A 71,200-nucleotide genomic window follows, 5' to 3' on the forward strand; every position below is an offset into this window, starting at 1 on the left:
CCATTGTATTCATAAATCACGAATATCTTTCCCTGGCCTGATCTAAATGTGCCTTAAAAGCGCCAATCAAAAGGCAATGTAGGGAGGTGGGGTACAGGCATGTGGAAACTGGCAACGCTGATCACTTAATCGAGCCGCGATCAAGGCGACCACAATACAATTAACCCCAGGGGGCCTTACTGCCACAACAGACCTGCCATAGTTAGCACAACCCACGCATTTCCCTCGAAGTCGTTGCAAGTTGCACTTTACCTCTGTGGCAAGCAGCCAGGTTGCTTAACGTATAATTGGATTGTCAAAATAGGAAAGAAATCACGACTTTTTTATTGGGGATACAGTAGCTACTCTTTAGAGCTAAACTACGTAATACTTTAAAGTGGGTCAGTTTGAGTGGACCCAAGTAATATGGCAAGTAATATGGCAGTATACGGTTCGTATGATGAACTACCATTTTCAAGAATTTTAGTTCTCATATGGTAATGAGTTAGATGATATGACACTTGCATAAATTACGACTAACTTATTGGTTTTTACTTAAGAATTAAAAGAATCATTAAATAAAGCCGTCGTAAGTTGTGAAAATGTCATTTGACCAATTGTCATAAGGACACTGACTTAATTTTCGCTAACTGATTGGATTTGTTTTAAGTAGTCATAGGAACGTAAACATATGTACTATATATATTCACAAAATGTTAGGGTATAGACCTCTTTTTCTTAAGATTACCAAGACTTTATGAAATACATCTAGTTACTCAGCTAAAAATCAAGCTAGTGTTATAAATCTTTAACCATGTTTCACTTTTTTAATGTAAGGAAATCCGAATATGGTATAATGGTGTATAAAAAGAAAAAGGAACAAACTAAATCTTTTTATGACAATAATAGGTATACATAATCTTAAAGAATTTGTAACACCTCCTACATATAACTAGTGAGGACCTCCTACCACCAGACCCCTTAACCTCAGCTATGTTTAGTTAACATTAACCTCAATCTCAGTTGCATTGTGAGGAGTCCTGTCCCCAGTTGCCCTGCATTGTAAATGTCTTCGTTTAGCATTTAATTTTCTGCGGTTATTCGGTGTGGGTGGAGTGGGATAAATTACTCGTACTTCGAATGGAAGGAAGGAGTTTTTCCCACAGAGGCAGGACCCAGTGACAGATTGCCTGGAATCCAGTGGGAGGGCTTTGGAACTGGGGGTCAGCTGCTCCTCCCCAGCCTCCTGCTTCGGCTCCTCCTCCGGCCGGTCACAACTCATAATTCATCCGGATAACAACAGTGGAGGTCCTGTTTTCTGTTTGCAGTTTTACTGCTGAAGGGCTGAACCGCCGTTGGTGACGTTTTGACACCATTTTCGGTGCGGCGATGATATGGCATTCATCTTGACAGCCATAACTGCCTCTGATGCCTGCGTGCGAGTGTGTCCTGTGTGGACGAGGATGTGGATGTGAATGTCCTTTGGTGCCCCCAATGATGGCGATGATGATGATGATGACGATGATTTACTCCGTCCGTCCGAATGTCCGCCCACTGTGCGTGAGTGTGGGTGTTGTGTCCGTGATGCATTTACGTCACTTACTTGAATGTTGCAACGCATTTTCGGTCACCCAAAGCACCAGCACACACGCACAGGACACAGGATGCATGACAAACATACGTACATACACCACCCACTGGGGTGGACCAGGACATGCAGACGCGGGACAGAAGAAGAAGCAGCCAGGAACTGAAACATGTTGCGTCGTTGGCAGCAAAACCAAAAAATGTCCTTGACACTTAATTCACGCTGCATTAATGCGAACTGAAACTGAATGAAGTTGTTCGTTGGCTCCAAACGGGCACAGTGGGACAAAATCAGCTGAACTCCGGGATATAACAATCTATGTTTTTAAGGAAATCCTTATTCTGAACTACTTGCATTTCTTTTTGATATATTTTGTGTTACACTCCTTAAAAATAACCAGAAAACATTTAAAAACCTATTTTTAAAAACATATGCTTTTTTATTTTAAACTTAAAACGTTCACCACATAAGATTTGTAAAGGTATTCTGAAAAATTATTTAAACAGCATTACAAAAGCCTTTTGTTTTATGTGCTTTAACTAACATTTACTCCAATAGTATTGGTTCATTCACGGGCTTGATCAATTTCACCATTCGAGATATGCTAACGCCTTGCTTTCCATTTTTTGGCAATTTTCCTTTCACAACTGTAGTTCGAACTATAATTACTTTGGCAGAACCCATATTAACAAAATGCAGTGAGAAACACCGATTCAAAATTTATGTTAGTTCCCAATTTGAAGGAATGAATTATTTGACTTCTACTAAAATGAGTTCTAAATCAATGAACAATAATTTATTTGAAAAAAAGATTCTTAAACATATTTCCTATAAAAAGGAAATCCATCCTATATTACGCACTGTAGGCCATCTCCTTCACAGACAACCCCGGAAATGGTGTCCTGAAAAGTTTAACCTCGAAAACACTTTCCCGGCCATGATCTCTCCACCTCCCACACACTCCTCCCCCTAGTGGTTCCCGGACCTAACCCATGTTTTTACAACACTATCCCGACTTCCCCCCCACAACTCTTCATAATATCCCCCTCGTCATCATCAGACCAAAGTGAAATGCAGGCAACACATTGCATTCCCATTCCTGGGGACATGCCGAAAAAAGCTCGTAAATTACTGGACAATGTGGAGTGGCGATGGTGATTGGAGGTGAAGGAAGTTGGGGACTGGGCTGTGGAAACGGGGAACCCATCCTGGCTGGCAAATATAAACATCAACAACAACGAAGCGGCAACAACTAGAACAACAACACTCATCGCTCATGTTGGTGATGATGCATTTTGCGGTCTGTCACACCAAATGCAATTTGACGGAGCTGTGCAAAAACTGTTTTTCGAGCTATCAACCAATTTGGCCACGGCTGCACGCCAGGCCACACAGTGTCCACAGGTCTACGAGTCCGGGACCGGGTTCGGGTCCTCGGGTCCCCGATTGTCCCTTGCAACCATCCATCCTGGATGACCACCTTCCCCTTCACCTACAGTCCACAGTAAACCCCGTCTGAAGCAGGCTCTGAATACAGTATCATGACTGTCGCCCATTCTCTATGCTCAGACAAAAAATATATTTTTTCAAATATTATTTAATACTGCCTTAAATAAATGTTAATAACTCAAGTAGTAGAATTTACAATTTAACATTTTTTTGTATTTTGATTTATATTTATAAATAAAAACATCAATCCTAACTACTATAGCACACAAAAAGATAAAACGAAAACTTTTAACAATGATAAATACATTGTAAAAATACTTTTTTTTTTTATTTTTGAAATAACAATTAATATATGTATAAATTTTTTTAAATTTATTTATATTTATTAATAAAAAAACATTAATCTTAAATAAAAAATCACACAAAATGAAAAAACTAAATTTTTTTTATATCAAAATTTTTTTTTTAGTTTTCCAAAATTTTTATAAAAATGTTGTTAAGAATATTTTAATTTTTTTCTGTGCTTTCTGAATACTGCGTGCCACTGGCTGTTACTGTTACTATTGCCACTGCATTGATGCCACTGCAGTTCCTACACGCACTTCCTACATGTTCATCTGTTGGGACGATTTTTGATAATATTTTGCATGTGAATTTTAGTATAGTCAAGTATTTTACAATGAATAAATAATAATAATAATAATAAATAATAATAATATAATCTGGCTATAAACTTTTGCTTCACCTCTTAGGTGTATTATTTTGACTCTTTTTCCTAACAAATAATAATGTTTATTTATTTTTATCTAAAATTAATAACTAATTTAATAAAAATGCTTATAAAAATGTTAAAATAATTTTTAAAAGTAAAATACAATTTAAAAAAACAAATACAAAGTAGTATCTTACAAAATCTTAGCCAAGGGTGTGTACTTTCCGCCTAGTTAGCAGATCTGCAGAATTTTTTTTTCAGCAAGAGGCCTGCCCCCACTTGGTTAGTTGTCCTTTTTGGTGTTTATGTATTTCAGTTTTTTTCCTTCGTATATGAGTCTCCTCTAATATTTTTTGTGTGTGTGCCCTAGTGCGTCCGTGTGGCCGGGATGATGTCCTGGTTTTGTCTTGGGCTGAGTGTGTTTATGTTGGCGGATTCATGTCGTCACTGCGTGAAATGTGTGTGGCAGATGAGGGGCTGGAGTCCCCATGCCACATCAAAAGCTCGGTGCTGGCTAGTTTTGAAATTTATGTAGCGCTGGTGAGTTGGTTTTATTTTCCTCGCCTTTTTTGTGGCCGTTGTTGTTTGTTATCTGTGTAGCTGGAGCAGCATCACGACCATTAACTGCCATTGTCCAGTGTATAGTGTCCAGTGTCCAGTGTCCAGCTCCACATGTCACAGACAAGTCGAGCACTCCACCGTCGGATGGTCGTAAATGTCAGAAGCGCGTGTAAATGTCTTCAGCTGCAATTATTTGGCCTCCTTTTAGGGCTTCCGACCACTTTTCGGGCTGATTTGCTAGCCGGGAAATTTGTTGTGCATCCCAGGCTCATAAATCATTAATTGCAATTAAAGGTGGACTTTGGGTTCTTTCACCAGTATTGTACAAATTACAATAAAGGGGATTTATTTTTCAAGGTACGCATATATCTACCCATGCACATCAGTCAAAGATTTTGCTTTTAGCTGACTCAGTCCACTTTGTAACAGCGATTCTGCTTCGTGTCCGGCATCAATTTATTGCCGATCATCATGCGACGCGAAAAGTGGATAAATACGGTAGATATAGTATAAGAAGGATATGGGGAAGCTGGATAGGGATACGTATGGCGATGTATCAAACAAATCTTGTCGTGTCAAAATATTGACGTTCACCTGATACACTAGGAAAAGCTCTGGGAAACTAAGAAACAAACTTTAATGATGGAAATAGCAAAAGATATTTTTATATTTCACAAAAAGTTCCTAAAGATGCAGAAGAGGCTAAATAGTCTTTATTTCATTCATTGTAACTTGATTAGGGTGAGGATTCCCAAAAATATGTGTTGAAAAGTTTTATAAACGATCGATTCAGTTAACCGGAAAATGGCAGGTGAACATTTAATTTCTTTCAATACAGCCAACCATCAAAAAAGCGAAAATTGAATCTGATTTGTTTGGCCATTTAGCATTGTAGCATCTTGGTACTCTTTATTAAGCTGGCTGTCCGCAACAGACCTTGGTGGGCTATCATTTGGCAAGGATTACCCAAAATACTTCGGCCTCTGAACAGATGGATAGACATATACAGATAGAGAGAGAGAGAGAGACCCTGGGATGCGGCTTTTGGGCTCGTAATACCAAACGGAAACGTTACTTTTTTCTGGGGGAAATTATCCAATTTTGTTCACTTGATTGACTGCACTTTTGATGCCGCTGCCAAGGCCACAAAACCTCAATGCAGATGCAGCACTCCCACAGCCAATCCACACCACTCCCCATTCCGTCCGTTGCCCATTTGGTCTTCGGTACATGTGGCCAGCACCTCGTCCAGTTTCCTCGTCCAGAGTCCCTTAATGGACTTTCGCAATCAGCTGTCAATGCCTCGCCCAGCATCGCCTCGGTTATTTATTTTTGCCTCAGTGCGAAGTGTCACCGACTTTGCAGCGATTCCATCAATCAATCGCTTCGAATTATAAATAACCAAAACCTCCTCGGGGCCGCCGTCCGATTGCCAGATTGTGCGAGTGCACTGAGAGAAATATTACACTGACTCCAAAACTCGATAAAAGTTTTTATTGAGATATCCTTGAATTTTCAATTTTGGCGTTGCTTATAGTCGAAAACATACCATTGATTTCTTAAAATGATTTTTAACATCATTAAAAATGTATTAATGGATATTTTTAACGACAAAAATGTGCTTCTATATTTTGGATCTTGGGTTTTTACAATGTTCTAATCCTTGTCAGAAGGTCGTAATTTTTTTGTAAGCTAATGTAATCATGTTTAAAAATTTCTATTAAAATGGAAAGATAGATAGAAATATATTATTATTTATTGTTGATAAAATGGGCTTATCAATAAGTACTAAGCCTTAATAAATTAAGATACATTTAAAAAAAATTTTCACTTATAACTGAACCTTTACAATAAGCTGTAGCACATAGGGATACGTAAATTCAACGATCACTACATTAAAGTTAGCTTTCATTCTAGCCTGATTTTAAAATAACCAGATTTTGTACATTTTTACTTATTTATTTTTTGAAAAAAAAAACACCATTTTTTTCTCAGTGTAGAAGAGTGATTGGCTGAACCGGGGCGTGCTTGTCCGGCAGCAGCGAGATGGTGACGATTTTGAAAAATTGCCAATCAAAGGAAAACCGCAAGAGTTCCAAGTCACGTTGCAGTTGACATCGCAGCACTTCGGGCCGTGTGCCAAAAACAAAAGAAATTCCTTTCTGATTTGGCCATTTTTGATTTCTCTGGCTGGCTGTCCTTCATCGTTTCTGATTCTGACGAATTACTCACAGACACTCAAATGTCGCCGACAATATGGCAAATTGATTTCGGGGTGTCCTATTAATTGCTTCAATTGTTGACGGACAATTCGAATCCATTGTGCACATCATTTGCCATTAAATGTGCAAATCTTTTCCACGTTCGAAACTATTTGCTTAGGCCAATATTTATCTTTGTTAGACATGGTTTGTTTTTCATGTGGAATTTTCCAGATGGAATTTGTGTGAAGAGTTGCAAATATGAGGGGTTGTGCGTTGCTATTAGTAATAAAATGGAAAGGTAAGTAAATATTGAAAATTCCAGCACTAAAAATCAATTGGGTTGGCTGGAGTTAAAATCCATTTCAACATACTTTCTCTTGTCCCCTCAAGTGCATCGCATCCATCAATATCCAGCCCGACTTTACCAACAAGCCTGATGAATGTGCCTCATCGAGGGCCTCTTCACCAAATGTATCGCATGTCTAATGATGAGAAAACAATAACAATATAACCCAAGTGTCTTGAAGATATCATTGCGCATTGGCACTTGCTCATTTATCGCTTACATGAAACTTGTACTGTGTGCAGACAAATTTTTAAGTGTCTCGATAATGTCAATATCATCGTTCGACTTGGGAAGAGGGACTGACTGGATATTGATTCCGATTCCAATACCAATTCCATCGAACTGTGCCGGATTTCACCGGATTGACAGCCATCAGGCAGCTTGGAAAAAATCGAAATCAGAAATCCGCGCAAACAACAATCGAATGCATTCGCACTCGAGATTGAATTCGAGATTTTGATCGAGTTCAAGATGTAAAGCTGTACCTACACGGGAAAAAAATACATTTTTATATGGTTTCTTATTTTAAATTTCCCAGTTTATTATATTATTTAAAAGATAAATGTAAGATTTCGGGTACCTTTCAAAAGTTTACATAAGAGTAGGCAAACATTAAACACGATCTAGTTTTTCTTTCTCTGCAGCCCCATAGTCACTCAGCCCAACTCGATGCCATCAATGTCATTATCAATATCAACAACATGATTGGACACAAAACTGAACACTGAAAACTGAAAACGAGTCGAAAACGCAGGCTCCTTGGGGCAATGAATATGAGTCGAATCGATCTCTCGATCATCGTCGTCTACAATGTGTAAACACAGACGCACTAACTGCACTCAATCAAAAATTTGATTATTTTGATATGCACGGTGCTTGAGACCCCGAACCCGCAGCCTCCCCCATTAATAATTTCAGTTGGATCGGCAGAGGCAGTATAAACATACGCACTGCCCCAAGTACCCAGTACCAAGTACCAAGGGCCTAAACGTATACCTATACCTATACCTATAATAACAAACGGGCCTAGAAGCGCAGCAAAACAGTCTCGGCCAAGATTGCAGCTGCCTCGGAATCGACTTCCAACTCAACCTCAACTCGGCATCGCATCGGCATCTGCATCTCAATCTGCTTGTCAGCGTATCCATATCCATGATATTCGTGGAAATTCCACTTGAGCGCCTCAATTGTAAGAGAATACGAATTTAATTGCAGAAAACAAACATAGAGAAGAGCGCTGGACCGCAGGATCCGAGGAATGGGATGCGTAAATAAAGGGGTAACGATAATATTGGAAGATAATGCTGTAAGGTGTGAAAGATCATCGTCTTGCAGTTAGGAAAACCATTAGAGAAATGTTATATTAGAAAAGTTCCAATAACCAGGATGAGATATTAAGGGATATATCAGTCATAACATATAATATTTAGGGTAAGTTAAGTTACTGATTTAACAAATAATTAATGAATAAAATTAGAACTATAGAGACTTTCATCAACGACCTAAATTTCTTTTGTCACAACTCTTTTACCATCAACGCATGGAACAAAAGTCAGAGAACTAAAAAGCTCATTAACCTCTATTTGTGTACTTAACTATTCGTGCACTCGAGTCACATTTTGATCCAAGAAAGTCATGAATATAATAAAATATAGGTAAAGAAACAAACGAAACCAAACCTCTCGAGAGGTTTACGCCGATGGGATCGAAATGTATACAGTATCGATCAGAATGCCGATGATCTGTCATATATGTGCGCCATTGTGCGAGTTGAACTCGATTCCACAGCCACTCAAGACTCGATTCGAGTCGAGTTCGGGTTTGACATGTTTGATTTGTGGCTGTGATTGATTGATTGCTGCGACTGCGACTGACTTTTACTTGGGCATGTTTCTGAAGTAATGATTGTCGATTTTGCGCAGACCGCGAGACACAAGAATTCTCTGGATTGGTTCCCACAAATAATGACATGGCGACTTTGGCGAAACGCACAAGATTGAAGGGGCCTCGTCGGCGGATCGGTAACTCTGATTGACAACTTTACTGATCTCAGCTGGGATCTGGTATATGGTGTTTGGTATCTGGTCCCTCGGATAGGGAATGAGGTATGAGGAGCCCGCTGTGGAATTGGAGTGCGTGCGTGACTCTGTTGCAACTTGCAACCAGGTGAAATGCAACCCAAATATTCCTGCACCAGCATCGCTGGGACTAATCAACAATGCATCGATACGGAAAATGGAAGCTTTCAGCTACGGTTTCAGTTTCGATCCATTCAGCACTGCGAAAAATAATGTCATCTTTGCAAAAATATAAATTTCAAGTTTTCTATATTAATTTACACTTTATTTGTGAACTGTAAGTGTCTAAATCAACGAACTCATAGAATATATTTAATGGAGTACATTTTCCTTAAAAACAAATATCAGTTTCGTTCAGTGGACATTACTGTGTTGCTGTTCCTGTGAACTGCCGTCACCATCGCTCGCCAATATCTGTTTTAAAATAATCCACGCAAAGTCGTCTTCGTCCTCGTCTGGCGCTATATCTTTAGCATCTGGGGCCATAAATTAGCCGGGGACAGTAGAATGTTTCGATACAAGGGCCTCGTCTCGGATCCTTTTGGCCATCTTGACATACGAGTAAGTGAAGTAGGCAACCCAGGCTAAAACCGAAGCCAAGTCCCTTCTTCTTTTGTTTTTTTTTTTTTAGTTTGGGTCACGTGCACCAATCTGCATTCAAAGTTGGAGATATTGCACAGCAGCAACCCATCGATAGCAGATTATTGGGGCAATTCTTAGGATTTCAAGAGGAATATAAACTTACTTTAAAATATACTTTTTACTTTTTGTTGTTGTTTTTTAATTATGTAGTAAAAATATTAGTGAGACTAGAACAGTATATATATATAATTATATGAATTAAAAATATTTTAGAAATATAGAAAATAAGGAACTTAATTATTTTAAAACATGTTTAAACTTTTAATTGATGCTACCCATGTTTTTTTTTATTTCGGGAAAGTAACTGCCAATTTCTTTAATCAAGGTGATGATAAAGGTGATTGCAATTAAGGTAACCACCTCTAAAAATGTTTTCCATTTGGCCTAATGCAAATAACAAAGCCAATTAGACGGCTTGCCAACCGAATCGAGATACTTCAGAGCTTTTCTCCTCACTCAATCCCCGGCAAATCTCACCAGATGCCAAGCTGAAATCGTGAACTGTCAGCATCAAGCTCCCCAAAAGTGAGAAGAAAAAGAAATCCAGGGGGGGGATGGGCAAAAAACAGCCTTGCGTGTATGTCGCGCACTCTCATATCAGTCAAGACGAATCTCTTCTGGCCAACGCCGAACAAGCTGGACAAAATGCAGGCAAAAAGTGAGAAGCGGAAAGATTTTAATTACATCTACCAAACCACAGCCACAACACTATAGGACACTATATATATATTCGACTGGGCCTCGTCCGACTGGCTGGCAATTATTTACATTAACACGATCACAACTCAGAGACACTGCACATGCATCATCGTGTTGCGATGTCGATCGAGATCTCCAGTCTCCAGACTCCCAGCTCCGAACTCCGCTAAAAAAAACCAGACAACAGTCGATGTCTGTGTGCCTGCCATGTATGCATATTAATTTATTGGAATCATGTTAGTGAGTCGATATTGATACAAATCCATTTTCGATCGCGTTGCCCCGATCCCGATACTTAGGGGCCCAGACCCAGGGTCCGAGAGGAGGGTTCGGGATCGAAAGACCCATGCTGGGACCCCGAAGTTGGCAGCAGACATTACACAACTACCAAAACGCTCTCGGCCCAATGTCAGTGGGCAGAAGCTGGCGGCCTGTTCGCCTCTGGCAGCTTCTGTCTGTCCGCCCCCCTCCATCCCAATCCCGATCCCGATCCCAAGGCCCTCCTTATATCGCGTACCCACTCCCATTCCCCCTTATATCGCATGCTCAGCGACCGTATTGAACGTTAATCGTTCGACTATCATGCGATTATGGAGTCGCAGAAGTGCTCAGAATGGAAGCATCTCCGCCATGACAGCTTCGATGTTTGTGCGCCTTTTTTCTAATTAAATTCAACTGATTAAACATTTGATTTACGGCATCAAGTAACGTCTCTGCGGTGCCTCAAACATGAAAGCATAGAGATCTATCTTGATTAGGCTGAAAAAGGGGCTCACTCTTCAGTTATTTACACGGTTTTGGAAGAAACGCTTGCTAAATTTGTTTTGTTGCTACCAATAAAATGACAAGCACACAACATAATTGAAGAGTACTTAAATGTTTAATATTATAGTTTAGTTTTCTGTATAAATTCCCGATGATAATAATATTGATATTGATCAACATTATTTAATACCTATCCATTTTTACAGGCGTAACCCAACTTGAACTTCTGCAGTACAAGAAACTTTGAAGATATACTTACTAAGCTAATCAAAACACCAATTTACAAGAGAGTTATGATAGATATTTAATTAATTCTGGTAAGTAAAAGAAATAGTTGCCAATTATTTTTTAAAAATTCATATCCGGGAGACTAGTTGTTCGAAGAAATACTGTACATTTTCTTCACAGATTGACGGTGTCGACTTTGAGTGTTTTCTTGAAAAACGTGATGATGTCCGTGGCCTCACTGATGCGCATTTTGGTGGGCTTTCCCGCTCCATGACCTGCCTTGGTATAAACCCTCAATAGAATGGGATTGAGTTGGTATTCCGAGTATCGCACGGCTTCCTGGAGAGCGGCAGCAAATTTCAGGGAGTGCAAAGGACTCACTCGGTCATCGTGATCGGCCGTCAGGATCAAAGTCGAAGGATATTCCTGATTTGGGTTCAGGGGAATATGTACATTGTGTAGGGGCGAGTACTTGAAGAGGTTGGCAAAGTGCTCCCTCTCATCGGGATTTCCGTAGTCCGAGCACCAGGCATGGCCGATGGTAAACTTATGGAATCGCAACATATCCATAACTCCCACTTGTGCAACGGCTGCTCCGAAAAGTTCCGGGCGCTGATTAATGCAGGCACCCACCAAAAGTCCACCATTCGAGGCGCCCTGTATTGCCAATCGATCCTTAGTGGTATAGTTATTCCGGGTTAAAAACTCTGCGGCCGCCTGAAAGTCATTGAACCCATTTTGTTTGTTCAACAACCTACCTCCGTTGTGCCACTCTATGCCATATTCCCCGCCTCCTCTTATATTCGGAAAAGCCAAAACTCCATCAAATGTGTCTATAAACATGAGGCCAGTTATGCCAAAAGATGGCATTAGGCTGTGGTTGAATCCGCCATATCCATAGAGCAAACAAGGTCGGGGCTCCACACTATCCCTCTTTCTTTGGATGATAAACATGGGTATATTCGTGTCATCGGCGCTTTTGTAGAACACCTGTTCCACACTGTAATCGTCACGGTTGAAGCCCTCCAAATTCAGATTGATTTCTCGCAGAACCTTTGGCTTTTCAACGGGCTTGGCAAAGTCGTAGTGGTAAATTATACCAGGCGTTAGAAAAGATGAGAAACCGTAGAAGATCTCCGAATACTTTCGTTTTCCCGAAATTCCATTTATGGAGCCAATATCCAGACCAAATTGACGGATGAGATTCCCTGTATGCAACTCCCGGGCCTGAAGAATATGTTTTACATCACGGTTATAGCAAACCAAAAGCTTGTCCTCATTCACGCACTTGGCCCACTCTAGAACATCTTTCTCGTGTTCTGGTATTAGGGTGGTCCAGTTTTCCTCAGCTGGATTGTTAAAATCAATCACAGCTATCCGGTATTTGGGAGCATCTTTGTTTGTGTGGAAGTACATTTTGGATCCCTCGTTGGTTAAGTAGTCGTAGTCAGCCTCAAATTTATCCACTATGGGCTTAAAATCCAGCTTAGAAGTTATTGGTTCATCAGGTTTCAAATCAGCATAGTACAGCATATTATCTCGAACCGTGTGACTTATGGATAGGATCAGATATTTTCCACAGTCGGTAACATCGGTTTGGAACCGCCAAGAGGGGTGTTCGGGAAATTCCGCAATCAAAGTGTCCTGATCTTGTCTTTCTCCCACTCGATGGTAATATAATTTTTGGTTTTCATTCTGCTTTGTTTCCGAACCATCAGTTTTGCCATCTTGATCGGAATACCGACCATAGAAGAAGCCCTTGTTGTCCTTCGTCCAGGAGACATTTGAAAACTTTACCTTCTCCAGAGTTTCGGGAAAATCGGTGCGCTCTTTGGCCCTTCGTATACGGATTTTATTCCAATCTGAACCACTTTCACTCAGTCCATAGGCCATGTAGGCCCCATCTTCGGAGAATGTTTTCTGACTCAGTGCGGTGGTTCCATCGGCGGACAAAGTATTGGCGTCTAGGAATACCACCTCTGGGCTCTCCAAATTCTCCTGCTGCATCATAACACTCTGATTCTGCAGCCCAGTGTTCTTGAAATAGTAATAGTAATTACCATGACGCATGGGGCATCCGTACTTCGGGAAATTCCAGATCTTTGTCAGTTTGGCATTGAAACTCTCCCATTCCTCACATCTTTCGAGAAACGGTTGGCTAATATTATTTTGAGCGTTCACGAACCTTTGAGTTTCAATCGAATCTGGATCCTCCAGCCAACGATAGACATCCCTTATTCTATACTCATGCAGCATTTCCTCGAATTTACCATCTTTCCGGGCTTCGGGATACACAATCCTAGCATTAGCCTCCTCGACTAAGGGACGACTCAGGTCCGTGGGACGATTGACCGTAGCTTTGGATCGGGACATTGCTGGGTGATTAAAAGTAGGGTATAGTAGGGTCCTCTCTAGTTTTTGAAGGCTCTGCTTGTTGGCAACTAGTTGGAAAATTAATTTTAGCATTTGTTATCGAAAAATAAAAGAGGTAAATTTATAGGAATTTTAAATTTTAATGCCAGGTCAAGATTGACATTTTTGGAAAGCCAACTGTTTAAATCAGATATATTTTCAGTTCAAAGGGTCATTTGTTCTGGTCTCCTTGTGTTTAAAATGTTGTAGAGTTTCCGGGATGGTCGGGCATTCATCATCTCACATGCAGTTAGGACCAACTTTCATTTCGGGGGTCGCTTTTCTTTTCTCGACTTTGCCGACTTTAATCAGCGCCATGTCGCACTAATTGCAGCAATTAATTGTCCGAAAAAAATGCTCGTGGCATGGCACGTGATGAGCGAAACTTTCGGCTGTGAATTGATGAAAGCCTGTGGGATGATGGGGGGTAGACCCGGTAAATCTAGTGGACTGGAGGTCTACATTAAATTATTGAAATTCCAAAGCCATGTGTCGTGGTCGCGTCTTTTCTGGCCAAAAGGGAGGCCCCTTCCACGACGCATTGACAACTCTGGGACGCTCTTCTGATTCTGACTGTTGCAGTTGCTCTTATTGGTGGACCTCGACTTGGACTTGCACTTGGAGTTGGACTGGCTGTAAGCCTAAGCATGCTGAGCATGTCAACAAGCAGGGGCTACACACAACCGGGGAGCCAGGGGACCAGGGAACCAGAGAATAAGATGGCCAGAAGGGCCGACGGGCAAAGGGGCAACCAGTCAAGCGCGCTGACAGCCAACATGAGCGCAACAGCAGCGGAGAACAGCAGTAACAAGGGGTACACTGAGAAAAATGTTTGAACATCACACAATTTAATTAGGCCCACTTAAAAAGCGACTGTCAAAAATAAAATACATACGAATTTTCGCATTGCGGCTATGTTAATACAATATATTAAAAAAAGAAAGTACACTCAGAAAAAAAATGAAGTATTTCGTGCTTGAACCTAGTATTTTCGGTGTCAAAACTTCGCCAAGCATGGAAAATACAGAACGCGAGAACAAAATACTACTTTCGAGCACGCATTTTCAAGACCGAAAATACTAGATTTAAGAACCTTTCGGTCTTGAATCTAGTATGAATAATTCTTAAATCAAGTTATGTTTGGACTAAAAACAAGAACGATATAATAATAAAGTAAAAAGTTGCAGGCATGATTTAAGGACGAATAATTCTTAAATCAGTATATAAATATTATGAAATTAAAATGAGTTTTTATTTTATGCTAGTAAGAGAAATATGTATTGGAAACTGAAACGAAATAATCGGGATATATATAAATAATAATAATATTTTAAGTTTACTTACGACTTGCCGCTCACGGGCAATAAAACTGTCTAATTTATGCGCCTTATATACCGAGTACTTTCAGAATAAACAGTTGGGAATTATTAGATGTGGCAGACATTAAAAATCCAAAATGTGCTCAATATGAGAATTTTTTGAGCACGAACGTTCTTAAATGTTAAGCATGCAATTTTTCTTAAATCAAGGCTGTTTGTACTTGTTTTTAGCACGGTGTTTTTCCCTGAGTGTAGGTTTAATTTGCCTACTTTCACGGTAGGTATATTAAAATTAAATGTTCCCTAAACCTCTATAAAAAAAAATCTTAGTAATAATTTTTCTAAAATACTGAGCGAGTTCTCTAGGTTTGTTTTTCTCTTTTGTCGGTAAGACAACAGAAATGGGAAAAGGTTTTCTTCCTATATTACGTTCCTAAATATTACGTAAAAGGTAAAAAAGTTTTAAAATTTATTCAAATTAAATCATTTCTATTGAAGCTTCTATTTATTATCTTGCGGATTAATAATATTAAACTGTTAGATAAGTAGTAAGTGATCCAAGAAAAGTTCGGTTAACCAAAAAGGCTGTGGGAAATTATATATTTTAATTTTCCATATCGGATGAAATTACTCCGTATAATACTTTTGCAACATGTAAAATATGTCTTTTAGTTTATTTATTTAATATTTTTTGCTAAGTGTACACTGGTAGCCAACGTTCCACGCTGTTGCATCGATTGGACGCTGGGCTCGATGGTCGTCATTGGGGATTTGTGGCTCGATCGAGATCGAGATTCTCAACTTTGGCTCATCTTCATCTCTGCAGTGATCACACGCACGCACAGCACACACACCATAACCATATCATACCATACCGTACCATACCACTCTGTTTTGGAGACCCGATTCGGAATCTGTATCTGCATCTGTAGCCGAGTTTATGGAGATGAAACCGCGTGTGTTTTTGTCGCAAATCGCCAAGATTGCGATCTCATTAAAGCGAATTATTTGTGTTGCTGACTATGTTCTGGCCCGTTGCATCTCTCACTGGGTTCTCCGATTCTCTGCCTCTCTCCGATTCCCTGGAGAATCTGAATCGCAATAGGGATCGATGGGGCTGCTCCTGCATTCATGATGGTTATCGCTGAAACAAAGTTGTTGTTCTCCTGTGACTCTGCCGTCGCCGTTGCTCCCAGTCAGCGATTTGCCAAACGTTTAAGCTACCCGAGTTGCAGTTTAATTCCTGCGAGTTAAATGTGCGATTAACGCTCGGCCGAGGCCATAATTTATGCCCCGGACTTGTCAATAATTTTTAGACTTCTGTCACACGGTCGCCGGCCAAACTCGAATTTATGTTCTGTATCTGGGAAGTTAGGGACCACAATCGGAGTTTTCAAATAAGTCTATAGTCTAATAAGTCTATACTTTTGGATATACTTAAACTCTTAAAATTTGCAATATCTTTACACTTTTTTAACTTATTATCTCAAAAATCAATGCAATTTAAATATTTATTTGATCTTACATTTTTTAAAACTCTAAAATAAAAGTCAATATACTTCGTATTTAAATTCTGAAATAATCTATCCTTGAACTTTTGTTACTTAATTATGTTATATCCTGTGAAATATTCTTTTCCCAAATATTAATGGAATCTAACGTTTTCTTAATGTTTTCAAATACTTTCAAAAGAGTTTTATTCATGTAGGGTAGACTAAACTTAGCAAAAAAAATTCAAATAATTGAAATGACAGTCTGGACTTTTCAAAACTCTTTTGAGAGCCTGTCAACTGTGTTTTATTTATATGCTGATTTAATTTTGATGGATTGAATATGTTAATTAACATCTAAATACGGGGAGAATATGCGTCGCCAGACTGCTTCGTATATAAAGAGATTTGCCTCCATTTATATTCCTCTATTTCCAGTTAACTGAAATCACTGCGGACATGTGCCCAGCCATATATTTATCACTTTCGCTTCTCAGGTTGTGCTATTTAGAGGAAGCCGCAGAGCTCATCAATCTGGACCCGACGACTCCTTCCCCTCCCCAAAAAACACTAGTATCACCATCTCCAGTCAGCCACAACAGATGGGAATGAGAATGTTTTGTGGGATGTGCGGATGTCCCACGAGTCTAATCAGGCTGTAATTTGAAGAACAAGGCGGCGGGCAGCCATCAAACTGCTTGAGTTTCGCCCCTGACTTATTGCAGGTGACTCTTTTTTACGACTTTCCCACTCCAGGTGGGTCACCCCTTTCCGGGAACCGGAGTTTTTGATCCATTTGGGGTCTCTGTTCTCTGGCCGGACATTTGGCAAATGAATGGCCAGTGATTTGGTAGCTGGGCAAATGAATGAATTAGTTCCTTGGAGACGACCTCGTGGGCTTCGGACTCCTCCGTTGATTGATGTGCTCGGGCAAAGGCCAGTGCTAAAAATATTCTTTATTGATAATAAATTGAATTTCGTTAAAAGTAGCCCCTTAAATATTTATTTTAATTCGTGGCTGAAATATCGCATTGCTGGGGGCGATGAAAGATTTATGCGTTTGCCTCAAACTGTGAGATAAATGGTGGAAAACCCAATCGAGAACGCATTGCAAAGTGTTTACACTGAACAGGAGGCATAAATATTGATAGATAGAGTTACGTAGGTCGGTCTGGATCTGGATTTGGATCTGGAAGCGAACTCTTAATGAGGCTGAGAGATTTGGCAATTTGGTATTCCGATTTCAAATCCCATTCCGAGTGACCAAAACGGACCTCGAACACACGTGTTTGAATGCCAGCTCATGCGTGGGGATCGATGAACGGTTGGCTGGATCGGCTGGCTTTTGGCTAGTTTTCTATTAATTACACTGATTTATGTGCTCATTGTCCATTGTATTGTGTTGGCTAAACCCTCCTTGCCTCCCTGACTTTATGATGGTTAACTCTTTTAATGGCACTCGCGAGAGGGAGTGTAAGTCGCCAGCTGAATCGAGGGGAAAGCACTTTTCCATTGTTATAGTTTCGGCAAAAGAAAGTTGATTACGATTCTCGATTTTGCCGGCCGTAGATGCCAGCAGATAAATATGGAAGTTGGCCGGAATCTATTGTTAGCCAATTTGAGAACGCATTAGCCATTGCAGTTGCAATTCTCTTGATAAACATTCTTTTCCTCGGCAAAACTCACTTCACCATTCCATCTAAAGTCAAGAAACTAAAAGAAAACGATGTGGCTGCGGATACAGATGCACAAACCCCATCTTTAACTTTGCTGTCCGTCTCTGTCAAAATAAATTTGAGGCATAAAACGATCGAGAAGCCAGAGCCGTGGAATAAATCAGTTTGTAAACATAAATAAAACAACAGAATTTATTTTTTTCGCACATTTCGTGCATGGAAAGTCTCAGCCAAGCTGCCGTCGTCATCGCCTCTGACAATAGGCCAAGAAAATATCCTAACTCATATGGAAATGGTGATGAGGGGGTGAGCGATGCCAATTAATGCATACAGATACCACAGTTTCTCGCATTATAAATAATAATTTTTACGATGCACAATTTATTGGCCAAAACCAGGAGGTCAAATCTAACGAATCAGGAGAGTTGCACATTTTTGCAAGATGGAAGACATCAACAGATTGCAGTACAAAAAAATATGTAGTATCATTGCTGTTAAAAAATGTATAATTGTAGTTTAGTTTAGCCTAGATATATTTAAAATGTTTAACCAAGTACCGTAAATATGTCTTGATATATTTCAGAATAAAATGTTCTTGAACATCATAAAATACTTATTTTTCATTTTTTCTATAGACAGTTTTTACCATATTAGTTGTGTGTAAATACACATTTATACAATGTTTGATTGGCATAGGTCATTTGTAAAAATTTACCAATAAATATGAATAAAAATGTATGGAATATGATTATTATTACACGGATAAAAATTGCTTTACTACTTTTTTTTAGAAAACTAAGAAAAACATTTTAAAATAAGAGGTTTTACATAGACTTTTTGTATAAAATATTGGATCATTATTTCACCTGAGGCGACATCACCGTGGAGCCCAACTCTCCCTATCAGTCCACCAATTTCACACTTAAAACAAACAAATAAACATCGGATGCGATCCCATCTGATGCCCTGCACCCCACGGAAATCCCAGAACTCTCTGCACTTTTGTGTATCTTTGGGATGCGAACGAGCCGCGATTTGTGGTGTTTTGATTCCGCTGCAGCGAGTGTTTGTCGATATTTGAATTATTTCCATCGCCACTTGCCCGCCGGGGGGTGTATTGGGAGGGGGGTGGACGAGGATGATGGGGCTGTGATTCTGTTGTGGGCCACTTTTTGGCCACAATTGTGTGGCCAGTGCTCCGTTCTCAGCTCTACGGGCCCATCCCGAAGCCCCAGCCCTTCCGAACCGATGGTCGCCCGTTGTTGTAAATCAATTGGACGCTGAGTGCCCTAATGTGCTGTCGATGGGTTTACAATCCGTCAAAACAGTTACCATGGACACAGGGAACTGCATCATCGCCACCAGCGACCTATTAGCGAGTGCTCCAAATAAACAATCAATCTGGAGAGTTTTTAAGTGCCTTCTGCGGAAGCAATAAAAAGTATAGTGGCTGGGTATTAGGTATTTAAGCCTGTAATGACGTTGTTAATATGAATTTCTGTTACAAAATTGCCACGTTACAACTTAATGTGTTGTAAGCATTTAGACAACAAGATTCAGTAAGTTTTTATAAGAACAAAAGTCAACCTTAAATTTTAATGTGCTATTTTATAAAATACAAACATAAATTAAGTTAAGAGCAAGAAAATCATACGTATTTGCATGGAAACAAGATGATGACAATATTTTTGTAGGATATATAAAATGGAACTTAGACTAACTTAATCGTTAGAAACAGTAATATATTTATCCGTTTAGCAATAAGACATTTTATTTTCTACAGAACTTATAAACTAATTACTAGAATAATACGATTATAATATATTTAAGATCTTCTAGCAAGTCAAGTACTTCTTAAACATAGTATATCAATCCTTCTTATTGACAACTAAAATACATTTACCAACTATCGAGGTACTCATTTTACCTTATATAAGTACGTACTTATATAATTCTCCCAGCGGTCCCTTAAAATAGTCGATCCATAACATCGATCACCTTATCGCTTTTTGCAGCCAATGGGCTCAGATCAGAAGCCTTCCACTCCAGCTGGCAAACCTGTTGGGTTGCTTTTGTGAAGCCAAAAAAAAAACTACTAAAATTGTAACAATGGCAGCAGAAGCAGAGCGATCAAAAGTTACAGCCCGGCAATGTATCAATGTCAGAGCTGGGGTCTAGAGATCGGGGAATGGGATCCACCTCCTCCTCAAGGCGAATGGAGCAGTTCACCCATTGGCGGAGGATTCCGATACCATTGTCTCGTTTGCTTTTGGGGCCAGCCCCAAATGTCAACTTTTTGAGATGTTCCCAGTGGAACTGGCTCGTCTTATTGGTGGATCCACCGGGCCAGGCTGGCCATTGTTTATTCGACATTCTCCGAGGCCCGCAATCTCTATATGGACTTGCCTTGTTGTCGCTGTCGTCGCCGTGTCAAAAGGAACGGGAAAAATCCGCGAGGAAGAAACGTAATCCCATGCCAAACAAAAACACTCCATAAGAAATAATAAACAAATCATTTCGCCAACACCAGCGCAGACAGTCGGCCAGAGAATTCTTTCGGTTTGGGGCCACCCGCATACGAGGCGATATTGATTCGATCGCAAGGCTGTCAAGCCTGTTGCGAGGTGGGTCCACCCCAACCTCCTGCTCCTCCTTTTCCTCCCCCTGATCACCCCATCGCACCCTTTCCAATCCAATTTCCAACTGCGAACCGTCGAGGCACTTGATTTGAGTTTTCATAATTGCATGTCTTCGGTGGAGACCCGCAACTTGGGGAATGCAACTGGGGGGCAGATCTCGGTGGGAATGGGGAGAGAATATCTCCCGCCAGTCACATGTGTTTACTTGTATGTAATCTGCAGTTGCTCTCAACCTTAACAGCTATGGTCAAAAAGCTAAGTTCGTTTATGACGAAAATATCCCAAGCTTAAAAGAATTCGTAGGACCTATATAGATCACTCTTCAAAGTCATCCAGGTGGGGTCTTCTTCTTTTTCAAAACTATAATCTATATAAGAGTCACAAGCAACATTTTTTAAACTGATGGTTTTATTACTACTGGAGATCCATTGAAAACTACTGAAAAACAAATACACAATCAGAAATTATTTTTTTTTTTTTTTTATTAGGTCTTAGGTATTAAAGGTCCGAATAAAATATTTTTGGTAGTGCTTTAACCAAAATAATTTTATATATTTGTCAACACGATATAGAACAAATAATTCCCCTATTAAAATATTGGATCCAATCGAGCTATATCATTATAAACCCTAGTTCCATCACAAACTCCTTGTGCCAGAAGTAACATTTTTCGCTAAACAAAATACTTATTAAATTAAAAAAAAAATATTAGTTGTTTCCTAATTATTTATTACTTATATTTCATACTTATATTTGAAAGCAGGCCTTGAACTCGTGTTAATTAGCGGGATTGTAACGCAATGTTCGCTGCTGTTGGAAATAGATCGCGAACATCTATCAGGGATGCCTGCCAAGAACGCCAACTGCTGTGGAGCACCCAGCAGCATCCGTGGATCGTCGGGAGAAGTGGTAGATGTGGGGGTAGATCCGGGAAAGAATTGCGGGAAGACAGCGAAGTAGGTTCTCCGCTCGGGACTCATGCGAGCCTGTTGATTGCCCGAGTGGAATTGAGTATCGCAGCTGCTGGGCGATCTTGTGCTTATTTTAGTTGGGCATACTGTCAAAGATATCCCAGCTTGCGGCGAAGACTCCCTCTACTTGGGCTGCTTGCCGATCGGCTGATTGATGATTTGTTTGTTTTGATATACGCCAAAAGGGGCTGGGATCGGGGCAGAAATCGCATCGCACCCCGAGGGAAATAAATTATGCCAATATTTGTGCTCGCCTGCCAGTTGGAGCCATGTATATTTGGAGCAACGCCACCCCAGAGCGAAAGTGCGAACGGTATTGTTTTTTAATTTATGAATTATAATTTATTCGCCCGATTGGCAAGCACATTTCAGCCGCTCAAATAATTTTGCCACCGTTTTGATATACAACAGCAATTAAATTTTGAGCATTCTCAAGGAATGTGGCCCCACACATGATACGAAATATTATTTTCCATTTGTCGACCTCTCGAGTATATCAATCGTTGAGTGCTCGCATTGATTGGGGTTATAAAAATATAAATGAATTACCTATGGAATTTTTAATATTTATTTTTGAAATCAACTAAAATTATATTTTTAATTTTTTATCGAAGCTAAAACACAAAATGTTATTAAAAAAAAGTTTATTTAAAATGTAAACCTCTTAAAAGTTTCCCTTTTAATCGGTAGAATATTTCATTTGTTATCCCTCTTACCAATTTGAAATACCACTGAAACTATTCAATTAAAGCTCAATAGAAGTCTTTAATAATTTGAAAAAAATCTTGCAAATAACCAAAATTATATTTACAGGACCATATTAAAAACACAACAATTTTATAGAGAGATATCTATCTTATTTGTTCCTAAAATTCGATAGCTCACATAGTTGGTTTATATATTTTATCCCCTAATAATTTTGCTATCACATTTAGGGCTCTTCAGATCACTTACAACTCCCAGTTCTATTTTCTTCTGTTCGTAAGACCCCAAAAAATCCAAGTAAAATCCGCTGGAGCACCCAGAACACTAATTGCTTGGGACACATTTCTTATGCCTGCCGCTGACACTGACGCCTTCTGCTGCTCCTTGGTCCTTGGCCGCCGTCGCCGTTAGCTGTTATCAGCGGAATTTTAAAGCGCATCTTGACAAAAAAATAAAAAATTGGTAACGAAGAGGCTGGAAGGGAAAAGAGGAATGTGAGCCGACTTTGGACATGGGCAATTCATACCGCTCCTTCTGCGGCTTCTGCGGCCTGCTAATTCGCTGGCATTTTCTTTATTTTAGCCAAATGCGTTGTGTCGCCCCCAACTCTTCCAGTGATGACCGTTGTCGTCTTTTGGCCATCCTCTTCTTGGCTCCAGCTCTTCACGGCTTCAATTGCCGCCTCCGCGGCCGCCAAGAAATGAAATTCTTGATATCTTTTGTTTGTCCTCACGCTGCGGCTGTCCTAACGCATCTTTGTCCTTTCGCTTCCCTAATTAAAAAAAGAGGAACCGAGCTAAATTGGACAAGCCGAAAATTAAATACTCTTGCCCATAATGGAAAAGGTAATTCGAAAGTATTTAAGTTCTGGAAATATATAAAAGGACTATCAGTGGACACTGGATTGATATGTCTAAATGTCCAAAAAAGTATTATCCTTAATGTTTAGAATATTGAGAAGTCAATCTGTTCTTTATTTTAAATGTTATAACAAATTTCTTTATAAAAGCAAATTCTTCTTATTTGAAAATACATTTTTTTAGACGTACACATTTTTTCTAATATTTAACACAAAAAATCATCTAAGGAGCTAAACAATACTCATTACTTTTTATCCGAAAAATGGATTACATCTTAATTGGTATTTCCCTAACTTATATATTATTTTATTTCCTATAATAAGAATAATCCCAAAACTGCCTACACTTATATTATATTATAACTTATATATATTTTTCTAAAAGCTTCTAGAAAAATCGTAATACCCACTTGCAGGGTATTTAAAGGAAAGGAAAGGAAAACCCAAGCCGAAACGAGCCGAGTGACCGCACTAATTAGCCTCAAAGCCACATTTGGTATGCTTTTGATTTGTAAAAGATTTGCGCGCGATTCCTTAAAAAAGTGTTGGGTTTTCGGGGGGTGGGAAAGGAAAGAATGCGGGGGAGGATTGCATTTCTCGCAATAATTACAACGTATTGCGAATCCTTCCTCCATTGGCCGTTGTCAGCAATGAAACAATTCAGTAAACATGTCACATGCAACCGAATCAATTTTCGCATCAATTCGTGGGTATTGTGTGAAATGAAATGCCATGTCCAGGTCCAAAAGCCAAGCCAATACCAAGTACAATTCCACTTGCCCCCTTTCCCATTGTTTTCTCTTTCTAAGAAGCAAGTTTTCGGGGGAATTCCTAAAACGAGTGAAGCATTTGAAAGTAACCAGTGGAGATTTTTCTCCGCTGGTTCCCCATCAAAAGTCAACGAAGATTGCACTGGAATTGAAATTGAAAACGTATATATTTTTTAGTTGTTATGGTAGAAAACTGTGGTGGCGATTAAGGGGTACTTTAACAAATAATAACATTAATATATGAACTTATTTTAGAAAAAGCGGCTAAGCTGGCATTAAGTGCCTATAAAATATTTTTTATATTTTATTTTTTTCACTTTAATGTGTATTCAATGAATTAAAATATATAGCCCTCCATATTTCATCCGATTCCCTTAACATTTCGTATTCAATGATATCATTAAAAATGTAATTTTAGGTGTCTAAAAGTATGCAATGAATGGATTCGTTCTACTTCTACTACTACTAATTTATTGTTGCATACTTTTAGACACCTAAAATAACATTCAAAAGTGATTTCAATGGCATAGTGATTTGTGTGGCACCAAAGAATATTTTAAAGAAATGAAACCCCTTTTTTCCCCGATAATCCCGATTTCCCCGCCTCTGTCTTGCTTAGAACAACACTGATTTTTGTAGCTGTCTCTCGAGCTGGTGGCTGGTGCTTCTGCCACTTCTGCTGATGATGCAACGGATGACGCTGATGGCTCGGACTTGGACTCCAACTCCAGCTTGGACTTGGCCAATGCGATTCCAGTTGTTGTCGACTGTAATTAAAAGCAGTGCACAGCGAACATGCTGGTCCAGTAGATGGGGAAACAGAAACAGAAACATCAACTCGGGGACTTGCACTTGTTTGCACACATCGAAAATTGCTCAGACACTTGATGACAATTTCAGTTAAAGGAAAAACTTGCGGCAACACATTCTTCCAGCCAAATGGACGGGGAAGTTGATGGACCGAAGGGGGCTCATCTCCGGGGCTCTCGAGAACATTTTAATCAATGAGCAACCCCAAAGACTAATAACTTTTGACCGGTATCGGTTTGCTGTGTCTGCGTCTTTTCGAAATTAGCAATAGAATGAAATCAAAGGAAAATGAGGGAAAAAAAGCGATGGGACAATCGCAGATAGACAAGGACAAATAATGACAAGCCAAAAGGTCCTGCTAACGTTAGCTATTCCCCTTGTTGTAATGACGGCGGGAACGTGTGAATCGAGAAGCGCCAAACGAATCGAAATCAATTAGCCAATTGCACTTGAAGATGCCCAATGGCCAGAGATGTTGTCCCCTCTGCCAATCTCCCCAGAACAGCGAACTCTTAACCCCGAGGCCTCAAACCCAACCAAAGTTCAAGCCCAATTGTTATGTGACCTGTCTGGCGCTTTGAACTCAGGGGTTTTTATGTGTTACACTCAAATACTTATATCTCTATATTCAGCAGTTTATAGGGAACGTTCTAGATTTTCAGAAACTTAATAAAATTAGCTCTTTAATTCCATTTTCAATAGAATGTTAATAGCTTCCTAATCCATCCGATTCAAAATTGACAACTAACATGTTGCCACTCGAAGTGTCCAGCCATTTACATTCCATTTGCAAAACGAAATCACTGAAATTCCGAGACCAAAACATCCAAGAGTTGTTGAACTCCACTTATCCAACCCCAAAAATACCCACATTTTGATGCAATTTTTATGCACAACCAAGGACAACAACAATTACAAACAACGGGTGCAAAAGTGTGCTTAAATTATTGATGAATACCTACCAGATGGATCGACGCCAGCTGAAATCACTCATAGACCGAAAAACATAGGACAAAGAAAAACAAGACCAGAACCCATAAACGGAAAACCGAAAACCGAAAAACCCCCTTTGAGGTCCGTTTGAATGGATAATGTATTGCACATCATCGTGAACAATGATTTCATGATTTTGCCTCGGCCCAGCACTCCATTCAAGGGTTGATTCTTTCGGGGATTCGCCCACTAATGGGTCAAGCGTCACCCGGACGGACGTCAAAGTGTCTGTAAATCACCCACAGGCCAACAAAAACAAAACAAATCCGGTTCGGGGGGGTTGGGTTCAGAGGTAATGGACATCGACATGGACATTTGAGGTGAGGCTAGCTGACTGGCCGGCAAATACATCATGAAATGCTGAGCAAAGTCTCCCGGACTAAAGGGGTTTAGGTTAACCAAACCACTCTTAACTCCCCCACTAGTCCATTTTTTCAACTCTGTTTTGTTTTTTTTTTGGACCATCTCCTGGCCGTTGTACTCCAGTCGTACATATAATAAAGAAGAAAAGCAACGTAAATTACTCTCAACGGTATAATTTAGTTGCTTACTCCACGTTCACATTCCCATTGTTGCTTTTGTGCCGTTTGTGTGGGCCATCCTATCCCATTGCATCAAAGTCAGAGACATGCACGCCAGCCGAACACATTATTTCCTATAAAGTTTCCATTCTGTCTGCAGTTTGAACCTTTAGTTTGAACTCCGCCACCAGGCCGCCAATTCAGACTTTTCATTGTTCACTCTCCACTTGAGAGATTGGTCGTCAAGGTTGGTGGACTTGCTTCCAGTTGGGATAGAGATTTGTTAATCAGTTTGGAACTAATTCCATGGGTTCTGGCCATCTACTAATGAATCAATAAATGAATAAGGATTTTCATGGAGTTATTGATTACCTTGTATAAGAGGTAATCGATGACTTCATGCTAGCTTTTGTTCATCAATAGCAAGACATTTATTTCAATGAGAAAATATAATATTGAACTGATCTTGTAATTTGAAAAACTATATGCAACATTTTACACAACACAAAGTTTTTGTTGCATTGATTACAATTTTTTTCAGCCCAGCTATAGTATAACAAAAAAAAGGTTCATAAAATATACATTTTTGAAGTACACGATTTCAAAGTTTTGATTGTAATTAATGCTCTTCAAATACCAAAAAGAGCCATTACATTTACAGCTAAGATCTTCAGGGATCCCTTAAACTATCCCAAAAATCATATGACAAGCTGAATCTCACCCAAATTCCAACTTATTATAATCCCTTAAAGTCAATAAAGTTCTATTGCTAGGCAGTGCTGCTTAGTTTTAACAGCCTTAGGTGTTCAACATTTAGGTAATCCCCAGCATTGGCATCGGCTTACCCGCCGATCTCACCTCATCTGAGGACCTTTTAGCACTTTTAGCCAACAAATATTAAAAGCCGAAGGCAATATTCATTAAAAGTGGCCATTAAAAAGAGCCCAACTTGATGAGCAGTTCTTCCTCGTTTTTGTTTCTTTTCAGTTTCCCACTCAGAGATGCGAATTAAATTCATTGTTCATCAAAGGGGTTTGGGTTAGGGTTAGGTGGGCGGTGCAAGGTTGGGCCTCGTAATGTTGTCGTTAGCAGAGCTATCGCGTTGAGCTCTCCAAAACGTCGAGTTCGCAGCACTGTGTGAGCATTTCATTTTAATGCGACTACTAGCCATGTGAGAGGTGGGTTCTGGATGGGCGGCCCACTGCCCGTTTCGCTTCTTCATATTTCGTACTTGAAACGTAATTACTTTAGAAAATAATCGTTAAAAGTAATGGTCTGTATCAAATATATTAAAATATAACGCAACGATGGCGACGACGACCAGAAACAGGGTCGAGACCCTCAGCGAGAAACATTGCCAGCGTCAGCAGCTCGGGGAAAGTCGAAGGCGAGAAGGCTGCTGGGTCATCCTGGAAGGGCAAGGAGGTGTCTGGCTCTGGGCATTCACACTCGTCATGTCAGGAGTCGTCAAAGTGTTCGCCGGCATTCGTACGTCAAGCGAAAGGAGTCCACGCTCCATTGGCGGCCACTGCACAGTGGTTCACTGCCAGGTGAAAACCAATTAATACTGCCTAGTTCTAGTATTGCCCCCATATTAATAAGAACAATTTATATAACACTCTTCTGGCATATTAAAAACCTTTAAATGATTTCAATATATTTTAACATAGCTAAAGAAAAATAAGAACAATATAATTGTAACCTAAAACACGATATAGAGAACTTGAATAAAACAATTATATATCTTTGCATACTTATTAAATAACCAAATGAATGAATTACAAAGGATCGATGTGTCATCCCTAAAAGGATACATTTTTAAATCCATTTTTTAAAATTGTATTCATTTTAGTTAACAAGATACCTAGCTTTAAAAAACCTTAAAAAAGGAACTATCCTTTGATTTGATTTCAAAGTTTTTAACATATTATTTTGAAAATTATTATTTAAAAACGTAGTACAAATTTTTTTTAATATTCACTTAAAAAATAAATTTTTAGTTTTATGTTTAAATAATTTTTAAAATACCAGATACTCATAGATTTTCAAAATGTTTTACTGCTCAAAAGAATTTTTATATATATTTATTTCAATTTTTTTTTTTAATATTGCCTATTATACTTTGTAATTTTAAATACATATTTTCAGGATACGTTTGATATGAACAGCTAAGTACATCATTTTTTCCCCATCTTGGAAAGAATCTTTAAAATCGTGAGTCCCTGATTAATTGTCTGAACCCACTGTGGCTGGTTAGAAAAAATGTTGCAGTTGGCAGAGGGCACGGGCTCGGGTACGGGGCACTCGGCCTGGGACCTGAGACCCGGGCCATCAGTTGAAATGAGTTTTTATCAACGTCTGTCTGCTGGCTATCGCCAGTGGCATCTGCTGGGGTCAGAGGCGAGTCCTGGGCACATTAGTGAGCAAAAATTTTATTGCACCTCTGGTTCTGGTTCCTGTTCTGTTTCTGTTTCTGTTGCTCCGCTTCTATTTCATTCATAATATAATTCTCAATGTCTCCCTGCACTCGGGTTGACATTAAAAAAGCAATTCGCGTTCGGCACTTCATCTGCAGGAATAGTTTTCCGCCCTGAAAAACCCTAAACCCCCTGCATTACCTCCCAAGACATATCCGATTCATAATGCATAAGGCGCCAGCCTGTGGCATTACCAGTTCCCATTCCCAATCCCATTCCCATTTCCATTCCCATTGCCGTTTTCATCTCAAGGCATCTCATTCCTATTCCAGAAGTTCCTTTGTATGTTAAATTTAATTTCTTTTGTTTCGTTACTCGCACGTCATTTGCAAAATGAAATTATTACAAAATGTTTTCCTCTTGCCCGGCTCATTTGCCGATGGTTTGGTTCGGCTTGGTTTGGTTTGGGCCCTGGCTTTTCATTTGCCATTTTGCATTTTTCCTCCTTCTAAGGGCTCCTTTCTTGGCCTCGTCTTCATCTTCCTGAGAAGCAACAATTCCCGCGGGCATATCATCTGCTCCATCACTGCGCTGGACTCTTGGTTTTGGTTCCGGGGTCCTACTTCCCATTTTCCTCCGTTTTTATGCTCACTTCCCCTTTGTGGCGGCATCTTCCCAGTTCTGTTCTTTTGCCCATTTCTTAATCATTTTTGAGTGTCTTAATTTAAGTTGTATGCTCTGGTTTTAATTCCGAGTGTACTGTGAGTGGCTGGACCCTTAACTGGCCCTGATAGTATCATTAGCATTTCCGCAGCCCATTCCCTCGCACCATAAGAATTTTAGATTCATTAAATATTCCATCAATTTTCAGGGGGAACACCATTTACAGACATTTTAAATTAAGTAAGCCTATATTGAGAAGGGGAATCGAAAGTGTGTCTAATAAAATGAGAGGAAAAATGAAATTAAGAGGATTAAATTATAAGATCTAAGGTCATATATTTTTATCGTAGTTATTATTACAGTTACACAGCATTCAGAATATTATGAAGAAAATTCTTTATCTCCGATTCAGTTCCATTGTGATCTGTTCTTATGTAGATCCTTCTTCATTTGTGGCCATGTCCCATTGGTTATCTTTCGGTGGCATCGTGATGGCCTCATCATATTTTCCTTTGGCTTATTTTCCCCCGCAACATTTTTCAACACCACAATGCGAGGATCGTTTATCAAGCGGCCATGTAGAATGTAGAATGAAACGGGTCTGGACCGAAGGATCAATGTTCTGCAGAGGGACTGAGATGCCCCGAGAGGTGCGAATAAATTATGCACATCTGTCAACTTTTGAATTAGCCATTAAGGCGCAAAATGTGCACCATTAATATCTGACACCGGAGGCTTGATTTGATTCGTGCCACCACTGTGGGCTGTGGCGATCCGAGCAGGGCCCACTGTACCGCTCATGTCCACGCGCTATGTCAATGTCACCGGCGGACAAAAGTGGACAGTCGGTACTCGAGGAAGAAGAAGACGAGGAAGCAGTGCAGTTGCGCCTGCGCAGCGTCCTAATTGAAAGAAATTACTTTGAGTGGACCATGTCATTTGTCACCTTTTTGTGCAGCCTCCGCTTGGCCTGAAGTCGACTCCTTTTTTCCGACTTCCACTTTTTTTCCACTTTGGCGGTGATCTTATGATTGAAATTAATACTTTGAGCTTGTTTTTGGGGGAGGTGCTGGTTACCTATAAATATTTCATGGCAACTGCAATGTTTCTAAATATGTTTTTATTTCAAGAAATAGAAGACCGAAAGTAAAGTTAACTTATAAGAAACAAAATATAAGTGTTTAAGGATATTTTTTATTATATTTGATTTAATTTAAAAAATTATATTTTCCAAAAGCTTGAAAAGTTTTCTGATAGTCGGGGCAACCAACTATAGCGTTTCTTCTTGTTTTATAGGTAAAATCACAGTAGTCTTTAAAAAAAAAACTTACAATAATTAAAGGTCCATTATACTAATATTAAATAAATTTTAAAAAATACAACATTTTTATGGATCTACCGACAAATAATTGCCTGATAACTTCATGTCCTATCTATATCTATCAACTCAAACATTGATTTTCCCCTTCAAACCACCATCGCTCACGTTTGACAAATCAAATGCCAAAATGCCGCAAAAACTTCAACCATCCGTTGACGTTGATTTCAAATGGTGATGACACAAACATCAGCGGCAACAATCAGTTGGCTCATTGTGGTCACTCAACACGGTCAGAATCGGATGCCAACGGTCAGCAGCCACAATGCAAATGGCTCAGATTTGCCTTGGGACCACAAATCGGGGGACGGGACAGGAGAGGACACCTGACCAGATGACCAGTTGACCAGATGCCCAGATGACCAGATGGGTGTCAACTGGTGGCGTTGAAGGATTCACGATGTGACAATGTTCCACCGCCTGACATGCGGCCATAATGCGGCTCTCCAGCTAAACGGCAAACAAACAAAGCGACAAACAAACAAACATAAACGAAGAAGAAAACTAAAACTGTTGCTGACAGCAACAAGGATAGAAGCGACAACAACATGCAGCAATAAACTTGAAGTTGACAATTGTAAAAAGTCGGGGAACATGTGAGAGACGGCCTCGAAATGATACCTACTACAGGCAGTGATGGGAAGAATCTGCATAGGTGGTATTATTTACATTGGTACTTGTTTTCAGTACCGTTACCAAACCTTACAAGAAAATCTAAGCGAAAATAGGAAGGAAATTAAAAAAAATAGTTGTGTTATTATATTATTTATAATGCAATTGCAGACGATTTCTCGATTTGAACTAAGGGTTTAAGTTGTTTAAAAGCATATCTTAAGGATATTAATCTTAAATAGTATTATTATAATATAAAATAATTTTGGTTCGAAAACATATCTTAAAGATATCAATCCTTCATATTATTATTATTATTAGAGATAGGTTTGGGAATTAAATAGTTGATTTAAGCTCTATTCAAAACATCTAATCGTTTATTGAACACTTCATCATGTTTTACCTCTTCCGACAAAAATACCCAAAAAATAGGATAATAACTAGGCCATCACTGACTAACAGCAGCAACTGGGGGTATCAAAAAAACAGGCAGCAACAAACGGCAATCATAAAATCAACAACTATGAAATTCATCACCGCCCGGTGAAAAGCCTCGCCTCGTTGACACTTCCGCCTCGCTTTGGAGTTTGGACGAGTGTATAAAGTCTGAACTGGATTTGGATCGTCCGGCAGTGGCAGCAACATCAGCAACACCAACAGCAACATCAGCAGCAGCAGCAACACTCAACTCTAGACAGGCGACACAGCAGCAGCATCATCATCACTCACGGACAGAACGGAACGGCAGCATAACGGTGACGGGTAAGTGAAATTAATTGCATTGTTTTTGGCCAATGAATTCCTAGTTGCCAGTTTTTGTTTTCGGCTTAAACGCCTTGACGCCTTTTTGCCAAAACACCAACGGAACCAGCAACAGCAACATCAGCATCAGCCACCGAACAACAAGGCCAACCAGATTGGGAGCAGAGGGCATCATCACACAGCGGCCACAGCGCGTTCCTCTGTTCCCAAATCCATCTCCCCCGATCCGAATCCCTATCCCCATCCCCATCCCAATTCCTATTCCTATCCCCACTCCGCTCCTTGGCCTGTGACATTTTGCAGTTCATCACTTGTGATTGCCGCAGTATGTTGCACAAAACATTCAATGGGCACAGTGCTCTGGGGGATATCTAAAGGGTACACCAAATATAACGAAATCAAAATCAATGGTTTTAGATTGGAATATTTTTAGGGGAATACAAGAAATTTTAATTTTGGTTTGGTAAGATTGATTTGTTGAAACCAAGCCAAACATAATAAAAATATTAAAATACAGAATTTTTAAATTCCAGCATCGATTGATCAGAGATTGATTACTAGGTAAAAAACAGTATTTTAACTATGTGTAATTACAGTATTATTATTAAAAGATACATCTTAATTTAACAAAAAATAAACCGCTTTTGAAGGAGTTTTTGAAATCGCCAATAAAGAAGTGTACAAGTATGGTATAATATATTTTGGATATGGAAGTTCGATTTCTTCCGAAGGACGACGTTCTTTTTTCTCTGCGTATGTAACATTAGGCATCAATACAATCGATTTTTCGATTAATTCTGAAAGACGTTGTTCTTTTCCCACTGCATACTTTTAGGTACCATTACAAACGATATTAAAACTGTGTTATTTCTTAACAGCAGAAATCCTTATTCCAATGACGCATTTCTTAAGCTCGAAAAGGGTCGCTAGATTTTGTTTAAGGTTGTTGCTCTAATTTTTCTTATAACATGTTAAAAAAGTCTTATAATTTATTTATCCGATAAATATTCCGATAAATAATCCGATATTATTTCGATAAAGGTGTTTTCAATGCAAATATCTATACTTTTATGGATCTCTGTTAGCACTGTGCGGCAGTTAGGATGTTTTTAGATCCACTCGCTGCCCCTCCCCCGCCGCCACTAGCTGTTGTCCTCATCGCTTTATCGCGCCTAGACGCAACTCCGGCCTGGAGCGCCGGTTTCAGTGGCACAACCATGCCCATGCCCCAATCCCAATCCCACTCCCACCGCCGCTTCCAGTCCCAATCCGAATCCATCTGCCATATCCTGCCCCTCCCAACCCCTCCTGGCCAGGATTCTCGTGGTGGCTCTTGCTCTAGTTAGTTACCATCATCAACATGTTGACATGTCTATGACTGCATGCACATGTGTGTGTGCGCTGACATACTGTTTGTGACAGTGTGTGTGGGGAAGGGGTGTGTGTTCGGGTGTGTGTTTGTGCATTGCAATGCGCTAACCAAGCTCAACAGCGTTTATCACTCATGCTTATGGTCTTGTTTTTGCGGTGATATATCACACTTGACACTCATTCATTCAGTTTCGGAGTTTAGTGTTTTGGGCTCGTTATGTGCCACTCCCACTGCCTAATTCCCACACTCACCCCCCTCCCCATCCCCATCCTCCTGGCCGCCATTTGAATTTCATCACATTCTGAGGCAGCAAGGCGAACATAAACTTTCTCCACTTTCCCCTCGAATGTGCTCTTCATTGTTTTTTGGCACTGGCAATTGCGTAGTTAACGGTCACACAACTATCGTTAGCATTGCACTTAAAAATCAGAAGTAGCAGTTGTTATGTTATTATATCTATAGATATATCTGTACACATATATGTATAGTAAAAAGTATAGATCTATAGAATATATATTGTATAAAATGTACCATATTAAAGGGAAAGGATGTATCACCTTGACCTTAAGCTATAACCTCCAGGGTTTTATAATGACCACATAGCGTTACGCTTATAATTCTTAAGTTCCTTATAATAGTATAATTATAGTTCTAGCCGTCATATATTTTTATTTATTTTTATCTAGTTTTTACCTATCTACAATATTTATTTTTTACCTAATTATAAATTTATTATTATATGATATATGATAATAGATCATGATATATTATAGCCTTTATACTAAAAACAATTATTTTTTTTAATTTGTTAATATATAGTGTTAATAAAAAATTTTTCAAATGGAATATATATATTTTAAAATATAAAGTAAAGTAGAATGAGAGTGCTCATATCTTCACCAAACTCTACATTATTTCCCAACTTCTCCACAGTCATCAAATGGCTGTTGATTCCATGAGTCCCTGTTAATTTGTTCGTCGATAGATGGTACCCAAAGTCGAGTTTTGGGACTTCCAAATGGGGCAGTGTACGGGGAAGTGGCAATTCATCTATCCGCATCACTCACATGCAGTTTGGAAACCAGCTCGGTGGTTTTTTTTTTTGGGGTATTTGTCTTATTGTTGTTGCACGGGCTGGTTCTGTTTGTTTTTCAATAGCTTCACAAATGTTTATGCAGATGAATTGTATTTTGAGTTGTGTTTTTGTCTGGCTTGATGCTGCTAGACATTTGGAGGCAGAGAGATGAGGCGGAAGAATGAGATGGCTCATCCGAAAAGGACTAGGAGTCCTTCGCCATTTGATGAATGGTGGCATATGTTTGCCAAGCTCACCATAACGTTGCTGTAAGTTGTGGTTTGAAATCCTACATCAAATGGAATTTGCTTATGGGTTTCCTTCACCAAAATTATTAGTTTGGCATATGGGTGTTACTCAGCTTAGAATTACGGGAGTAAATGAAATAAACACTTTCAAAAACCATTTTAAAATCACCTATGTTAGTATTTAAAAGTATGCAACGAAGACTAATTTCTTTTCTTAGTAACTGTTGCATACTTTTAGACACCTTTATATGGTACAAAATATTTTGTAAATCGAACTTTTGATATAGAATTGGAAATTATATCGTAAAATATAGTCATTTAAATTCCTCTAACTTCCTCTACTAAGCATACTTCTAGTTCAAGGCAAACAATAATTAAAATCTCCAGAAAATCATGGAAAAAATCACCCGCGGCTGTGCAAAAATATTCCGAAAATTTGCCAAAAACTCTGACAGATACTTTGAACCCACAGCTCGTAAACATTTGCCAAAACCATAATTTGTTGTGTGTTAGATAGATTCCATTTAACTTTTGACTCCACCTCAAATTGGGGGCCACCGAGTTCCCAGGTAGCTGCCATTCAATCCAATTGAGTTTTTGGTTTCTGGCTTTTCCCATTACTGCAAAATGTAACCGAATCGTATCTGCAATTGTGTCTAAATTTAAAGGCGAATACCATTTATTTTTGAGGTCTCCCAGAAGAGGGGGAAGTGATCACATTCATATGGGATGGGGAAAGAACTGGCGCCTGCATTTTTATGGCATTCTGGCGACTTCGCTGTCGTTGTGGTTGTCGTCTGGACGCGTCCGTCACCGCCACAAAAAAGGCGTCAGGATTTTTTCTGCTTTTGCATTCTGCATTTTTTGACAGATGGACAGGAGATGTGTGGGGGTCTGGAAAATGATTCCGCAGAGTCGCGCGGAAGTTGCAACTTGTGATAAAAATCGTGTGTCAATTCGATTTGTGACGTTAACCGCTGCCTAAACAACAACAACAAAAGCCCGGCAGTTTTTGCAGGCTTGAAAAATGTTTCTGTTGCAATAGAAAAACGGACGCGTTACATGACATTTGTGGCAGCGAATTGGCAGCTTCCACAGGCCGCCTGCTGGATGCAATTTTCACAAACCTGACTGACGGCCGGCAATTCCTAGGTGGGTGGGGCAGGGCCTTTGAGGCGATTGTGGTTGCCCTGTACAGTGAAAAAATCTAAGAAACTTGAGGTTCAATGGAAAAATACTTTATATTTTGACAGCAAAACAATGCCAAATGCGACTCTTCGTTTTTATAACAATAAATGCGAGTCTAAATTAAGTATTCAATATTCTTATAATATATGGTTCCTTTTTTTAAAAAAAAAAAGCGAAATTATTTTTTATATTCCTTGGTATAGATCCACTTTTCGTGGTTTGTATGAATGATTTTACCAGCGAAACTTAAAAATATGTGTGTGTGTCGACAGAGCGGCGGCAGGGACAACATTATCTCACTGGCACGTGCTGCTCCTGCTGGTAACTGCTGGTTTCGATTAAGGATTATCTTAGTATACTTAAGTTCTATAATTCCTTGTGTAATATGTGGTTACTCTAAACGGCACATTGAATAAAACCCAAAGAGAATTATTGGAGTAGGAGATCTGTACTACGACTTAACCTAAAAAACGCCAGTCGTGTTTGACTAACATATCAAATGAAAATTTTAAGTAATCCCCCTCGGCCTATAAGTTCAAGATATTTGGGCGGTAGCCGCTTGCAGGTTTGGCGGCGAACCAGAACAGATGTCCACGATGACGAAGTGCACAGACTTTCGGACCGCAGTAGGAAAATCATACATATCACCAAGATGTGCATCCTGTTGCTCCTCTGGTTCGCCTGCACATTCATAGTATTCGTATTTGCCGCAGAGGAAAAACCGCGAAGTACTATGGTAACCGTGATGCCCAATAAAACGGTTTTCAGGAAGGTGGATCTGCCTAATGGGGTTGTGAGAATATCTCTACTTGGACCCGTGGACTGGTATCTCATGAGGTTTCCCGAAGAGGATAACGGAGAATATGGAGCGGGCTTACGTGTGGAGTGTGTTAACTCCGATTTGAATGTGTCCTATCACCGATCGGATATGTGGAACATTGTGATGAACAGCGATAGTACGGCTTATCTCGAGGTCTCGAGGAACTTTATACTGCACGAAGGGAGTGGTGGGGATCGACAGGCGGTGATCTCCCTAGAGAGCAAGCAGGACTCCCCGGTATCCCTGCACATGCTGATTAACACCAATCCCCTGATCACCAACATGTGCGTCCTCTACGCCGGCCTCTTGATCCTCGGTCTTTATATGCTGATCATCTTCGATGTTATAGATCACACCTTTGCCGCTCTCATTATAGCCACCACCGCTATAGCGATTCTGGGTCTTCTGGAGCATCGGCCCAATGTGCATACTATAATATCCCATGTGAACTTTGAGTCCCTGATGCTGCTCTTCGGTCTAATGACTATTGTGGATATTATGGCTACGACGGGTGTTTTTGAATACCTAGTTGTTTGGACTTATAGAATTTCCAGGGGTCGTCCTTGGCCTCTGATATTTTTCCTCAGTATGTTGACTGCCTTTTTGTCTGCTTTCCTAAACAGCGATAACATGGCACTGGTCCTAACCCCCATAACCATTCGATTGTGCGAGGAGATGTCCTTGAGGACAGCTTATGTGCTGGTTATCATGGCCATATTCGCAGATATGGGGGGTGCCTTGACCCCCATGGGCAACCCACCCAATGCTATAGTAACCACCAATCCAGCGGTGGTGGCCGAAGGTGTGGATTTTGTGAACTTCGTAATCCATATGCTGCCGGGAGTACTGGTGGCCATGTTTGTGGTCTTTGGCATTGTCTATGTGACCCATAGGAAAAGTATCTTTGTGCTGGACCAACATCAGCTGGATCTGATGAAGGAGAGGGAGGGGGAGAAGGCTCCACCCAGTCAGGAGACCCAGGATCGCATAGCTCAGCTCAAGGACAAGGAACCTGGCAGATATTGGCTCAAGCCGGCGGAGAACTATCCGGAAACCTTGGCGGGATTGGAGGAGGGCAATCGCATCCGGGACAAACCGCTGCTGATCAAGTGCTGCATTGCCCTGTCCTTTGCCTTCCTCTGCATGATCCTCCACTCCATTCCCAAAGTAGCCGATGGTGCCACCCTGGGCTGGGTAGTCCTCCTGGCCGCCTTTCTGCTCATCATCTTGGATGATAAGAGCGATCTGAATGCCACTCTGGAAATTATACAGTGGACCATCCTTCTCTTCATCGCCGCCCTTTTTGTACTTTCAGAGGCTGTGGATCAGTTGGGTTTCTTCGAATGGATTGGGGATAGAACAGTAATGTTCCTGACCAGCTTGGAGCCACAACATCAGACGGCTGTGACCACCATGTTGCTCCTTTGGACCACCGCTTTACTAACGGTCTTCATCGACAACGCCGCCGTTACCATCTTTATGCTGAAGTTCAGTTTCCAGATGGCCAGCAAGGATGATATTCCACTACCACCGATGTTTTGGGCCCTGACATTCGGCGCCTGTTTTGGGGGAAATGGATCGCTGTTCGGAGCCGTGTCCAACGAGATCATTGCCCTGATAGCCCTTCAACATGGGTACAAGATCTCCTTCTGGCACTTCTTCGTCATTGGGTTTCCACTGATGCTGGTGACCATGGTGATCGGTTCTGCCTATCTTCTCATTGCTCACTCGGTCCTAAGTTGGAACTAACATTGGAGATTCAGTCTGTAATATCTAAGTATATTGTCCATATGACTAATGTATTAAATTAATATTAAAAAAGGCTCCAAGAATCAGAATTTTTTATTTTTAAGGAATACAATCCATTTAAGTAATATACAAAATTAAAACACCCCTATTTTTTAAACCTGAGAAAATATTCCAAGTTTTGTATCTTAAAATAATTAGAAAAAAATAATTCCTTTTGCATATTTGCCCATACTAGCGTAATAATTGACATTGCAACAATGTTAAACCAGAAAAGAGGTTTCCGTTTCGAGAGTTTAGGCCACCCAACATATTGTTATGTCAGATTTCTAGTCCACAAAAAGCCGAAACCCACACCAGAGCACGCAGAACGTGGCCAAGTTTTGATGGCTGACAGCAGCGGGTGCTGCATTTTGGCCACAATTGTCAGGTGTCGTGATATTCCACCGCCTGTCAATCCGATTTCAGTCAGAAACACACATTCCATTGAAACAGCCCGAAGGGCAATACCATATTCCCCACTAAAATACGAGTAAAAAGTGAAAGGATTTACCCAATTAGCTTAATTGGGTATTAATGAAATCCAATGTAAAACGTTCATTGCATAATAGTAAATGTCTTATTCAGTTTTATAATTTTTGGAAGTGATTTAATAAATCAAATTTAGGTAAATATTTTTAAACTTTGTTAAACCAAATGAAAAACAACAAGTTTTATGGAATCCGGTTTGAGGGTGGGTTTAAGAACACATTTTTTGTTGCATACTTTTTGAACACAAAATGTTGCACAGCATTACCAACGAGGTGGGTAAGGTTAATAACTATTTTTTAAAAATACTGTTACAAAAATCCAGTAAAATTTGGTGTTCTATGAGTGTAAAAACCCGAGCATTTTTCATTTTTCTATATTTTTCTCTGACAAGTTTGAAACGCATAAGACGAAAGACAAAACTAATAAAGATGCGTAATGGCTGTATGCGCACAAATATTGGAAAATAATTACAGTGGGGAAAGAAAAGCGATAGAAGTCTGAAAAAGAGGGATGGATGGTGAAACTAAGCTTCTTTTTTTGAAAAGGATCTGAAAGATATGATATCCTTTGGATGTTTTTAAATCACCCATCCCTTTCTGGCGTAAATCTGCATTTCTCTTTCCCCCCTCTCTTAACATTCCTTGAATATCCCGTTATCCTTTTGCGGTGTGCATGCAACAATTGTTCCCTGGGTCACGCATGCCAGAAAGAGAGGGCGCTAGAAAAGGGGGCGGAGGTGGAGAGGCAACAATAACTTTTTAGCAAAAAAAAAGCAGCGCAGGAATTAATGCTCTTCAAGTGCTGGAAATGGAAACTCTTTAACAATCCTCTCTCTCTCGCTCCTTGCCGCTCTCCCTCCCTCCCTTCCCCACACACTGCTTCATTTTCAATTTCAATAAATAACCTTGATTTAAGCGGCAGCGACGTCGACGCCGGCAGCGCAGTCAGCATTTGACCAGCTGCAATACAAACACAAAAGCCCCCCCCTTCCACCCACTCACACACGCACGCGGGCCAGACCGGCCCCCACACACAAACACCTGTCACACGCTCGCTCTCTCCCACTCCCTCTCTCTTGCCAATCTGCAGTCCTCTGCTCTCAGTGCAGCAAAATACGAGAGCGAGGCTCATAAATCAAAACAAAGTTGCACAAACGGAGAGCGCAGGCGCTCTGCCGCACTCTCCCGCTGTCTCTCTCACTCTCTGCCTCTCATCTCTGCCGGCATATATCAATTTAATGGGGAAAGCTGTCGGCAGTCGCTCTCTCGCTGCCCGCTCTCTGCCGCCGCCGACGCTGCCGCTCGCTGTCAGCTCTCAACGTTTCAATTGTCAAAAAGATTCGTATTCGTTCGTTTAGGTTGCCGCTTGCCAAGTATCTGTATCTTTCAGTTTGTTTTAGTCGACGGCCGAACGACGGAACGAAATCATGTCGCACTTTCTTGATTTCCCGTTAGCCTTTTCAACGGTGGGTGTTCAGTGGGTGGTGCAGCAGTAACCAGAGAGTAGTTTACAAGAAAAAAGTCGAAACGAAACAAACTGAAACCAAAAAAACAAAACGAAAATCGAAAGACCCTAAGAGTTCTCCGCGTGGAAATAAATAAACATAAATCTTGTGGCAAGCCGTCAGTAAATCATTAAATTAATAGCCCCAACACACACACACACACACACGCACAGCTGTTGTGTGAGCCAGAGGAAGAGGAAGCAGAAGGAAGTGAAATTGGCGGCAGTTTGACCGCAACAACAACAACAATAACAAATACGCCTGCAACACACACACACGCACGCGTTCGTCATCAGTGGTGGTGCCCCCCTACCCCAAGCCCCCTCTCCCCCTTCGTCGAACCATTGTGACATTTGATTTATTTGACGTGTGTGTTTTTGATAGAAGCTCAACACGAAACTGACACACACACACACATGCATAGCCAAAGAATTTATTTAGTGAACGAAAATAAAATCAGAGTTCTTTTCGCGCACATTTGATTTGGATTTTGGATTTGGAAGTGAAGTGTGACAACGGAAGGGAACCCAAAAAATATACAAATATAAAATAAATTTAAAAAAAACGAAATACAAGCCCTATCAATGGGCAGTCGAAATTAATTGCCAAACAGCCAAAGTAATCTAACCTTCGCAGGGAGTGAGGCCCCCAAAAACACAAATCCTAAATAATTCCAACAAAATGATGCTACACGAGGCCGTCATGCTGGAGATCTATCGCCAGGCGTTAAGTGCGAGGTGAGTGATTCGAGTTTAAATCCGATTCCAATTCCCTCGATTTGTTTGTCCCCTATATTATTATTATATTTGTTTGATTTCCATCGGGAGCTATTTAGTTTTGAAGTAGAGCAGAACATTTTAATAGAGAAATTCGAATTCGAACACCATCATATATCATTTAATGTGAACTTAGGTAAATTTTGAACCAAGTAGATCAAAAAAAGTTTTAAAATGTACATGTAATATGGACTAAAACCATTTTATTAAAACCAAGATCCATTTTATTTAAGAATATTAAGTGCTGCAAGTCCATTGAAATATTTGTTATGGTTTCGGTTTGAATTTGTGCTTGCTCTTAAATAAATCAGAGCTCCCTACCTACCTCTATTACAGTTTTGACCAAAGAATGGTGCAAGTCTATGGGGTTTAAAATGTTTCAGTGTCTTGAAATCTGTTGCGATTGTGACGTATTAAATATTTACCATGTGTTGAGTTCTTGTTTAAAATTTTTTTAAACATTTGTTTAAACGTCAAAAAATTGTAAAACAGTGGTATCTAAATAATGAATAAGCTGCATTGACAAACTTGGCCAATTGTGTCAAATGCACCGAGAATTTCCTGTCTAGTAAAAGACCTTAATATTTTAAATTATCTCTATACCTTTGTAAATTATTACGGTTTTTTTTTAGTTAAAGATAAAAAAGTTTGTGCTAATATGAAATTAAAAAATTATTTTTTTAGTCTCTGGCTTATTATGAAATTAAAAAACACGTGCCGTATTGTCATAAGTATGTTTTCAATCTATATATTGATGGAATGGCTAATAAGACACCTTAGAAATTTATATGTTAAATAGTTAATTATTCAAAAACATTTTATTAATCTTCTTCATAACCAATTTGAACTAATTTATATCATATATTATTTTTTAAGTCTCTTTGTTTAATTAAACTTCAATATGTCATACGATATTTGATACCGCGGATAATATAGAAACTTCCTATGAAACTTCCTTTGATTTAATTAAAAAATTTAATTTACAATAATTTAACTTCCCAAAGTAAAAGATTTTTATTCCAAGGATAAATTAGTAGTTTTTAGTAGAAGTTTATTAACCCTAAAGTATATGGATAATTTGATTAGAGTTGTTTAATCTCCCGTATATCTTTCCCCTATATGTGGTACAGTTCCCTGATTTTGACCCCCGTTCTCCCCATCTTTCCATTCCAGCGAGCTGGCCAGTCCGCGGTGTCAATCCCGGGAGTCCAACACCTCGGCTGGAGCGGGAAATGGGTCTGGCGACGTGCGGTGTCCCTCGAATGAGTCGCACTGCTCGGCCAACGATCGCCTGACCCCGGCTGCCACGCCCACGCCCACGGCTACGCCCATCTCTCCCCACTCAGTGGGTCTTCCGCTGACGGCGACGCTTCCACCCGCGGCTGCAGCTGCCCTGCTGCCACCTCAATCCGCGGCCATGGCTGCCTACCTGGCTGCCGCCCAACAGAATCACCTGCTGCTGACGAATCCCCTGGCCGCAGCGGCTTCCCTGGTCCAACAGGCCACGCAGCAGGCGGCGGCAGAGGAGGTGGAGTCCCCAGCCCTGGACTTCAGCAGAAAGCGACCCACCAGCGATGGCGAGGAGGAGGAGGAGCAGGATCAAGATCAGGATCAGGAGGAGCAGGAGCAGGACCCAGAGCCCGAGCAGGACGCCCAGGGCGACACCGTGCCTCTGGATCTCTCTGTCAGCACAAGGAAGCGGCACGGTGAGGACTCCCCGCCAGCCAGAAAGATTCCCAGGAGCATATCTGCGGACTACAAGTCACCACTGCCTCCGGGCAGCTGGATGCCACCCATTAATCCCTACCTGGCGGCTGTGGCGGCCAAAACGGGGGGATTGGGCAGCACCAAGATGGCACCCAGTGAGGCCTGCAAGGCGCTGGAGAAGATGAGCGAGATGAGTAGAAGGGAAACGCCGCCACCAGTGCCCAGGAACTCCTCAGGCGGAGCAGGCTCGCTGGGATCAGGGATAACGGGAGGAGTAGGAGGTTCCACTTCCGGTGGCCGTCACAGTGCCTGGCAGTCCCATTGGCTTAACAAAGGCGCCGACGCCGCCAAGGATGTGTTCAAGTGCGTGTGGTGCAAGCAGAGCTTCTCCACGCTGGCCAGCCTCACCACCCACATGAAGGAGACCCAGCACTGCGGCGTCCAGATACCCTCGCCCTCCTCAGGCGGCGGAGGAGCAGGGGCACCCCCTAGTGGTCCTCCTCCCTCCAGGTTGCCCACTTCCGCCTCCAATTCGGCCTGCTCCAGCAGCAGCAGCTCCACTTCCAGCTCATCGAACTCCTCCAAATCCGAGCTGAATATGCTGATCAAGGAGACAATGCCGCTGCCCAGGAAACTGGTCAGAGGTCAGGATGTCTGGCTGGGCAAGGGAGCGGAGCAGACCCGCCAGATACTCAAGTGCATGTGGTGCGGCCAGAGCTTCCGATCGCTGGCCGAGATGACCAGTCACATGCAGGAGACGCAGCACTACACGAACATCATCTCGCAGGAACAGATCATATCCTGGAAGTCGGGCGATGAGCGGGAAAGGCCCTCGAATGGTGGAGCTCCTTCGGCAACCACGGCTCCAACTGCTCCTCCTTCGGCAGGTGGAACGGCGCCCTCCGTTAGTGCCGTGCTCACCTGCAAGGTTTGTGACCAGGCCTTCGGCACCCTCAAGGAGCTGAGCAGCCACATGGCCCAGCAGTCGCACTACAAGGAGTCGTCCACTTCCTCGGCTTCTCCGCCAGCTCCTGGTGCGGGCAACTCCAAGAGGGGCAGGCAGAACCGGAATGAAAAGCGCAAGAAGTCGCTGCCAGTGAGGAAACTGCTGGAACTCGAGCGTTCCGGATCGAACTCCAGTCTGGACTCGGCTCTAAAACCTCTAAGGGACTTTGCGGCAGCCACCAAGATCACCTGCGAGAAGTGTGGCAGCAAGATAGAGACCGCCCTGTTTGTGGAGCACATAAGAAAGTGCCTGGGCGAGAGCATTCCCATACCGCCCAGGCGTTCCAATGCGGGAGCGGAGCGTCTGCCAAGTCCCAGTGCGGGAATGGGCGGTGAGAAGCCGCCATCGGTTTTAAATGCCCTGGAGCAGCTCATCGAGAAGAGCTTCGAGTCGAGGGCGGGCAGATCCATGACTCCTGGCGGCTACTCGGAGGCAGGAACTCCACTGGGGGCGAGCATCCTGAAGCGTCTGGGCATCGACGACAGCAGTGACTACACGAAACCCCTGATGGACGCCCAGGCGATGCACCTGCTCCGATCCTCCTACGCCTCGCGGGATCGCAGTGCCAGCGAGTCGAGTTCGGCCAGCCGGGTGGAGTCATCGTACACCCCGGACAGACAGCAGGCCACGCCCCGCCGGACTCCGGATACCCCTGCACCGCCTCCTCCGCCACCACCCACCATTAAGGCGGAGCCGCCAGAGGCGGACGCTTCGATGGGCGGCTCGGGGGAACGGGAGAGCTGCAGTCCCCGTCATCAGATCCACGTGAAGAAGGAGTTCAGCATGGAGGCGAGTCGGGAGAGCCCTCGGTCCGCCAGGGAATCTCCTGCTCCGGAAAGAGGAGGATCTGCTCCAGACAATGGCAGTCTGCTGGCCCTGAACTCCATGTTCGATCAGCTGAGTGGGGCTGAGAACAACAACAACAATAACTCGGGTGAGTGGAAAATAATGAATATAAAGTTTATATTAACAAAGTTAGTGGAGAATGCAATGACATAATTTTTATTTTTTGTATAAAAAAGTTTAAAAATACAGTTGCTTAATATAAATGCATTTAAAATGCATTACCTAAGTGTGAACTTTTTTAAAAATGGAAACTTCAGAAGGATCACAGAAAACAAATTTTAAAATATTCTAATAATCATTATTGGAAGACATAATTATTACAAGGACCTACTTGTTGTTTAGTAATTTGACGAGCAATTGTAAAACACAAAATTACTCGAATCACGTTGACAATAACAAACTAAATTCTTAAAAAAAAAACAACAAAAAAACATACCTTAGGTATGCCATATTTAATAAAAATTCGATTTACTAATTCACCTAATCAATATAAAGATAAATTGCTATAGTTTTTTTTGATTACACTGGTCAAAAGTGTTTTTGGTGCTGATCCATGAATCTTAAATAGTGCCAATACATACAATCTGTTTCAAGTACGCATTTGCAATCTGAGTTTGTATTTGTTAATTTTAATACTCATAAAAAATGTTTCTTTATATTAATTTAGTTCAACTTTGTGAGTTAGTCGTTTCAACTATTTCATATTTTCACTGACCCTTCTCCAATTACTTAACACAACATGTTAATGTTCCCCATGAATCTCTCTTTCAGGACACTGCTACAACAACAACACTGCGAGCAGCATGCCGACCAAGAAACCAAAGGCGCATCCCCTGGCCGCCCTGCAAAAACTCTGCGAGACCACGGATCCCCCTGCCACGCATCCTCGCAGCGGTTCCTCCGGCGGATCCGCTTCAGCCGCCAGTGGCAGCGACCTTGTGGCCTTCAGCTGGGCCTGCAACGAGGCGGTCCTGAGTGCCAGCAGCGGTGCCTCCGGCGGCGACTCGGCCATCATCAAGTGCTCCTTCTGTGATACGCCGTTTGGCTCGAAGGGCGCCTACCGCCACCACCTGTCCAAGGTGCACTTCGTGAAGGACGCTGGCGAGGAGTCGCCCAGGCTCAAATCGCCAGCTGCCCAGAGCCCCAAGTCGCTGCCCATGGCCTCGCCCAAGAGATCGGCCTCCAGGAGTCCGGCGACGGGATCCCAGCAGCAGCCACCTCCATCGCCCACCATCAATCCCTATGACGAGAGTCCGCAGTCCAAGTTCCTCAAGTACACGGAGCTGGCCAAGCAGTTGTCCTCGAAGAATGCCTAAGGATCGCCGGAAGGTTCGGCAAAAGTGATCATCAGACTGGAGAATTGAGAACTTACAGAAAAGTTAGGTCACCTAATTGAATTGTAGCTCTTTTAGCAAACAGATTGGTTGAAAAAAGATTCATTTAACAAAGGTCCATAGTATGGATCTTATAACATATACCTAAAATGAATAAGATCTCTTTTTTTTATGAACCCAAGAAATCTTATGAAAAGTTGCTTGTTTCTAACTTGCATTTCAATTTATAATGTTAAAAATATGTTGTACTAAAGAAATCCTGATCTGTAGCTTAGCCATCAGATGGTTTACATTATTATAAGTTATTATAATCCTTAAAAATCAAATGAACTTCCGAATACTTAAGCGATCCGATCTGTTTGCTAAAAGATACATTTCCTTGAAAAGATACCAACTGATTCCAAAGCCATTGTAATTTCCAATTCGAAACGGAAGTTCCGAAAGCTCTCCGCATTGATTTCTGATCTGCATTTACGCTCTCTCCCTCTCGCGCTCTCGCCAATATTTTGCAGGCTCTCTCGCTCTCCCTCTCTCTTTATCGCTGCACACCCACACACGCTCACAGGGATTTCCCCTACTTTTGCTGAATTCGCCAAGACATTTCCCCAGTCTCTCCTATCTCTCTCCTAAACAAGAGTTTCCCCTCAGCCGGTGACGTCACGGCGATGCTGGTCCGCTTTTTATTGTTTCCCAATCGGACAGTCGCAGTCGGACGTGCGAGCGAGAGAGGGCTAGTGGGCAGCTGGAAATTCAATTACCACCACTTTGACGAACTGCTGTCCATCAAGGCGCGTCCGACAGAGACGGCCATAGTAGCCGAGTGACGAAAGGCGACGACACGAGTTCGTCAAACTGCGATTGGATGGGGGCGAGAGAGACGGAGCGAGCGAGCCCCAGTGGGTGGGGATGAGAGCCAGAGCGAGAGCGGGAGTGGGAGCGGGAGAGTGAGTGAGCACCACAATTGAGTGGCAAATTGGAATTGGATTTCGAATTCGAGTGCAATTGGATTCGAATTGGAGTGCACTCAGCGCAAAACGAGTCAAAGATTATTTATTTATTATGCCGCAGTTCCTGGTCAAAAAACAAAAAGAAAAGAATAGTAAGAAGCGTGCCAAAAAATTCGAAATACTTAAATCTAATAAGCTAAACTAAAACAATTAAATCACTACTCCTAAGCAAATACAAAACAAACGCAACGCAGTATACGTAAAAACAGAACACTTAAAGAAAAAGAGTTGAACTCATTGGATGGAGACTTTTAACAATGCAAATATAGCCCTCATACGAAATAACGAAGCATTGAATAAATGTAAATACTTAGCCAATAGCACTTTCCTTCCATATGTCTAAAGATTATCAATATTTACATAAAGATATAAAGATATAGAAAGTCGAAATCAAAATGTAGCCACAGCAACGCATGTATACGGAAAACAATTTTAAAAATTATATATACACCTATGAACTATATATATATATACAGACCTACCCATGTATACCGGCAACTCCAGTCTCAACAATAACTAAGAATCTTGAATATCTAACCTAAGATCTAAACCTAAGAGGAGGAGAATGTAAAACATTTCATTATTATCAACACACAATCATTATTGTCGTCGTCTCTCGTCGGGAATGATCTATATCTATGATATATGGTAACTATGTATACGACTTGTATTTGAGTTTTTGTGATATTATTTTTAAAACGAAACCGTTCGCTTCCTTTTCGCCACGCCCCCCGAAACACCCCCTATATATCCTGTAACACCTCCCACCCCGCCCCCTAGATCGTAAGTGTAAGTTATATAAATGCAATAAAGGCGCAGCATTCAAAATACAATACCATGATTTTCTCTCTGCGAACAGGCGAATCTAAATCGAATCTGGACTTGATCTAATTGAAAACTTTGATTCCAAATTAGCGAGCAGTCTGCAATTCAAGAGGAATTACCAACTAATAGCAACAAACGAAGAGTTAAATAAAAAGTTGTATGTTTCCGATTAAAATGGGATTTTTGATTCTCTTTATTGGGGGTAACCGAGGGTTTTTGATAGTTTTAGTCATAGATTGAAGTGAATAATCGATCAACTACTGGGTGTTTTTATTCCTGAAGATACATTCAAGATGCAAGTAGTGAGGACGAGTTTTAATTTTAAGTTATAAAAGTTTGGTTAATGGAGTCCATAATAGGGATATGAATCGGTAACAGTACTATCACTAAAAAACGTATATATTTTATTTCAGGAAAAAATATTTTGCTATTATTTATTTATTTTTAATAATAATATTCAAACTTATTTTTTCGAAAGTATAACAAATTATTGGCATTACTTATTATATAAAAAAAAACGTACATAACAAAATAATATTTAAACATTGGTTTTCTAAAGAACAAAAAAAATTGGTTTTTCTTAAAACAATGGATTTTAATGAAGGTTGATCTATTCACTTAAAACAAATAAATACTTAAGGACCTGACAAAACTTATTCTAATCTTAAAAAATAAGAAGTGAATAATATAATCAAGGTAAGTGTATTATATATGTAAGCGATTCTGTTTTGGAGGTTTAAAATGTGCTGAATTAAATAGAGTCAGTTGTGGAACATTTATTATAATAACGATTATAATCGTTGCAGAGGATCTTTAGTGTGGAATTTCCATATGAATAAAGAGTTGACAGATAGTTTCTTTAAAAATGGAACCTATCACAAAAATGGATCAATATTTATAAGGGGCTAATCTTGATAACCAAAAATAACTATTAACGATTTAAGCACTCCAAAACGAAAAACGTTCCACCAAAAACGATTAAATGTTAAATTTATAACTTGATTATTTTTATTTGCATGTACAATTGTAAGCCCATTTTGACTTGCCATCTCCCAACAGTCGCTCAATTAGCTAATCATGGTTGCTCTAAACGTAGTATTTTAGCCAGCCCTGGGCAGTGGCCTAATCTGCCATTAGGCCGGCTCTTCAATTGCTCCCCAATTGGCCAACATTTCAGGACCGTCCCAAATCTCAGTTAATTGTGGAACGATGGTGCCCGAAAACATGGCATATCAAATTGTAAACTAATATTTGCTAATAAACACGCAGAGTTAATTAAACCTGAATTATGGGGCACATGGTCGTGTTAACTGTGTGGGGTGAGGGGGTGGGAAGTGGGGTGACAGTGGGTGAAAAGGGGGGTGGGGAGGGGAAAGGACGATGCAGGAACAGGAACATGCGCGAAATGCGAACGCGATTCGCTGATTTATGGGCAACAAAGGATTAAGACAACGACATCCAGATACCGATAGCAACTTCATACGCACATCCCCCCAACCCCCCTATATACCCGTCTCTTTCTGCTGGGATATGGCCCTCTCTTTCGGCCGACGTTGATGACGATCCGACGCCAACAAAAATCTCCTCGAAAACTTCAATTGCCAAAGGATTCATTTTCACTTAAAATTTATGATGTGTGCGCCTTGTGGGCGGGCCGAAGCGGTGGGCGGGGCCTTACATACACAGAAAGAAAAACATTCAAATGGGTCAATAAGTAAATAAAGTACAGTGTGTTAACTAAATGAGGCAGGACTTTTATTAAAAAATATTTTTTTAAATATTTTAATCTATCTTTTATTTTTAGAAATCAAACAAAAAGTGAAAATTAAGTTTAAACAAATATAATTTATATTTTTTTTAATATTCTTAGCTAATTAAACCTTTTTGAAAAAATTGGACACATGTAAGCTAACATAACAATATTTTAAAGTATTATAACTAACATATAAAAATAACTTATCTCGTTATAACTTCTTAAAGGTTTTTCAACCAAAATCACACTTTTTGTATTTACTTGACGTACACTTAAGTACAATTAACGAACATTTTACAATTAGTTTTATGTTTTTATGATTTTTAATCATTGTAGACGGCATTCCACGTAGTGACGAATCGCAAGTTAACTTTAACATTTTGTATTGTCTGGACCAACTATTAGAATGATGTATTTTATGAAATTTATAATTATTAATCATAAAACATTAAATTTTTTTAAGAAGATTAAGTTATATTTGATAATCTATTATTACATATAACATGAACAATTTTTTTATTATATATTTCTTTTCTGTGCACAATGTACCATGTACATATGTGATATGCCCCGAGGGAGTGGGCGGTTGGGGGGACATGTGCTCGGTGTCACATTTGTGTTAAGAGATAATTTTTGGAAAATGTTCCAAACAACTTTTCTGGCCCGCCTCAGTTTTCAGTTTGGCTTCATTGATGGCTCGGTTTTTTTGGGTGGCAAGGGGGGCGCGGTCTTTCTTGCCTCCGAAAGTTGCGCACGGGACACCTTTGGGCTGACCTCCCGCCCCCACTCCTCCCCAAAAAACCCACTGCTGCTCCGCTTAATGAGATACAAACACATAAATTCTGAAAAGTGTCATGCATAACGGTTTACTTTTTTGCTCTTTGATAAGCCAACAAAACTGCCGACACTGACACTGCCTCTACGTCTAAGTGGGTGGGTGGGCGTGGGTGGGTGGTGTGTAGGTGGGTGGGCGGAGTGTGGGTGGGTGGCCCAAATGTGAGCGCAAAGTTAATTCCGAGTCCTGAGGCAATAGACAAGGAAATCAAATTTATATGGCCCAAATGTCAAGATCACAAAACGAAGGCAAATATGGGATGAAATTCAAACTAAGGATGGTTCACAAATATAATAAGTAATGCATACATATGTGTTAATTTTAATTAAATTATGCATGAGTTTTTAGATTTTTATTAATATTAGTTATGTAAAAAGAACCAAAAAGTGCTTGACTTTTAAAAATTAAAAAAACATCACTAACTATGATTTATCATTTACAAGGAAATTTCAAAATATACTTTCTAGATTTATTCAACACATTTGTATTAAGATATTTTATTAATTCATAATGTTTTAGACATTTTAAAAATGTAAATATATATTTTGTTATTTATTCTTAAATTAAATATCCTAAAATATTTTAGTTACTATTTATAATGATATTTAAAGCCCTGTTTCTTCAGATATTTAAAAATTTATTTTTGCTTAACCTTTTTTAAAAATGATTTAAATTGTAAAATTATTTTAATAACTATTTTTAATATTTGAATAATTATTTATTAAGACACTTTTAAGTTGATTAACATTTGGTTGTTTTATCATTTTTATTTTTTAAGGAAAATGTATGTTAAACATATGTAAGTAATTTGATTTAATTTGTGGTACCCCACTAACATAAGGAAGCCTTGAAAAGCAGATATTCCTAATCAGGTACAACATTTTCTAGAACATGGTTCTAAATTTTCAATCACATTACTAAGAACCATTTGAAATCTATTTTACTAAAAATGTTATAATTATTATTACATTTATAAGTACATATTATTGAGAAATATATTTAAATACATAATTTAAACGTGTCCTTAAAAGCTGAATCCATTTGCGACTTGTGGCAACGATGTCAATCCGTGTGATAATACCGCCCACCCCAAAGTGCGCCCGCCAAAGGACGAACCCCACTAAATGAGCTTGGAAAATCTCAGTGCTGTGTGCCTGTGTGTGTGTGTGTGGATCCTGGGTGTTTGTGTGCTCATCAGTGAGCCATACGCTTGCCATATATCCTGTGGCATGCATAAAGAAAAGTGTAATAAAATTTGATTTATTGTAGACAAGATTCGAGCTGGATATGTTTTCCTCTTCCCCCGAGTGGGTGGGTGTGTATATATATTTGTGTGCATTCGCATGCTCATTCGCTGCTGCTTCCACGCCTGCGTCTCTCTTACAAGGCGGCGTCTTCCGCCCACCGCCCACCGCCCACCGCCGCCCTCTTTTTTTGGGGGGCCACACACACATATCCTGGCGAATGAAGCCTCGGAATTCCAGCCACCCACTCAGCCACCCCCAAAGCGAACCATGCATCACTCGTCTGGATATCATTCATCTCGTTTGCTGCCGTTTACCTCGGCACATTACCCACTCCCAGCCACCCAAACACCCAAACCACCCACTATCCCAACCACCCCACCACCCACACAATCGCATTCACATTTTCTGACACTTTTGCTAAACTTTCGCACTGCAGGCGTTGTCCTGCGTCCTGTGGCAGTCTCATTAGTCCTCTGGCTTCTGTTCTCGGCCTCCTCGTCGCCATCCTGATGATGGAGGCCCTCGCATTCGTCGGTTGGATCTGAGTCCTGAATCCTGAATCCTTCCAGGATCTCGCATCTGGTATCTGGTATCTGGTGGTGGGTGGGCGTTTCTCAGCTCAGCCTGACTTGGGTTTTTCGCCAGGAAAAGCTGAAAAATCTTGCGATTTCTGGGAAAGAAAGACAGAAAGAGAGAGAGAGGGGCGGAGAAAGTCTGTTTCTGTAATTGCCATTTTGTAATTATTTAACTTCAGAATGGGTTGATGATATCCTGCAAAATGAAAAAGATGATCTACGGTGATTCTGATGTGGAATAGTAAAATAAATAGATTTTAAAAGACTCACAAATTGGAAATATTTTTAAAGCAGAATAACTTTGTTTTAAAATTTAAATTCTATAAATTATAGTAACATTTATAGACTTGAAACCAGGGACTGTAAATAATGACCCAAAAAATCACACAAAAAAAAGGAAAATATCATAGTGATTAGTTTTAGATTAAAACCACTTACAAATTTGAAATCTTTTTGATGAAGCTTTAATTTAAATTTTAAAAAATAAATATCTAATTACATAATGTGTTTTAATGTATTATTTTAAAATGTATTTAGTTTAGCTAACAAAGCTTACTTTATTTTATTTTTTTCCGCGATATCAAGGAGTAGAATTAATAGACCTTAAGACCTTAAGACCTAAAATATTTAATTAATATATTACCAAATTTTGTATTTAAATGTATTGTTTTGAAGTTTATTTAGTAAAGCTAAGGTCCAAATTTTAACAGAGTATAACTTATTTTATTTATTCTCTTAACAATGGTAATTCCGAACCACAAAATACATAAAATCACTTATACGCACTGTTGACACAGCATAAAATATTTTTACATATATTTATTTAGTTCTTAAGTTCTACTTATTGTTTTATTACGGTTACCTTCACTGTTTTGTAAAGTATCCTTTGAAGACATTTAATATATATGTTATTTCCAAATCGTGCTATAAAGTGGATGTGATATCACGCATACGCACAGTTGGTCAAGCACTAAACATATTGTAATATTTGCTAGCACTTTGAAAACGTTTAGTTCGGTTTATTTTATTTTATTTCATTTCATAGGTGTGTCTTCACGGATGCCTGGCAGTGTGAGTTTGAGAACTTTTGCATTATGGTTGGTGGAGACATAAATCAAAATACCATTACGCCCGAAAGGTCCGCCCATATCAGGAGACAACCCATGCTGTGATTTATTAGAAAAACTGCAAGGGAAACCCCCAAAGGGGGGGGGACTGGAAGGGGTGCCAAAGGAAAACAGAAGCAGCAGCAAGAGCAAGAGCCACAGCAGCAGTAACGCGTTTCTTTTGATAAAAATTTTGAACTAAATCAAAACTTCATTTCACATCGGTGCCATTTCTTGCGCCAGGGCCTCAGTTGAGTTCAGTTCAGTTTTCAGTTTTCAGTTTGCCGTTTTCAGTTGAGTTGAGCGAAAACTCCACCCTCGTGCAACAAAAAGCGAGACGAGGAAAAGTGCACAACATCGAAACAAGAAATGGCGGCAAAACTAGAAAATGTAGCCAAGCGGCGGCGAAAGCGGAAAATGCTACACCGGAAAATGATTTAAGGTAGTTTATATGTAGTAAAAAAATATCGAATTTTTAAATTAAATTCAGCATCAAAAAAAACGAATACTGCTTTAAATTTATATTTTTACATGATAAGTTTTATATATAAAAAATATTTTATATTTTACTACTTGTAATAAATGCTAAAATTAATTTTAAAATTAAGAACATAAGAGTAACTTAATTGCATATTAGTTCTTAAAACTATAAGTAATTTAAAAAACATGATTTGCCTCAAATAAGAATTATAAGTAATACAATATTATGAATGATTTTGCACTCAACTATTTATAATAAATGCAATAGAAGTGCTCAAAAATGTATTTTAAAAATTAGTAGATTTAATTGTTTATTTTTAATTATTTTTTAATTGTTTTTTTTTAATTATTTTTTTATTTACATTTTTATTTACATTTTTATTTCCATTACCTAAAAAAATTTTATTAAGGATTTGGCACTCAACTATTTAAAATTAATGCAACAAAATTATTTTGTAGTGCACAAAACTAAGTTTTAGGAAATTTGAATATTTATTTTTAAGTAAAAAATAACCTCAATATCGTTTTTATTTAAAATCTAATTCTTTCCATTAAAGTTCCTGTCACCTTGTGATTTTTTTCCCGTGTAAAGAGAAGTGTTTGGCTGGCGGATTGGGTGCACGGGGCTGCTCGAAGGATGCCTCGTCCTTTCCTCAACGGTGTCGCATTCAGCAAACGACGATGCCGCATCGTTGTCCTGCGACTTGACTCGACAAAATTCACTGCTGGCTGTCAGTTCAATAAATCATTTGCGTTTTGACACGTCGCTCCCTCGCCCCTTTGCCCCTTGGCCCCTCATCCTGCAGCTAACTGCTGCGCCAATGAAAATCCATAAATACAAAAACAAAGCAAAAAGCAGGGCAGCACAAAAAAGAGGGAAATAGAAAAATTCAGAGACGCGAGACGGAGACGGAGATGGAGATGGAGACCGAGAAACAGCCCCAAAAGCCCGGCTTCCAGGCTCCATGTGGGATGCACATAAATTCCAAGCTGTAGGACCGACCAACCCATCGACCCACCGCTTTCCCCGAAGAAAACTCACCCGGAGAGAAGTGTTGCAAGAGCGGAAGAAGAAGGAGACGAACACGAAAACGTTGCCACCGCCGAAGTCCATAGATCAGAGCCCCTTCCCGGTGTGTCTGTACTCCGATGATGACGATGATGATGGGGATGCTGGGGATGATGACGATGTCGCCGCAAGGACGCCTCAAGATGCAGTCGCACCACTCGGAGATGCTCGGCTGGCAATATATTACACCTGGAATGTTGTGACAGGCGAAGGAACCTCTTCAAGCCACCTTGCCACGCCCATAAACAACAGATCCTGGCCATGTCAGCCGCCCACTTGAGGTGTGGCCAAGATGCAGGGGCTACATTGGCTTAAAGGATGCTTTACACGTTAAAAGAATGTCGTTTCGCATGATTTCTTTTTTTTCCTTTTTCTTAAATTTTAATGATTTCCTATAAAGGTTTATCTTAATATTTAATATTGCCTATTGCAAACCTGATCGAAACATGATTGTAAAATTGAAGCTGTCTTTGCGTGTTTTCAAATAGATTTCATTATTTTTGTTGAGCAGAAATCTCAAGAATCTGCTTGCCTATTCCCAATATTGTAGCTTATATAGTTTCCGAGATCATAGCGTTCATACGGACAGACGGACATGGCTGGATCTAGTACACCCTCTACTCTACGAGTAATAGGTATAAATATTAGTTATAAATGAACATTAAATTACAAAATACTAAAATTATACAAACGCTGTACGTTGATAAAAATTAGTACATATCAACCTCATTTTAAAAATGCGGCAAATCCTTCCAGAGGAAGTGAGTTCCTTGTGCTTCAGCGAGTGCACCTCGGTGGAAAAGTTCGACTGCAACTTGCTGATCGTCGGCGGAGATGATTATACGAAGGACTGGCTGATCACCCAGACCAGGGCGATCTGCCCGCCCTTTAAAATCACCTCTTTCATCCGACACTTCGAACTGATCAAGGTGTCCTTTGTCATACCAAAGGTGGTGGACGCTCGTCTCTGTCGCATATTTTACCTCTTTGAAAAGCAAGTGGTGTGTGGTGAAACAATCCCCCCTGGATGAATGCAGTGAGGAGTACCAATCGAAGGTGGTGTACCATGAGGCGGAGAATGTTGAAATAAAGGCGTACATAGACGAAGAGAGCGTAGAAATCACCAAGAACAATTACTCAAAGATCTGCTACCTAGTATTCCATCTGCCGGTGGATTTTTGTCCAAAGATCTAGCCCATCCTTATTTAATTCATTTGAAACCGTTTTTTTAATAATTCCCGTTTTATAATGTGATCAGTTTTTACGTATTTAACCAATTTCTAAAAATCTATGTGACCAATAGATTTAGAACCAGACCCCATTTTGTTTGGAGAAAGCAATACTAAAATCCAACATCGCTTTTAAATATAGAATTATTACCATATGGGAAAAATATTTTTAACGTCAAGTTCTTGAAAGCTAAAAAAAACTTACTAAAAGTGCGATACAGATAATGTATTCGGGAAAACAGGTAGGGTGTTAGAATTTTCTTGTATAACCACTCTGGTTTGGATACTATAGCTTATGTACAACAGATTTAAGGGGAGCTGAAACGAGTTCCATAATGATAAGCACATATGTACCTACACTTTTTATAAATATGCTTCATTCTACTTTTCATAATAGTCTTTTATGGCTTTAACCCTAACCTTGAGTCACCTCGAAAAAAAACCACCATTTATATGTCGTCAAGCATTTGCTGAAGTATAGCGCAAAAGTTTGTGTTATAAATCAAACCCTTTTGGGACATTTATGATCGTAAAGCTGAAAGTAACGAAATAACATTTTGTGCCCGACATGGAGATGAACAAAAGCAGTTAATGCGACGCTGCAATAAATTCATTCGAGCCGAGAAAAGCCGATTCGAGTCGAGTACCCTTATCGCATCCTTAACATTAAAGGAAAGCCTGGAATTGGAATCTGCAGCCCCAATAATCATTCATAAAGCGTTCGTTTTCTTCTTGTTTTCCGCTGTCCGTAGTTAAAATAAATGATTTAATGAAAATATTGAGGTCGCTGAGGAAACACGAAGCAAGTGAATTACAAAAATGATTTAAGGATGGGTGTTTTTGGTCGGGTGGGTGGCCATTGTAAATCACTCGATTAATTACAGACTGTGAAATCGATAGGTATTTCTTCCTTTGTCCGCAATTTTTATATAAATGTATTCGACACAATTTTTGAATAAACAACCGTCTTTCGGGACAATTTTCTTGGTAAGTGAGTAATACCGTTGCGAATTTCTGTTTTAGTCAGTCGGAGATTTTTAAAAGTAATGCTGTAGCTCTATCCAAAATTCGTTGTAATTCCAACCTAAGAGCAATCAACTTAAATAAAATATTTAATGCCTGCCGTAAGCGAAAATAAGGGGAATCTTCTAAACCTGCAAACAAACAAACAGCGGTACAAGCAAACAGAATGAAATGCGCCAAGCGACAATTTCTAATTACAAATTCGCCACAACATTTAACCCGTTTTTGCCGGACACACACACATAACACCTACCGGAGCGTACGAGGATAATTTCCATGCTAAAACACACCTTTTGGACGAAAGCAAACAGAGAGGTTAAAGGGAAAAATTTGTGGAAAAAAGTCATGCAAATAAAGCTCGACTGGGATATTACCAGTAAATCACAGTTCTTATTAATTTAAACGAGCTCACAAAATTCTAAAAAATATTAAAAGGGATGCATGATAAAAAATAACATTTACAACAAAAAATACAATATTCTTACTTAAAATCATGCCCTTAAAAATCATCAAAAATACTGGACTTCCTTTTTCCGCAACTTGAATGTGTAGTATTAATTGCTATCAATTTATATTAACGTACATTTGAATTTTCTTACGTAACCAACACTATAAAATATTGCTTAGACCCTTATATTATATTTTCATTAAACTACAACCCATGAAACATTACCATTTCTGAAAGTTGTTTCAATAAAACATTAAAAAAAAGCTCGTGAATTTAAAATTTTAACGTCATTGTTCCAGACCATATATTATATTTCTTAAATCCATATCCCGATATATACCATTTACACCCTGCAATTACCCGGGAATTCTAAAAAAAGCTCAGCTTGCAACATTTTATGCTGATCCCTGTCAGGCAACAAAACACACATAATCTGCAAAAAGGAAAACAACTGAGGGGGGGCTGAATGGTGGAAAAGAAAAGTGCCAGAGAACTAGGGAAGGATGAACAAACAAAATATTTATGTCTCCAACCCACCTAACTTGCAACACGCTGCCGGGGCGATAAACGTGGAGCTAGCTATAGCTGGCCCAAAGGATGTGGGGTTCGCAGGGGCGTGGCAGAGATCCTGGTGGCTTTTTTGCCACGCTGTATGCAAAGTGCAGGCAACAAACATCAACCAATAATGCAGACGCGATTATGTCCAACCAGGAGCAAAAATAGTTACGGTTACCAGAAGGACAACTCCGGCACCGAATGTGAAGTTGACGCCAGAAGAGCAGGACATTCGCACACAGGGAGGAATCCTTTTCCACGGACACACAATCGCTGAGGGAGCTGCACTCACACAAAGAGCCGAAAAAAAATTAAAAACAAACAAAACACGATGAAAACGACAAATGGCAAGTGGAGAAGTGGAAAAAGAAAAGACCCCACCAAAAAAAGGAAACCTGAACGGCAACTGCAAAAAAACGAAAGTGTTGCACAATGGGCGTTGCTTCAAGTCTCCAGCACTCACTCTCAGGGGGGGTACATTCACCAACACTGTCTTGTGATTTATGTCACTGACGAACACTGCGCAGAAGGTGCATTGAGAGAAAATGATAGAAATAGGGATCAGAAATACGAGTTATTACATTTCTTTAAATTATTTTTGACACTCAACAGCTATGCATTATAAAAATTGTAAACTATTTTATTGGATAATAAAAATATCTTCTTATTAAAACAAATAATCAAATATAATACACAATTTGCATTTTAAATATTTTTTATTTTAAAAACATATTTTATTTTTTAAGTATTCCCATCAATAAGTTTTTTTTATTGTAAGATAATCAGTTTTTATTCGGAAATGTCTTTATTTTTTTGCAAATAATAATTTTTATAAAAAACTAAAAAGTTCTTAGAAATTAAAGATAGGTACACAAGGCAACAGAAAAGATATACATATATATTTTGTTTTAGGATTAGCAATAAATCCTTTTCAAAATCTTCAGCGGTTTAATAAACTTATCCTTTTTATCTATTTTTTCTAAAATAACATTTTGCTATATTTAAGAGAGGAACCTTTTTTTAAAAAAAATAAAAACCAACTTGCGATGACGACAGCGACGACGACAACGACAACATCGAGAGTTCAGCTCGCTGTCTGGCCAACGGGAGCAGCGTAAAAGGCAAAGGCGGCAAGGACGAGAAGGATGCGCGGGCAGGACCTGCTATGATGCCACTGACGAGCACTGGAGGAGCAGCCGGAGGCAGGCCACCTAAGCGCAGGAGGATCCCCATTCCCATTCTATCACCCCCCCTCCGAAGAGAGGGATGCACCACCGAGTGTCCTGGCTGGTTGCCTCTGTATATGTACCAGGATCTGTGTGTGTGCACTTTGGATTTCTTTTGTTTCCTCGGCTGCCATTTCGTTCACTCGCTCGACAGCCAGTCAGCGGCGTCAGCGCCAAGACTTCGACTTCGCCGCCCTGTGTTGTTGTTGTTTGGCCTGCGTCGAAGGACATTTCGCAGAGAGGTCCTTCTAACAAAATTTAATACTTATTGTGCTTCGCCTGGCGTTCGCCGCTTTGTTGCCTGCCCGCTGCCTTCTGCCTTCCTGCATAAAGAAAGGCAAACAGAATTTATGTTGTGACATTTTAAATTGCGCAATTTTTATGAAATCCTTTTGCTGCGCCTCCCCAGCAGCACATCCTTGCGAAATACTCCTCGACTGCAACAGAAATTCTCCACCAATTCGATGCGAATTTTTGTGTGCAACGCTCAAAAAAAAAGAAAAAAATACTACGTTTCGAAGTGGAGTCCTTGCCCAAGTGCGAGGTCCTGCGCGAAGCCGCTGTCAGCCTGGCGTTTTATTTATTTTTATGTTTAGACTCGACTCTCGACCAACGTCCGAGAAAACCGAAAATGTCCGAGCCATCGCCCAGCGAGACGACCAGAGAAAGCAGAAAGCCCCACCATGATTTACGATGATGATGTGTCCTGGAACGCGAGCGCATCTCCACCGAAGGACTCGGCACTACACAACAAAACCCAACGGGAGGAGCTGCAAGATGTCCTGCCCCCGAGGGCCACCCCATATCCCCATCCCCGGCTGCGGCAGCTTTACATATTTGGGCACAAGGAATTCCGATTCCGCCAGCTGAACCGCTGGAATGCACTCGCTCTTTTGGATTTTGAATTGGACTCTCAGGAGTTTACCAACTTGGATCTAACTTCTGCACCGGGAAGGGAGTCTATCGAAAATTATTTACCGGAAACAGCTTTTTAGCTTTATATAGAACATCATAATATTGAACAGTATTTGATAAATATTATTATAAATAATGGTATTTGGGAAAAACTTTATTTATTTTTAAGATTGAAAGTGCACACTGAAATTCAATAAATGTTATCATAAATTGTAGTATCATAATAATATGAAATGGTATCGTAATATTTACCTAGTTCTGTTTTTAATGATGTGTTAAAAATCATACTTAAATAAGTATTTTATAAGTTTAAAATTGTTCTTATATTGAATTAACTTTGCTAAAAAAAAAGTTTTAAGAATTTCATTTAAATGAATATGTATTGCAATGGTATCGATTCTCAACATGAAGATGAGTTTTTCCTTACAATTAAACATTTATAAAACGAAAAACAGTTATAATATATATAATCACATTGGCTTTAAAAAAATTGTTAAATCGAATTGACAAAGTCTGACGAATGACTTCCTCAACAATCAATAGAATCGCATTACTGTGCTACAAACTGTTCGTATTATTTTGCATGATAATTGATTCAACTCCCCTTCGACCAAATAAAATTGCAAATATATGTGAGCGCTTAAAATGGGTGGACTCCTATAATTGTGATTACTTTTTGCTGTGACATTTTTTGGCAAATGCAGCTTTGTTCCTGTTGTGGTTTCCCTTGTCTTTGCACTTGCCGCTGCTGTTAATAAAAATTTACGATTATTGTTTTCACATTTTTCATGTTTGTCAATATTAAAAACATTATTTTTCACACGAATTGGCGTCAATGGATGGATATGGATGCGACGCACATATCGAGATCTGCCCGTCCGACAGACGAAGGATGTGTCTCCGAAATTTTATTGAAATTCGCTGATGGAATCCAGCCCCTCAAAAAAAAAATGAGGGGAAAAATACGAGAAAAACACTCGAATTGCAGTGGAAAATCGCATTCAATCGGTCGCCAGCAGCATACACCACTCATAACTCAGCTCGGTGCGGCGCCAGGGACACCAACATGGACACAAATCCATTGGACGATGGGCATCGACGATGGCATTCCCATTGTTGTGGCGCTGGAGGATTCGATTCGGGACAATTGTCAGGCAATAAATCGATGTGTGTAGGGCTGTAAATTTTTGGCGGATGGCCGATGAAAAAGTGCATATTATGCAATTCGACAATACGCCAAACATGTCGACCTACGCATGAAAGCCACCCCCCAAAGTAACCCCCTTTGGGAAGAGCCACCAGTACGAGTACAGTACCCCCACCCACTCAACCCCTTGGCAATGCAGCGGAAACGGAAACGCGCACACAAGTTCTTCTCTTCTCTCTTCTTCATCTTCGGCCTGCAACAGCGCTTTGCATATCAATGAAAATGCATAAATTTTTATTCGTCCTCAATTTTCGACGGGGTTTTTTCCTTCTGCACGATGCCTATTTGGTTGCACTCGCTGCATCCTTGCCCATTGCCCAATCCTGTCGTCCATCAAGGGGCATAAATCAGTTTGGAGGTAGCGGCCAAGAGAAGCGACACCAAAAAAATACCAAAAAGATTTACCAACACGCATAGCGCAGCTCCGGAAGCTTCGGAAAAAATTGGAGCCCCTCCACCCATTCCCGGCAGATCAGTTCTTCGGGGCAGAACCAGTGACGAAACGTAATCCTTGTCGAAAAACTGCACCAAAGCAAAAACACTGAAAATCCATAAAAATGCATCATAATTTCCTGGACACTCGTGCAACTGGAACTGGATCACCATCGGCAGCATCATCATTGTGTGTAGCATCCAAATGGGGGGCAAAGCTATAGTCAGAGGCGAAAAAGGGGTAGTGGTCACCCGAACAAGCCGCTAAGGAGGTTGTGAAAAAATATCCAGTAGGGTTACTCAGGTCAGAAGATTAGAAATTTCTGGTATAGGAAAAGTTTTTTTTTTATTTGAATATAATGTGATTTAAAAAAATATTAAACTAGTTGTAGGTTAAAAGCTACATATATAAATGAGCATCTCTACCTCCAAATATATAAAAATATACTAAAAATAAATATAAAATATACTAAATACAAATAATACTACAAAATAACTTCAAACTTTTATAATATAAAATATTATTTTTGAATGGTTTATTGTTTATATAAGTTATTTCACATAATTGTGATATTTTAGCAGGATTAAATATATTATTTTAATATTCATTTAATTTTATTGTAATTCATTTAAATATATTTATAAATAAGGAAAAAACTTCTAACTACCCTATTGGTTTCGTTTATAAGGCTCGATTAATAATTTATTAAGCTCTTCGTTAGACAGTTTAAACTAAATTTGTATTATCATCTTTTAAGTTTTCAAAGGTAGTTATGTTCTCGAACAATAAAAACCCTGACTGACCCTCCTGGGCATCATTTACATGCAACAAGCCCCACACTGGCTGCTTTATAAGCCCTGTCGCTGGCCGCACAGAATGGGCCCATCAAAATCAACGGCGTGGCCAATTGGGAAGAGGGAGTGCAGCCTGCCTACCGCAATGCGTTAATAGATTTGCAGTGCCTCCGTACCTGGACCGGTGCCCAGACCATCCAATCGGATTGCATATAATCACAGGATACTCGGTCATTTCGGCGGTGGCCCTTTGTTGTTCTTTTACTTGGCCAAAAAGCGGCCGTAAATTTTACTTCATTCATGCAGACACTCCTCCTAACTCCCACAAAGGAAACATGGAACGGACAGCGAGCCTTTGCACAATTTTGAGTGCATTCGATGCGATACGTTGGCGGCCTGTCCACATGTCATCCTTGCATTTATTTATTGAATTATGACTCTTAAGCCTGCCAAAAAGGTAAACACCAAGAGGAAAAGCAAGGATTGCAGATGAAATACGGCGAAAAATGATGGAGCATTTTCGAGATCGAGTTACCTTTATTGAAATGGAAAAGTAATATAAGTGTTTACTTAGCTGGAATCTTAATAAAATAATGCACTATATAAATGTTTACTGTAATACATATAAGAAATTATATTATTTAGAATACAAATAGGTTGCAAAATATATTATTATTATTATTTTTTATAATGGCTTTACAAGAAATAGGTTTCTATAATATTAATATTTTGTCATTAAGTTTTCCATATAATTTTAAAAAAAACTGCCTAATTTCTTGATATATCATATCATACCACATCATTTCCCCTTTCCTAAAAATCTAACCATATTCTTCCCCTTAGCGGATCTCTATTTGGTCCACGCGTTGTTTGTCTTTCGCGTGCAGCAAAATCAACACGGCGAGCAGATGAAAGAACAGCAGCTGGATTCTTGAGATTTTACACAATTAGCAAATATTTGAGGTTGGCAAACGTCGGCGCTGTCTTTTTAATTGTTTCTAATTTCTAGTGTTGACACGGCGGTGTTGGAAGTGCTCGCACCCAAGACATCTGTCCTAGGAAGCCGTTTCTAGATTGCCGACATCCAGCGCTATCATCTGTTGACTCACACCCACATGTGGAGGATGCGCCCCAGTTAACCGAAATCATTTATAGTGTTGACTTTGGGTGCCATTAACGTTTCATATTCCTGAGCGGAGATCAACATTTTAATTAAGCGAAATTATGCGACCTGAGATTTGGATCTTTGAAGAAGCCGCCGGTTAAGAATCTACAAATTTCTGGTGTAAACTGATTTGACTCCGAATTCGTTTTGAGAATTTCAGTGGGTGAGGCTTAGTTTGTTTTAGGATTTCGTTATAATTAACCGTTGATACTTATAAATGCTGGCTATTGTTCTATTGTTTGAGAATTAAATTGTGATACACTTTTTACAAGGTGTCTTAAGATATCTCTTTTATCTTCCGAACGGCAGAGAGTGTTTACTATTCTGAAGTGATGATTCTGTAAAAAACATATCTCTTTTTCAAATTAAATATCGAGTACCCATTTTAACGAAATTTTATGATTTTATCTTTTTTAAAACTCATGTTGTTAATAGAACATAAAATAAATGAATGTTAACCCTCTATTATACGTCTAAGGCTTTTATTTGTGTTGCTTTTTAATTTTCTTTGTAGAAGTGGAGTTATAAATGCACCAACACTAGTATCACTACTTATAATGGTTAAACTAGCATCACGTTCAGGTCATTAGACGTATCATTATAAACTTATGCTTACAATATCAACAAAATATAAATTTTTTTGTAAACTTCGGACGGGTTTGGCCCAATTCACACAGTTCGTCTCAACTCGATGGACAGATAAGATCTTAAAATCCATCTAACGTTTAGGCTCTGTTGGCCATTGTCAAAATCATCAGTTTCTGTGCGGTCGTCAAAGTGATAGCTTTAAATATAAAATTAAACAATGGATCACTCCCGCGTTTTGAGGATCACAAATGTTGTGCTTTTACTCACGGCTTATCAGATGCATTGGTTTGAGAAGAAATCGCAGAGGTTCCGATTATCACTTCCAGGAGTGGTCAATATTTTAGTGCTCGGTGTCGTTTATGCCGGATGCTTTTCCCAACATTTTGATTCCACGTCCTCTCTTCTGAAAGTTTTGAAAGATGTGTCACCATTCCTATTCGTATTGACCAGGACGCAACTTTTCTTGGGAGCCAAAGTATTCGCGTATTCAGTCTATTCTTCGGTGAAATCTGTGGGTGCTGTTAATTCCCTGGTAGAATCTCTACCAACCAGAAATTCTGGATTAAGGAAAGATGAGGTCATAGCCTACGTACTACTGGGTTCAACCTTTGGCACTCTCTTCTGTTTTGTGCTCTACATATCGTATGAAATGAATTTCGAGCTGCCTCCGTTGCAAGATGCCATGATCGGATTGGCTCTATTTCTTCCTCATCTGATTTTATCAGGATCACTAAGATTATACATAATATTGGCCTGGTTAACTCGAGGACAATTGAAGCAGTTTAAAAACATTGCAGAGGTGGAGTTAAGTGATAGTTTGATAAAAGACGAAGCGAATGTTGCTTCCACTTCTTTTACTATTTCTACGAAAAGTTCCAGCGTGGAAAATTTAGAAAATCTGAAGAGAAAGCTGGATATTCTGGGTGCCAATTTCCGATTCCTTTTCCAGTCCATTCAGCACTCTTTGATTTTTCTTTTTGCCATGAATGGCAACTGTCTACTAGGAGGGATATATTCGTATACATACTACTGGAATACTTGGCACGTAATCTTCGAGGATCGCAAGCGAAGAATCTTCTATGCGGCAAATGCATCCATATATGCTTGTATTGCTAGTGATTACATCTGCCTAATGGTGGTTCTGTTTATGATGGAGAAAGAGGTGAAGTATAATATAATATTACTGTATGTTATGCAAATTTGTTTATACCTTTTTTGCAGAGGATGAACTTTATTAAGTGTCTAGATTTCTTTTTGGCCAAGAGGAATTCTCTATCGAAGAGAATGCGATCCCTTGCCAAAGATATAAAGAAAGTTCTTAAAATGAACTTCTTGTCCAAATTTTACTCGTTCATTCGATTCAATATTAGTCATGTCAGTTTGGTAAGTTTTTATCTTTGAAAAAGTATACATTTTTTGAAGGGTATATTTCAGATGGTTTTCCTCCAATTGCTTATAATTACGTTGATTGTGATGTTCCACTATTTGAATGACGAAATTCTGTTGCTGAAAGAAGAGTTGAACACCAAAGACGATAATTAACTTTAGATAATATTTACTTTTTGTATTCTATACATTTTGCAACCAATGATGTGCTCTATATACTAACTGTGTTTTCTACGTCCTCCCACTCCGGTAACAACTTCATATTAATTACCATCATATGCAAACTTAATCCATAAATTTATCCGTTTGCCAGAGCCAAACAGGACGGAGCAACAAATCACGATTAAGTTGCTAATAAAATGGTTCCCCAATCAAAGTAAAATGTGTGCATTTTGGCTAGAGATGACCTAGCTCCTGGAAAACACCGATTTCTAAATAACTTACAGAGCAATTAAAAAATAATTTAAAATAGAGGGAGTTCTGAACAAAATAAGTTTAAATTTGTTTTTAAATTGATTATAAATATAATTGTTGATCTTAATAAATGTACAGTTAAATATAATTATAAATAAATTATTTTCAAAATTATATTCACTGGTTGGATTTTATTAAACTTTCAAGCAGAACTAATAGTTTTTTAACATTCATAAAATTTAAAAAGGTTCAATATTTTTTATTGATTATTATTGACTAATTTCCAATATTAGAATGAAAAACAAAAATAAATAAGTGATAATTAACAGTTCATTTAACATGTTTTATAAATCAATATTTTTTTAGCTCTTGTAATATTACTCATCTCCAATATTGCCAGGCTGCCAGACTTTGAGACTCATTTTGCTTACTGGTTTTTCATAAACTTTTCGCCCAAGCAAAATCTTCCACTGTGGGATAACAACACGCAGAATGGCGGCAAATGAACATAATTCGTGTTAGGAAATCTACATAATATTTACTGTGATGCCAACACCCACCCATCCGACCATCCGACCATCCAACCATCCAACCCACTCACATCCTGGGCGGTGCACAGGCCATGGCCATGCATGCAAGTCTGTGGAGATGCTGATGAGCAGATAAATTCATTAGGCAAACCCATGTAATTGTTCCACCAGGGCGACGACGATGCCGGGTCAAAAACAGAGTGGGGGGCATAAGGATGCGGCGGACATTTGGCTCAGCTGGCGGAGCAGGCGGCAAAGGCAAACCAGACGACCGCAGATCTTAAGTTTTCCCCCGGAGGCTGGAGTTGGGAGTCACGTAGTCGGAGTTGCCTGGCGAAGCGTTACTAAATACAAATTAAACAAATCCATAAATAATGTTTAATAATATTAACAAGGATATTAGCAGGGACTACACACATACACTCACCCACTTGGGAGCTACAGATGCGCTCACTTACTGCATCCATTCGTAGTTGTAGCCGTCGTAAGGCCCCAGACTCCAACTGCATTCCATGGGGCGTGGTCGTCGTGGTTTATGGACATGTCGCCTCTGCCACCTGGCTGTTTGCCTGCTCAGGAAACAGGTACACGGGTGTTTACACGGCTGGAATTTATCAATCCCATTCAGCTTATGGGCCTTTGGAGCCTCTGCTTTTGATTAGACTAAAGTGTGATTTGATAGAGTAACATTTCCTATATCTATGGAATATTCGGATACCTTTTAAGTTATCTGCCGACTTTTTACTAAAACTAAGTTATGTTTAACATTAAAGGAATATGTTTTATTAGCTGAATAATGGAATCAAATACAAATATTATACTTTAGCAGTTTTCAAACGCCTTTTTTTCTTCTTGGCGATTTGCTCCTCCACGTGCAAAAGTTGCATTAGTAAATATTTCTGTCGGGACATTTTCTTTTTGGTACTGTAAGAAGTATCCATTGCGCTGCGAGGTTTTTTTGGTGCATTGGGCATAACTTTTAGAGGATTTCTTGCTGGAGTTTTCGTCGATGATTTTGAAGGAGTTTGTGTGTGCGATTGTTTTCGAGTTTTAGACTTTGAAGTCTTTGTTCGCCGTTTTTCTGCATATTTCGATGAAGATGCTTTTTCATTTTTTGATGTATATTTTTCCTGTGATCCCGATGATGATGTGCTTGTTTTCCAAGCCCGCTTAGAGCTCGCTTCCCTGGCATCAGATTCAGAGGAAGAAGAGAAGTCATCGGAGCTTTCGGTGGTGGATTCATAGCTAGTCGACTCGGAGGACTCACTAGAATTGTCGTCGTTGTTGCTGAGACATTTCTGTTTTGGTTCAGGGCGTACCATGATATTGACACGCCTTGGTGGGCTGCATGATGGAGTTCGAGGCCCTCGACTTTTGTTGACAAAGGTCCTTGGAGGACTTGGACAACGGGCACGTTTGATCGCTTGTCTGGACATCGCGGAGGACGTTGATGTTGGCCGCGAATTCGATCGTATATGTTTGGACAATCGACTTGGTGAGACGTTAGGACTAGGAGAAGGTGAGCTGCTGCTCAGTCGTTTCTCCCACATTATCGGTTTGTGTTTTGGGGGTATCGGCGGCTGGCGGACTGTCTGGTTTTGATACTTCTTTTGCGCCATCAATAGTTCATCGAATGTCGGCGTCGGCAGAAGAGGAACACGCTCCTGCCCGTTCTGGGAGTAGTAGGGGTCGTTGTCCAAGACGTTGAATCTCGTTTTTGTCGCGCTTCCAAGCCGCCATGTTATTTTCTCGGCTTGTGACGTTTGGAAGGTATCAACACATGGAGCGGTAAAAGGTGTCCAGCCTATAAATGATTTTTAAAAAACATTACTATTTTATAAATATTTTAGATTTAAATAAAATGTACTATCATGAAATTAATCGTTAAAAACTAAGTAGCCTCTTTGTTGTTTTTAAACTTACCTGGTGGAGTTGGTGGGGGTCCTGGCAGCACCTTTTTTTCAAACATCTCATAATTGCCCTTGTTGCCCATTTTCGGATGACGAAATCGACAGTTGCTGCCCCAACGGCACGCGTTGCGGATGTGAAAACGACAGATTGGCATAACGCTGTTCTCTTCCTTGGGCTCTTCAATTGGTACATTATCGTTATCTTCGCCGAATACCTCGCCATCTTCCATATCAGCAGACCCAAAACGATCAGGTCCCGACTTTATTAGCTTGCTCACTTCGTTTTCAGCCAATGTATCTCTCCCTATAGCCTGACCAGCTAACATTTCGGTGGGTAAACCATTTGGGGCATCATTTTCTTCGTCGGATACTTCACCATCTTCCACATCTGATGTCCTGTGAGTAGGCTGTTCTTGGTGCACGTCCGAAGTGGTATCTTCAGGTAACTCACCCGATTCAAATGTATCGTTAATAGTTCCATCGCCAACGGTTTTCCTAATGTCTTCAGCATTATTTGTTGGACTTTGTATGATTTTAGGTTGAAAGATTAAATTCTCTTTTCCATCAGTGGCAGCTTTCACTTCTAAGGCCTCTGCGACAGATCGAAACTGGTCTTGCTGCATTTCTAAAGTGGTATTTTCGGATAATTCACCAGACTCCAAACTATTGTCTTTCTCCTTCTCAACAGTTTCACCAATTTCTTCAAGATTATTTCCAAGATTTCCCGATATTTTAATATCTTTTAAATGTGTGGCATTAGCTTTATGTTGAAAAACACTTCTCTGAGATTGTGAAGGAATATTTTCGGAAAACTCTGTGACTTCCAGTAAGTACTCCAACAATGTATCGTTACACTTTCTCTTATCAGCGATTTGCTTAAATTCCTCAGGGTTGTCTTTTGGATTTTGCATTATTTTTTGGCCATTATTTACTTCTGGAGAACCTGCGGTTTCTTCATTATCCTGATTGCTTAATCCAGACTCATCTGCTGGAAACGCGGAAATCATTTCCTCTGGATTTCTCATTGTAGAGCAAAAAATGTTATTAAGATCGCCTTCTTCCCCTAGGGTGGTAACTCTATTTTTTAATTGGGAATTTTCGGGACTTCTGATCGATTCTTCATTGAGAAGTGAGTCGGCAGTAACAAAAAATTTTGAGTTGCTTGTAACGATTTTGAAATTTTCATTTTGGTTCCTTAAGTAGGAAGTACAGCCTGTTAGTTCTGAGTAGTCCTCCCTCACGGAACAAATTGTGGATTCTTTTAATAACTAGAAATTAGAGATGATTTTTATTAACAATGCAAAGCTTACCGAAATCCGTTAAGCCATTGAGAGTGTAATCAAACGGTTTGTATACAAAACTAGAGTGAGATGAAGAAGGACCCGAGACCTCGTTTGGCATGCTTAATGAAAGGTATAGGTCAGTGATGGATATATAAAGCCGAAAGATAATTTATGTACCTTGTATTGGTTGGTCTTTTAGATAAGTCACGGCAGGAGGAATCATCTGAAACTAGGAAGTTATGTTTTAATCAAACATCAAGTCAGAAGATCTGGCTTCTTATTGGGTTTCTAAATGATTCCGTACCATAAATACTTTTATTAGCTTCTTCCTTGGATGTTGAAAAATTGTTGGTCAAGTTGGTTGTAATATTTGTTGATTCCTTTAGCTCAACTTTCATGGAGGTAAATAAGTATGGTTAATAAATATTGAATTCAACTATAAATTTCTTACCCATATCGGTAGATCCGTTTTCTTCATCCATTTGCGAGTTCTCAAGGTCACGGCTCAAATACTTGGATATTGCGTTGGGTGGCAGTGGAACCAACTCGTCTTTTTCGCCAGACTTGGACATCTTACAAAATGTACTACTACAATGAGCGTGAGGTGCTTTCCAAGAAAATCACATACCTCTCAATTGTTTTTGTTATTCCTGACATTAAATGCACTGATAATATGAACAGTACTTATCAGCTTTGTTTCTAGCACACTAAATTTAACAATAAACCATGCAGAACGTATTTTATTCGCATAAAACTACGGCAAAGAAGCGTCACATTTCTATTTTTCTATCGAAGC

The 71,200-nt window shown here is 39.9% G+C and overlaps 6 protein-coding genes and 1 long non-coding RNA gene across 10 annotated transcripts in view; 5 read left to right on the plus strand and 2 right to left on the minus strand.

Annotated features, from left to right (window-relative positions):
* Positions 1–11,364: 11,364 nt before the first annotated feature.
* LOC108008108 (prolyl endopeptidase) lies at positions 11,365–13,800 on the minus strand. The gene has a single exon (XM_017071901.4). It carries the CDS (start codon positions 13,715–13,717, stop codon positions 11,426–11,428), a length of 2,292 nt encoding a protein of 763 aa, XP_016927390.3. The 5' UTR covers positions 13,718–13,800; the 3' UTR covers positions 11,365–11,425.
* Positions 13,801–36,597: 22,797 nt separating this feature from the next.
* Positions 36,598–38,767, plus strand: LOC108008952 (P protein). The gene has a single exon (XM_017072866.4). The coding sequence runs from the start codon at positions 36,631–36,633 to the stop codon at positions 38,698–38,700; it is 2,070 nt and encodes a 689-aa protein (XP_016928355.3). The 5' UTR covers positions 36,598–36,630; the 3' UTR covers positions 38,701–38,767.
* A 1,817-nt stretch (positions 38,768–40,584) lies between these two features.
* tio (zinc finger domain-containing protein tiptop) lies at positions 40,585–48,241 on the plus strand. Its single transcript, XM_017090465.4, has 3 exons — positions 40,585–41,469; positions 42,682–45,155; positions 45,839–48,241. The coding sequence occupies exons 1-3, from the start codon at positions 41,414–41,416 to the stop codon at positions 46,381–46,383; spliced, it is 3,075 nt and encodes a 1,024-aa protein (XP_016945954.3). The 5' UTR covers positions 40,585–41,413; the 3' UTR covers positions 46,384–48,241.
* Positions 48,242–56,035: 7,794 nt separating this feature from the next.
* LOC139353379 (uncharacterized) lies at positions 56,036–56,492 on the plus strand. Its single transcript, XM_070997464.1, has 2 exons — positions 56,036–56,299; positions 56,355–56,492. The coding sequence occupies exons 1-2, from the start codon at positions 56,036–56,038 to the stop codon at positions 56,490–56,492; spliced, it is 402 nt and encodes a 133-aa protein (XP_070853565.1).
* An 8,575-nt stretch (positions 56,493–65,067) lies between these two features.
* On the plus strand, positions 65,068–66,713 carry Grl40a (Gustatory receptor-like 40a). The gene is made up of 4 exons (XM_070994425.1): positions 65,068–66,043; positions 66,103–66,264; positions 66,316–66,516; positions 66,581–66,713. The coding sequence occupies exons 1-3, from the start codon at positions 65,099–65,101 to the stop codon at positions 66,421–66,423; spliced, it is 1,215 nt and encodes a 404-aa protein (XP_070850526.1). The 5' UTR covers positions 65,068–65,098; the 3' UTR covers positions 66,424–66,516; positions 66,581–66,713.
* A 1,253-nt stretch (positions 66,714–67,966) lies between these two features.
* LOC108008317 (zinc finger CCCH domain-containing protein 18) overlaps positions 67,967–71,200 on the minus strand; it is a 3,243-nt gene continuing 9 nt past the window's right edge. The window contains exons 1-7 of one of the 3 annotated variants that reach the window (XM_065868855.2): positions 71,033–71,200; positions 70,856–70,976; positions 70,709–70,795; positions 70,582–70,633; positions 70,432–70,523; positions 69,135–70,379; positions 67,967–69,015 (exon numbers count right to left, since the gene is read on the minus strand). The exon at positions 71,033–71,200 is cut by the window's right edge and continues 9 nt beyond it. In XM_065868855.2, coding sequence (XP_065724927.2) covers positions 68,027–69,015; positions 69,135–70,379; positions 70,432–70,523; positions 70,582–70,633; positions 70,709–70,795; positions 70,856–70,976 — 2,586 coding nt within the window. In that variant the 5' untranslated portion in view covers positions 71,033–71,200 and the 3' untranslated portion in view covers positions 67,967–68,026. Of the gene's footprint in view, positions 69,016–69,134; positions 70,380–70,431; positions 70,524–70,581; positions 70,634–70,708; positions 70,796–70,855; positions 70,989–71,032 lie in introns of those variants that run through there. The other 2 variants (XM_017072147.3, XM_017072138.3) reach the window with 2 other exon arrangements.
* Positions 70,371–71,004, plus strand: LOC136117827 (uncharacterized). 2 transcript variants are annotated; one of them, XR_011604415.1, is made up of 3 exons: positions 70,371–70,540; positions 70,604–70,806; positions 70,868–71,004. It is a non-coding gene; the product is annotated as an uncharacterized lncRNA (long non-coding RNA). The 2 variants fall into 2 exon arrangements; XR_010655391.2 differs by having other exon boundaries at positions 70,371–70,534.

Source organism: Drosophila suzukii, chromosome 2L (assembly GCF_043229965.1).
Source record: "Drosophila suzukii chromosome 2L, CBGP_Dsuzu_IsoJpt1.0, whole genome shotgun sequence".
NCBI classification, from domain to species: domain Eukaryota; kingdom Metazoa; phylum Arthropoda; class Insecta; order Diptera; family Drosophilidae; genus Drosophila; species Drosophila suzukii.

What these genes read in the sequence shown, in the direction of transcription:
- LOC108008108 (XM_017071901.4), bottom strand. Translation starts at nt 13,717, where the DNA reads ATGCTAAAATTAATTTTCCAACTAGTTGCCAACAAGCAGAGCCTTCAA.
- LOC108008952 (XM_017072866.4), top strand. Translation starts at nt 36,631, where the DNA reads ATGAAAATTTTAAGTAATCCCCCTCGGCCTATAAGTTCAAGATATTTG.
- Grl40a (XM_070994425.1), top strand. Translation starts at nt 65,099, where the DNA reads ATGGATCACTCCCGCGTTTTGAGGATCACAAATGTTGTGCTTTTACTC. An exon ending in TGTTTATGATGGAGAAAGAG is followed by an intron (nt 66,044 to 66,102) that starts GTGAAGTATAAT and finishes CCTTTTTTGCAG; the next exon opens with AGGATGAACTTTATTAAGTG. An exon ending in ATATTAGTCATGTCAGTTTG is followed by an intron (nt 66,265 to 66,315) that starts GTAAGTTTTTAT and finishes GGTATATTTCAG; the next exon opens with ATGGTTTTCCTCCAATTGCT.
- LOC139353379 (XM_070997464.1), top strand. Translation starts at nt 56,036, where the DNA reads ATGCGGCAAATCCTTCCAGAGGAAGTGAGTTCCTTGTGCTTCAGCGAG. An exon ending in ACCTCTTTGAAAAGCAAGTG is followed by an intron (nt 56,300 to 56,354) that starts GTGTGTGGTGAA and finishes TACCAATCGAAG; the next exon opens with GTGGTGTACCATGAGGCGGA.
- tio (XM_017090465.4), top strand. Translation starts at nt 41,414, where the DNA reads ATGATGCTACACGAGGCCGTCATGCTGGAGATCTATCGCCAGGCGTTA. An exon ending in CGCCAGGCGTTAAGTGCGAG is followed by an intron (nt 41,470 to 42,681) that starts GTGAGTGATTCG and finishes TTTCCATTCCAG; the next exon opens with CGAGCTGGCCAGTCCGCGGT. An exon ending in CAACAACAACAATAACTCGG is followed by an intron (nt 45,156 to 45,838) that starts GTGAGTGGAAAA and finishes TCTCTCTTTCAG; the next exon opens with GACACTGCTACAACAACAAC.